Source organism: Vipera berus (assembly GCF_964194415.1).
Source record: "Vipera berus genome assembly, chromosome: 7".
Lineage (NCBI taxonomy): Eukaryota > Metazoa > Chordata > Lepidosauria > Squamata > Viperidae > Vipera > Vipera berus.
Window position 1 is genome coordinate 30,006,577 of NC_138209.1, and position 72,089 is coordinate 30,078,665.

The window sequence follows — 72,089 nt, forward strand, 5'->3', positions numbered from 1 at the left end:
CTGCATATGGTGCAGAACCATGGGAGTATACAAATGGCCCTTTATTGGAACAGACAGTCTATCTGAAATGAATCTTGGAGTAGATAAGTCTATACCAACTCCAGACATTGGATATATCCTTTTTTATTGTAAACTGTACTCTGCATAAAACGCTATGTAGATTCTTATTTAAAAGCTAAAAAAATCTAGGGCACCTAGGAGAAACTCTTTTTGCAGGGAATGAGCCTGCACATCAGTAAGGCTATTTTGAAGAGAATGGAATATTTATATCGGACTGTAGATGTGATGACTTACTATGAATGTCCTATTTTCTTTATATCTATTGTACATTTGTATTTGGTTTATATTTCATATTCATATTTTGATATGGTCAAAGTTCTATTCACAAAACAAAATGAAATGGGATATGAAATTTACAACTGAATTGTAGAAAAGGAGCTTGGTGTAATCTTTTATTTACAAAGACGTGCAGCCAATCTTGAGTTTTCCTCCAATAAAAAATGGTACCTGCAAGTAAATTATCTGAGTAACTGCTGCTTCTGTTACTGACTGATGGCAAGTTAAAAAGTGTCTCAATGAAAGGGAAATAGGGTCTCTAAAACAGCAGTATTTGAACTATTACATTTTATTAGCTGAAACTGGGAAATAAACTGTGAACCTAGCAGATTGCTTAAGAAAAAATAGATTCCACGGAACTAAAGCTATTTCTAAATTAACCAAATACAGTTAATTCTTGCTCATTGTCAATAACGAACTGGAATTTGTCAGTAAAACATTGTAAAGCACAATGTCATGTAACTATACTGCATAGCGACAATTCCTGTTTGTCATTAAACAAATCCTGTAATGTTTAGCATGACTTCATATGGTCATCATTTGTGGCCGCCTGCTGACTTCCCAACTAATTTTGCTTGTCAGAAGCTGACAGTGAAGGTCATAAATGCTGATGTGACCATAGGATGCTGTGATGTAATTGTGAGCTGGTCACCAGATCACAATCACATGACCATAGGAACTCTGCAATGGTTACCTCAATGCCATCTAAGTTTGAAAAATAGTTAAGTGATTGCCACTTGTATATAATTGTTTTTTCAGTAAACCTTTTAGGATTTTATAAGAAGATACAACTCCAAACCTAATCTAGTGAAAATACACATTAGAGGATTTGTAAAATACTCTAGATATTAATTCGAATGTGTTTTTTAAATCAGTAGGCCTTACAATCTTGTGTTTCTAAAAAATTTCTAAGCCATTACAAGCATTACAGTTTCACTCTGATTATGAATCAAATGTACTAGAATTCCAAAATATGGAACACAAATCATCAGTAGCAGAAGCCATATTTGTTGATATGTGAAATGAATGGCTAATGAAATTCCATTAGATATGTTGTTTATAATTTTTTCTCACCTCTGTATTACACTACATACAATCGGGTAGCAGGAACAGAGTATGAACTCACCAGTACTCTTGCTCCTCAAGACTTTATACACATTTTAATCATAACTGAGTCATTAACCTTAAAAACAACTGCTGTAGATTTATATGGGCATTTATTTATGAACCTCTTGTTTTGCAGGTTTTATGATAGTAATTTGTATGAAGACCTTTTTGTAAACCATCCTGTACAGAAAACAGCTACAAAACTTAAAATTGGAAACATGCCAGCATTTGGTATGTTAATAAGTTATATTTGAACCAAAATCCACAGTGAAAAACACAGTCTCTTTCTATGACATCAGCTTTTTGTTTTGAAATATTACACCCAAAAGATGGCCTTATCAGGCACAAAAATTGGTACTCTTAACACTGCTTTTAGGCAGTAAATGTTATATAAAGAGCATCATTTTTACTCTTTAACCACTGGAATGAGCATTATATTTTAAAACCTGATTGTATTTTATGTAACGAAAGTTTTCAATGTTCTAAATCAATGCACTATTTTTCATTTAATCGTCCAAGAAAAAGTAGTTTCCACTTTTCTTCTGTTCCACGTCCTAGGGAGGGAAAAACAGTATTAATGAGCTTATTTCATTCATAACTACAGAAAACCGCTCCACTACCACCATCCAACATTTTGCAGATGGTATATGTATGAGAAAAAAAAATTCTCATGGCTATTCCTACCTTGATTGAATTTACTTTGTTTATTCTTGGTCTATAGTTGTTTGGATCTCTTCTGAAAGTAATTTCCAGCTGAGACAAAAACTTATTCATACCAGCCAGAAGAGTTTGAGGACTGTAAAGAAGATTGGCAACAATTATTACATTTTAGACAATATTTTTTTCTAATTGAATGAAAGCCATCTACAGTTTGCTACTTATACTACATAGTATTTATGTACACATAATTGGACATAATCAGCACACATAATTGGATTCATCAGTAAGGCATTTTGCTATAGTCCAGCAGAAATCTGTTGTGCTGGCAACTATTTAGGGGCAATGCATACCTGAGATATGAACTAAAGGGAAAAAGGAGGTAAGAAGAAAAGGATACCTGGACACATAAGCCAGCCTAATTTTGCTTAGGCTTGTAAAATTCTGTTTTGAATTGATTTTACCCAGCTTCCAAACGTGCCTGCAGAGCTTTTCCAGCCTAGCTAAAAGGGGACTTTGGAGATCTTTCCTGTCCCTAGACATAATATAGGAAGCAACCATCCCCTTCCTGAATTGCCACTACTGGAGGCAAAAATAAGAAATGGTCCAAGTGCAAATCAATTGCAGGGTTGGCAGAGAGGCATGTGAGCTGTAATAATATTCAAATATTTCTTACACAAAGATTAGAAAACAACTACCTCCCAAACCTTGAAAGGAAGGAGTGGAAAACAATTTTCCATCGTTCCGATTTGTGTAAGTACTGGCATTAAAGCCTTTTCAACATCTAGCCAGCATCTTCCACTTTGTGGAAATACCAAATCAGCGACCTTCCAATTTGTGCACAAACATGCCCAAACAATGTAACAGTTTAATTTGCAAACTACAAAGGCTACGTCTGTTTCCCAGCAACAAATTACTTAAGTGTACTAAATTTCCTTTGTGGTGCTCAGCTCTGTTCTTATAAAGATACATCTGCATTAGAATCCATTTAGTCTAAAGTACTAAGAAATATGCTGTATGCTCTTCCATCAAAGGCAACTGTATTCCTTTTCCTACAGTTAGGAAATGAGAATCTGCTAACTGAATGTAAATTAAAACAACTCTGAGACAACTTTAGCTCAGTTTATTCTAGTCAAATAAATTCTTTTGAAAGAGGCAAATAGCTTACTGTCAAGTCTCCTCCTATTCTTTTTATGTTGGAACCACAGAAAAACATGATTGAAATCAAGCAGTGAGCACTTTGCCCTAATCTACACAATGGCAGCCAAATACCCATCTAATACAATCACTCTAATACCGCTAATAGCATTCCTATAATCCTTTGACGACATCTTTGCTTAATACAGAAGAGTGTTCACCTAATGTGATTTGATTATTAATTTCAAAGGCAATGGACAAAAGATTTAACTTCCCTTCTCAAGAATGTCTATGGAAATTCTCAATCATCCAGGTCATGGTTGTCCAAAAAGTGCTTTTTCAAGAGGGAGGGAACTGGACTTTATTTTTCCTTGAAGATGTTTTGCTTCTCATCCAAGAAGTTTCTTGGATGAGAAGCGAAATGTCTTCAAGGAAAAATAAAGAAAGTCCAATTGCCTCTTGAAAAAGCACCTTTGGGACTTTTCAATAATGCCTTTCTTCAGAGCAGACTGAAATCCACACAAACGCATCCTCTTGAGTATCCCCATATCACTTAATCTCTCTCCTTAGCAGCAGATCCCTAGACTGACCTCAACCTAAAATCACGTTCTTTGAACTGAGAGTTCAGCTAATGTAACACTGCAAACAATATGAAATTCTAACTACTGCAACTGCAATTAGAAGATGGACACGGTTTTGACTTCAACACTACTGAAAGTCCTCGACTCACAACTATAATGGAACCTGTCCATTTTGGTTGGAGGTTGTCGTGACAGCTGTTAATGGAACGGCCTCCTGATTGCCTCACGACTGACTCCCCTTCTCTGGTCTCCTAGATGTGAGTCATTATGCAGAGCGTGGGATGCCTCAGTGTCTCAAGGTAAGCCCGGGGAGGCCAGGCTGAGTGTTGGTGCTGCCCCAGGCCTCCCAAAGTGTATCCCACCCTTGAAGCACCCTGTGCTTCTCTTCACATCCCCTGGGGTCCCCACACGTTCCACCCTCTTCCTCATCATGCATCTCCCATCACCACTTAGCTTTAGATCTATGGAGCTCCAGGGAGAAAAAGATCTGTTGCTGGGCTGTGTGGCATGACCTGGAAGTGGCTGCCATAATTCAGTGTGGCTGTGCTGAAAATGGCAGCCTCTTCTGGAATCAAGCAGCCCAGCAACGGAACAGCTTGCTATGTTTCCCTCACATAAGCTCACAGTGCTTTTTTTTTTCTCCTTTTCATTGACTTTTTTGGATTTTTGGCTGCTCGGGCCTATGGCACAATTCCAGAAGCAGCTGCCATTTTCCAAGTAGCTACAATTCAATGTTAACCCAAGCTCTGGAGATCTTCACAAGGTAAGTGAAGAGGAGGGTGTGGGGTCCAGTAGGGTGGGAAGTGGGTCTAAGGCCCGCTAGGAATAGATGGGGGATATGGGGGGAAGATAGGCAGGGGGGAACTGCAGGATCTCTGCTGTCTGTTGTAAGGTGATCCATTGCAGGGGTGCTGCAGTGGTCCTAATTTTGGGGCTGAGTCATAAATAGTTTTTATGGGGTTTGTCATAACTGTGATCGGTCGTATATTGAGGACTATCTGCAATCTGACCCCATCTCATATTTGCACACACATATATTATACACAAACTCATTTTCCCCTTCTAAATCATTATAAATAGCTTTTATGTAAACTGTAAGTTAATCCATATATTCCTTAAAAATATCCAATCTTGAATCTATGCATAGAATCACTGAAATCAGAATGTCTGTTGATTAATTTCATAGCCCTAAAACTATAGAAAAATGTAGTCCTTTAATTTCATTTGTCCCCATCAATGTCAACCTTTTATTGACCTTATAATGCATATGGTAATTATGTGTGTGTCTGTGCACGCACACGCACACACACACACCAGCATTGACTCCTGGTAAATGCAATTTTCATGGCAAGATTTCAGAAGTGTTTTATCACTGCCTGCTTCCTGGGGCTAAGAGTAAGACAAGAATGCATAAATAGTTTATTATGGCATAAGGAGCTCTCTCTTTTCTATCCATCCTGTTCCTTACCTGTTAGCCACCGTGCACCTGGATGGTATTCCATCAAAGACAATGACACGATCTGCTAGGTAGGTGGCCATTATGAAGTCATGCTCTACCACAAAAGCAGTTTTTTTAGCATGAAGAATGAAACTGAAATAGAACAGATTTTATTAATTTTTTGCAATCAGATTTTTCATAAATTTCAATCACTTTCAAATACTAGATGTTTCTCTCTGCCTGGTCTAGTGCTAACCTACCGTTTGACAACTCTGGCAGCCATCAGACGTTGCTCTGAGTCCAGGTAGGCGGAAGGTTCATCAATTAGGTAGACATCAGCAGGCTTTCCGAGACAAAGAGCAAGAGCAACTCTCTGCAACTCACCACCAGATAAAGTTTGCACCTAATGCAGAATCAGGTTTTTAAAAGTTTAGCTGGTAAATTAGGGAATTTTCACAGAAACTAACCACAGTAACACAAGAATAATACCTCTTGATCAATGATATTTTCAATCTGCAAAGGCTTCATTACATCAGTCACAAACTGTGGATGTGTGTAGGCATCTCTGATCTTCTCATGAAGTAGCTGACGAACACTTCCCTATTCAAATGAAATCATATTTAGAATTAGATACACTGAATTTACTATAGTTATTTCTACTACTTCTGTTAGGGTACACAGTCTATAACCATGTAACATCTAGTGACTATCAGATGGAATAGGAACAGGAGACAAACTTCCCTATCTCTATTCTTCAAACACCATAAAATAGCCAAGTCATCTCAGAAATGTGGAATGCCAGCCATTTTGGGCTATCAAAAATTCTGAAATAAAGACAGGACCGGTTTAATCTCCCAGAGGACTTCTGCCCTTATTCTTACCTTCAAAGTTCTAAAAAAATTAAAAACCTATACATATATGCTGAAGTCATTTCCAGGTCTTACACAAAAGGAAGGCAGGCTAGATTGTAGAACCCACGCTATGGGTGAAAATATTCCTAAGGTTGAACTCCTGGACATTCCATGTTACCGCCAGACCATGCTGACCAGTTCATTTCTGCAGTGATGCAAACATTTTCTAAGTCAGTGTTCCAGAATATTGAAAGATTCATGGACCTTGGGATGTGGTCTAGTTTTCCTGAAATGTTCCATTCATTGATATAAACTTGTGCATATATCTATTTCCAAACCAAATGCCTACTACCTCTGATTAATGGATATCACAATAAAAAAATGAAGCAGCTTACGGTAGATTTTGGACTGATCTTCTGTGGCTTATAGCTAACATTTAAAACAGGTACTTCACCTGAAAGAGATATACTGTATGTCATCTAAGTTATGGAAAATTATTTTTTATAAATGCATGCTGAATCAGCCAATAAACATTACTTTTATCATCTGGGGTAAGTCGCCCTGCAAGCATCCGAATGAATGTTGTTTTTCCAGTTCCTAAAAAATAGGAAAAAAAATATTTAAAAATCAGTAGTGCTGATACTGTCCATCTTACAAAGCACGTAACATTTGTTATAGTCTGCTGCTCCCTCTGCCGAACTGCAGTGTCTTCAGAGAGTAAATATACTGTCCTGAACTGATAGAACCCTATCCACTTATTCATGTAGATGCTAAAACAGGAGGGCAAAAGCACCTCATATATCAGATGCCTCAAACTCAATCTCTGCCTTACTGTCCACACTGACTGGACGTGACCATGGAGAAACAATTACCATGACACAGGCCCACCCTTCCTAATCCCTAGAAACAATCCTGAAAGAAACCATAGAGAATGGTGCTCAAAACCAGAGAATAATTGAGAAGAACCAGCTCTATTGCACTACCTCCAACCCAGCTCATTAACAAACAGCTCATTATGTCTCAGAAATAAAACTAGGAAGCTAGAAACTGGACAACAACTAGACTGTGGAATCAAGTGACTGTTTCCTGAAGAGAGGGCATACCACATTGCCTCCTTCAAGGTAGGTGGAACTTCCAGTTCCCCCCCCCAAAAAAACCAGACACTACCGCACAGATCCAGCCACGTCACCTCAGAGGGGCCTAAATCTAATAAAAAGGTAGCTGGGTTAGTAATCACAAGGACTGTCAAACTCTTCAGGAGCTGCATAATCAAAGTCAACTCAGATGACCTTTTAAGATTTTGCTTCAATCACCTTGACAGGATTTGTCCAGTCGGTCCAAGTGAAGCAATCTAGATGTCTATTCTTCAAACAGACTACCTTGGAGATGGTTACATTACACATCTCTCCACAGTAAGGAAAGAGTCACTTTAAAGAACTACTGGAAGTAATACACAACCCTAAATATCATTTAAATAAGATCAGAAGCATGCAGAGCCCTCTCGTGAAAACTCAGACATTTATTTTATTTTATTTTTATCTGAAACTCACCATTTTCTCCTAACATCACCATAATCTCAGAGTCAGTGAATTCTCCAGCTACAATAGACAGCTCAAACTCTCCCATCTTTTTTTTCATTCCAGGATATTTATACATACACATCTTTTTAACTTCTTCTTCGTTAGCTGTCTCTGCCACTTTAAAAACTAATGATGCATCTCGGAACCTTAAGTTTTCTGTTGGGACATATCCATCTAAGAAAATATTTATGCCTGTAAGAAAAGAAGCTTTATTAGTATTATTGTGAAATTGTCACAATAATTTTAAAAAAGCCCTAAAATTCTCAGTGTCTTGATCAAATACTAGTTTAGCCAAGAATCTATGCATGTTTAGTATAGTGATTAATCCAGAATCATACTAATAATCCTGTTTGTACAGTAATTTTATTAGAAGTTACAATTGAAACAAACAAAACTAAAACAAGTTAGAAAAAGAAAAAATAGAAGGGGCAGAAAATAAAAATATAGAAAAGAAAATATATATAAAGAAATGACCTCATCCTTCATCACAACAAATAAAAACAATTTTAGTAACTTATCACCTTCTCTTAAAAAACAACAAATGATCTCTTCCTCCATATCCCATTTCTTATCCATAAAGTAATCTTTAAAGCCTTGCCATCTGATCTCAGCAAAGGTCCTTTAAGTTACCAAGGATAACATCACACTATAACCTTGATCAAAAAACAAAAACCCAAACAACTTTATATTATCTCATTTTACTTTTAACAATCTTGATCTTTAGTCCCTTCAAATAACATCCTTGAACTTGTTTTCTTTTTATTTTTTGTCCCTTCTCACTATATCCTTCAAAGCTTTAACAAGCCTTTTTTGTAAATCTCATATGGGAAAATTACCCAGATCACTGTCTTGGTATGTTATTTGTACATCTCTTTTCATTATTAAGACTTCAGTCAGTTTCTTTTGTATGACCAATGCAGCATCTTTTTCTGTCACTCTTATAGCTTGTCATTTTCAAATTCACTTTCTGATCACTCTCAATTTTGTTAGGTAAAATTTGTTCCTCTTCTATAACATCTTTTAAACACAGTAGGTATAGGGGCAGACACTATTTTAAAACTAACTTTGGGGTCCATTGCTCAAATATATCCTTAGTATCTCCAATGTTAAAATATTTTGCTTCATTTTTATTTGTAAGTTGAATTTAAGGTTTCTTCTTTAACTGTAATTTCCTTTTGGTGTCCAACCTTCAAAGTCCTATCCTATCATTTTTTTTTAACAGAATTCAAAACAAAAGCATATTCTCAAAAGGAATCTTTATAATTAATTCCAAAATCTCATTTCAAATCCATGTGGACATTTAGTCCATTGGTAACTTTCCAAAATCAAAGTTCTAATCCCTTTTTTGCTGTTTATTCAAGAAACATTTTTGAAGTCCTTAAACTTATATTTAAACTCCTTTTGGTAAGGGCTGAAAAAATTCATCTGGTCTTTTCAAACATTGTGTTCCAAAAGTTCCTAGTAACCAACAAGCAATTCCTGGAAGTGATTAGAAAAGGAAGTATGTGAACCTTATGTCCTTTTAAAGACACCGATCATTGTTTGAGAAAGGTGGCAATTCTCTTATCTCCAAAAGCTCTGAACCCACCAGAGACCCCCGTCTTCAGGTTTCTTTGTGAGGAGCAACTGTTTGGAGCACCTGTGGGCTATCTCAAGTCCTCTCCTTGTCCAGAAAAGAATTATGAAGAACGGATCTATTTGCTTTTCATTCCACTGCAGTTGTCAGCTCAGCTTTTAGTGGGGCTATATTCAGTTCACCATTTCTTCCCCGGAATTTACATTTCTGCTGCTTTGAATTGAAAATGTGGCAATAAGACGTGCCCAAATTATATTACTTACTATTCCAATCTGCCAGCAAGGGAAGTGCAAATAAATTTTACTAAATATTCTCTGAGGTGTCCACTGGATATAAAACACTTTATATCTGATTAGTCTGATTCTAAGACAATAGAAAATGAATTTCACTTTACTAAAGCATCCTGCTACTGATTTTCCAGGGCAAGATACTAAAGCTTATTTATTCCATAAGTTGCATAAATAACTAATATTAATTTAATCAATTTTCTGCTAAAAAAATGGGAGGGGGTGCTACCATTAATTCCTCCTTAGCCTTCCAAATATAGTAACTTTGATCTGGTGAAACAGGTCAAATAATAAAAGCCTGAACTGAACAAACTTGCAAGGAGAGACCTACAGGCAAATCAGAATTTGTTCAATTCTGCAAATATTTTTAAATGTATTCATTGGAAATGTGTACATCTAAAGAAATAATACCCTGAAAGATCCAGTTTATACATACAGGTAGACCTCGACTTACAACCACAATTGAGCCCAAAATTTCTGTTGCTAAGTGAGACACTTGTTGAGTTTTGCCCCATTTTACGACCTTTCTTGCTACAGTTGTTAAGTGAATCACTGCAGTTGTCAGTTAGTAACATGGTTGTTAAATGAATCTGGCTTCCCCACTGACCTTTCTCATCAGAAGGTCACACATGACCCTGGGACACTGCGACCGTCATAAATATGAGACAGTTGCTAAGAATCTGAATTTTGATTATATGACCACTGGGGATGCTGCAACAGTCATAAGTGTGAAAAATGGTCATAAGTCACTTTTTTCCAGTGCCGTTGTAACTTTGAACACTCACTAAATGAACTGTGTAAGATGAGGACTACCTGTAAACATAAACGTTCTTCTGTTTTGGAAATGAGATGATTCTGTAATATAAGGTTTTTATTGGTAAGCAAACAGCAAACATTTGGATATATAAAGATAGGGCAAAATCTATCATAAGAGCATTTTATCCCCCTTTTGGGATATTTTCAAGCTCTTCATTTTGAAGTGCACATATCATGTAAGCTTTTATTGAAACAGTGAAGAAAGGAAAAACTGAACTATACAGTTATAGCTACCATTTCATATGCATAGTAAGGGCAAGAGGCAACAATTAATTTTCATAATATATCTAATCACTATATCACTTTTCTCCAAACCTGTGTTCTCAATTCAGCCAGACGTAATCCAAACCAATAGGCTGATAGCAGTTGACCTCTATTCCAGTATGTGTGAAAAGTATTTTATCCTTCATTTATAAGAACACATTTCCTAGGATACAGGCATACACTGCTTGCATGTTTTATAAATGGATGTCAATGTATTTACTGCATCAGGGCTTTTGTAAATAACATTCAGGACAGATGAAAGGAATAACAATTACCTTCTCTTACACTGAAAGGCATTGTGACGACACCATAAGCACTTGGCACACCGTACAAGCAGCAGATAAAGTCAGAGAGATAATCTAAGACACTCAGGTCATGCTCTACAACAATAATATATCTGAAATATTAAAAGGTAAAGAACCAAAAGTTCAGAGATTTGAATTAAGCTTTTCTTCATATGTTTCAGTAAAGATAACCAGAAGGTATAATATTTTATTTGTGCAAAATAAATGTGTGAGTATCATTTTCTATCCTACAGGGTTTACCAACATCATTTTACAAAACATTAGTTTGAGAATTTTTTACTTCCATTTGTTTGTAAAAGGAAAGAAATAATGCTCACTGAGGTGAGAGTTAAAGTTACAGATAATGTCAAAGAAACAAAAACAAAAAAGGAGCAGAAATAGTTCAAGGAGTTTTATTCCGAAAAGGATTTAAAAAAAAAAAAGCCTGCAACCCACATCATTTTAGGAGTCCATTTACAAATGTCTTACCTGTCTGGATTTATTAGAGATCGAATAGTAACAGCAGCCTTCAGACGTTGCTTAACATCCAGGTAGCTGGAAGGTTCATCAAACATGAAGCTATCCAAAGAAAAGAAAAGCCAGGCATTCATCAGTGCTAAAAAAACATTTTTCCCTAAAAAATACATGACTGATTCCAGTGAGCAGTGAAAGGATGTCAAACAAATAGATCTGAGTATGGTTAGGTAAAATGTAAACGATAGAGAGGACAAAAATACTCCATAAAACTCAGTCAAAGATGTTCTGAGCATGCGCATAGATTTCACAAGTTACAAATGTTTAAAGCATAACAACAACTTTGATGGGTCACACAAATCTTAATTTAGTATTTTGTTTCTTAGAATGGTTTATTGCTTTGAGAATTAGGAGATGGATGTATATCCCTCTCTCCCACTATTATTCCCTTTGAACTGTGATTTTTTTGGGGGTATTTTTAAATATAATTTTTATTATTTTGTTTACCTAAAATTAAAGAAAGCTACAGAAACATAAAAAGGAAAAGTAGAAAAAAGTATCTATAAATGCGAGTTCCAATATTCCGTGCAGCAGTTAAAAACATAGTAATAAACATTTCCACACTCCCAAATTATATATTGAGTTCCCCTCTTCCCATAAATAAATCTTTTTGTGCAATAAATCTCAAAATTACTAATTCATTTTCAGCAAAATGTTTATGAGTGTGGCTGCAGGGGAGAGGGAGTGTTGCAGTCACTACAAAGTACAAGATCCTGGGATTTTATACTCCATAGTGGAGCTCCTCAGGAGAAAGAGGCCCGAGCAACCTACAGTCTCCCTGCCAGCTTCCCCACAGATTTTGCTTGTGAAAAACTGGCAGAGAAAGGTGCAAATGATGATCACAAGATCGTAAGACACAACAACCATCGAACGTGTGAGTCAGTTGCCAAGCACCTAGATTATAATAACATGGCTGCAAGGGTGCTGAGATTTCCAGAACTTCAAGGACCAGTGCAAGTACCACTCATTCAGTGCAGTTGTATGTTTACTTCTCTTCTGTCTTATTCTAATCAGATGCCAAATAAATAATGAAGTGCAGTTTTAACTTCAAATGGTACCTGAATGAGTGGTCTTTAACTGAGACTACCTATATACCAGCAATATTGAAAAAGCTGTCACAATTATTCAGTTAATATCATAACCCCAGGACATAGCTATTATAACAATAATGAAAATATTCTGACAAGAGTAATACTACCAAAATATTTGGTTGAAAATACATACATATCAGCTTTTTGAATGCAAACAACAGCACAGGCAAATCTTTGAAGTTCTCCTCCTGATAGATCTTCAACATTTCGTTCTCTCAGATGAGATAAATCTATAGTTTTTTTAAAATAGCAAAATATATATCACCAAATGCTAAATATGAAGAGGACAATATAAAAATATTAATTTCTATGAAATTCCCTAAAATAACTTCTGTTCATGCCTACAAATTTTTCCATCTATGTAAGTGCTTCACCATTCCTGTCAAGGAAGAAGCTAGAAATGATCCTTGGTTAGGGCCACTGCATTTATTTTTAACATGAAACTGAATCCTAAACAGAAATTCTTGCTGGTAAAAGAAAGTCTATTTTTCTTGATTTATTTTTTCTGTTTTTACTCCTTCAAGATCTCACAATTCCAGAAAGTCTCCTTCAAACCTCAATTTTGTGGAATATGAAAAAAATAATAATTGGATATCTTAATTTAATTTTCAGCTTAGAGATAAAGATTTGATTTGAAGTGGATCCTGGAAATTTAAGACTGCCTGGACATCAGTTAGTAAACCAAGATAGGGAAAACAGAGTTCAGAAACACAACAATTCACTTTGGTAGAGCTATAAGGAGCAGTTGTAGTTCAGTCTGAACGCTGAACTCAAGACTGATTCTAAATAAACAAATGGCAACTTTGACCAACAGTTGTTGTCCAAGTTATGTAGGCATTCACTGACATATTTACACAGAAACAATTCAGACTCAGACTGGGCTACAGGTAATCTTCATTTAGTGATTGCTTCTTTTAGCAACTTTTTGCAGTTACGGGGATGACAAAAAAGTAATTTTACAACTAATGTTCCCATTTACAACTACTGCAGGTCTGTAAAACAAAGAAGAGATGAAATAAAATCATAAGCACACTTGCAGTTTCACTTAGCAACCATTTAACCAAATTGCCAGTCCCAATTATGATCACTAAATGAGGATTACCTTTATATCACATCTAACGTTGATTTTGCAATACTCTTATTGTGTAGAATTCAAAACTATGGTATTAATACTTTAAAGCAATAATAATTGGAAATGGGATACCTACATAGCTCTTTCATTCAAGTCAAAAAGCACAGGTAATAATCTTTGTCTGAAAAATACATTGTAAGCTAGAACCTTTGAGGAGGCATATAAGCAAGCTATCTAGAATAGTATATGGAAAAGACCTTGGGAGTTGGGGTTGAAGAAATGTTGCCTAGGGAACGATCAGATAAGACAGCATAATCTGCAGCTGCATACTGGGTGGAGCAAGAGGCTCAGAAGTGACCTTCCCTAAATTCTCGGGCTATGAAGGCGATGGCAGGAAAATTGTACTTTCACACTTGCAATATTCTGTTAATGTAGCTGTACAATAAAGTAAAATTAATTTATTTGGTCATGTTTCCTGTGTGGTCTACCAGGTAAGGCTGATAGTGTCAATGGTATAAGACTGCTGGAGAAGATTGTTTTGTAATATGTCTCTATTTAGAATTCCTGCTTTCAGTTTTGGACTCCATTACAAATATTTTATAAAATTTATTTTGGTATAGTTCATCATTTTAAATAATTTTAGTTCAATTGGATTTAGTCATATTTTAGTCCCACTGAAATCAGCCTGATTAGGAAACGCAAATGTTTAAGTCTTCCTGTTTTCAGCCTATTTCATGTTTCATTTTCTTTAGCTCTCCCGTTTCTGGACAGGATTTTATTCTGAATAAATGAGGGTAGATATAAATTTTACACATAATCTACAATATTTAATTAGCAGCTAATGTACTTTATTTTAAACAGAAATAGGATGCTTTAAAAGTATTATGTAACTGTGTAAACATTCCCAAAATTATTTGTGATGAAAATACCACCTACCAAGCTGTTGACATACAATGGTCTGGGTACCGGTTTCATCCTTCCGGTCCAATATTGAGCCCACTGTTCCCTGTCATAAGACAACAACCAAGTTTTTTTTAAAAAACCACAGGAGAAACTATCTAAAACTGAAGCCTGCTACAAATGTAAGTGGGGTTAAATCTTTCATGAAGCTTTGACAAATTTTCTTATTTCCATAACTGACCTTCTAGCCCTTTCTTCCCCAAGTCAAGCACTGCATATGTGATTACTCACTTTGGCAGCTTTTGGGATCTGGTCCACATACTGGGGTTTAATGATAGCCTTGAGATCATCTTCCAGAATTTTTGTGAAGTAATTCTGCAACTCAGACCCTCGAAAATATGTCAGGATTTCTTGCCAATCAGGTGGGTCCTAAACAAAATATTTAAATAAATGCTTATGGGAATAAAGCCATGGATCAGAAAATAAAACTTCAAATGGTTACTTTGATTATATACTCCAAGTTCTGACAAAATGGTGATACCTTTCAGATCAATACTGCTGGTTCCATAAAACAGGTATTGCAGCAATTGGCCACTCCCGTAGTATATTTTAGATTGTAGAAGTGACTAGCTGTTTTTTTTAACTTTTAGCAATTGTTCAGAAGGAATTAATCTACAAGACATATAAGTCAGCCCATCTTTTGCATATGGACCACATGTAGAAAGATCATCATATATTCCTAATAGTTAACTTCTTAAAGAAATGTATCCTAATATCAAGCCACACATATAAGAATATTAACCTACTGAATACTTAAAAATCATATCACAGAAAATTGAGTTTCTAAATTCTGCAGACATATAAATGCTAGTAGTAACAAGGATTTATCTCATTTTGCAAGTATGGGATAACTTTTACTAAAGTGTTAGGAGTATAATTCTGAATGTCCACTTTATCTTCATAAATGCGAAACAGGAATTTTGTCAATGCAAGCAAACCACATGTAATCTTTGACTTACAATCATTTGTTTAAGGACCATTTGAAATTTCAACAGTGTTGAACCAATGGTAGTTATGACTGGCCCTCAAAGTTTTGGCCATCACACCACTCCCATGGTCATGTCATAGTGATCTGGGCACTTGGTGACTGGCTTGCACTTAAGACCAGTTGCAACACACTACAATCATGTGATTGCCATTTGTGACCTTCCCTATTGGTTTCCTCAAAAGGTCACTGGGAAAGCAGAAAAGGAGGGTTGTCAGTTACTAGGGCAAGTCTCCCCAGCCTCTGAAATTGTGCTGCATTGGCCACTTGCACAGCCCAGTGCACCCTTTCCTGCCATTTCTGCCCCCTTGCAAACTTATCTCTGAACCTCCTGCACCTCCCGTATACAAAGCCAAGTCTTGTCATGCCTCCTTCACTCACTCACACACCTTCTGGGACAGAAGTTGCAAGCCACTTGGGACTTGCAACTTCTTGCCAGCTTCTCCACTAACATGATACTACAGGATTGCTATTGCTAAGCAATGGGATCATGCTTTACAACCGCATCATGTAGCAATGGAAATTTTGGTCCCAATTGCTGTTGTAAGTCAAGGACTACCTGTACAAATTAAGTTGTCGTATACAGTAGTCTTTGCTTAATGAGCTTAACTGGGACCGGAAAATTGGTCACTAAATAATGCAGTCATGGGATCAAACATTTCATCACTGCACTGCTTCGCAATGGCAGGTTTCAGTAATCACAGTTACTTTTGCCCTTTTGGTTGCTCTGTCCTGCCCCCTGATGGCCTTTATCATCTTCTTCCTCCTCCATTTGATGAGGCAGATCTTTCCAAGTTAGTTGCTAGCAGGTGGGGAAGGTCGCCTTAGGATGGTGGGGATTGACAGGATAGGCAGTGGAGTGCAAAGCAGCCAAAAGTACAGACACATAGTGGGGGAAATAAGCAGATAGGGGCGTAGAAGCACACAGTGATCATAAATACAAGTGGACTGATTTTTGTGACTGTGGGGATGCTGCAACAGCTGTAATCTTGACGACCAGCTATAACTAACATTTGTTCAGCACCACTGTAACTGTGAAGAGTTGCTGAACTAATGGCTGTTAAGTGAGGATTACCTTTAAGCTGCATAGGCAAGGAAATAAATGGGAGATATAAAATGGTAGCAAAGAATTGCAAACCTGATTTGGAAATAATATGAAAAAGAAAGAGATAAAAATAAAATAGAAATGTTTGTGGCAAAATGGAGATGCTTTTTTTTTAAAAAAAATAGTTGCTTCCCAATTTTATATTTGTAAAATTTCAATACATTAAATGTTTTAGGTATCATTCATGTATGAAATTATGGCATAAGCATTTAAAGTCATAATAAAACATGATGAAAGTACAAAATCAGAGTGAATATTTAAAAATCAGCACGTAAAATCAAGATGTACAAAATTGAAAAGCTAAGCCCAACTGCATTAACAAAGATCAAAGGCTTGGGAGAACAAAGATAATTAAATGGGTCTTAATTAATGGGAAAGCTAACCAGCAAACTTTCAAGCTCTACTAGTTTCTATCCACTCACAAGTTCAAAATAGCATCACTGTCAGCCCTACAAGGTGGACCAGACTAAGAAACCAATGGCATGTAGGTCAATACTATTTTTATTGTAGTTATAATATCAGAATTTTGCAAGTCTGGATTTGCTTCATCCCTCCCTCACTTTATCTTCATGTAAACTAGGAGGGGCATCACTGAGATATTTCCTCAAATTAGATTCTTGAAATGGGCAAATCCTGCTTATCTGAATGTTGCGTTAATAGTGGCCTTCCTCCTGTCCTTCAATTTCCAATGCCCTTTACAATTTTTTAAAGCAATTATTAGATCATTATATAGTTACTATACATACATCATATTTCCCAAGATTTGGTTTCTGCTTTCCTGCTAAGATTTTCAAGGCAGTTGACTTTCCAATACCATTTGTTCCAACCAAACCCAGCACTTCTCCAGGACGAGGAATAGGCAACCTTCATAAAGTAATTAAAGTGTAAACAATATTATAAAAAATAAAATATTATTTATTTGTTTATTTTCCAGTTCCATCACTTTATTCATTACCTTTAGAACTAAATGTGCGCTTATAATGAAAGTTACCACATTTAGGTTAAATAATGATTCATATTAGTCTAGACCAGGGGTCGGCAACCTCGGCTCTTTTATGACTCGTGGACTTCAACTCCCAGAATTCCTGAGCCAGCATAGCTGGCTCAGGAATTCTGGGAGTTGAAGTCCACGAGTCATAAAAGAGCCAAGGTTGCCGACCCCTGGTCTAGAAGAAATGGAGAATTATCAATTTTTAACAAAACTTCATTTGCTGTGCATACAAGTGTTCCTGAAAATATTGTTTAATAAAAATACAATTTAAATATATTTGAATATACTAAATGTAACCTTAATCTATTTGTCGATTTCATTTAACCTACAAGAGAAAACAAACAACTTCCTTTGTAACAGGCTGAACTGCTTGCTGGTGATAGCCTTTCAAAAAGCCACAAAGCAGTTAAAATTCTGCTGATAATACAAAAGCTGGTAACTTACAAAATAATTAGGTTTGTCATATTTCTTCAGACAGAAAGAGAATAATTCTTTCATATAAAGAACATGTACATATAGTCTCCAAAAATTACCACCATTCTTAGGAATGAGGCAATATGGCAAGGAATCATCCAAATCCAATTAATTTATTAAATCCAGGTAGATATCTAATAAATATATTGATAAATTATCCCATAGTTGTACTTACACTACAAAGCAATTTTTCCATATTTCTGTACAGAAGGACACAAATAAAATATACATCCACATTACTTCACATTCACAATTATATTTTAAAGAACTGTAGTGGAGAGATACCTGTGAAGTTTGAAGGCATTGGCACAATATCTATGAGTTGTTTCTTTCTCCAGGTTGCTAGGCAAATTAACAATTGACAAGGCTCCAAAAGGACATTTCTGTAAAATAAAATGAGTTCATACATTTATAGATTACAACCATATTTATAGAGCAAAGCATTTTACCTGCAGTTCTTTTTAAACAATAATGAAGATGATATAATTTTACAGTTGATAATAGACTGAGATAGGTGGCTATAGAAATTGAATAAATAAATTTTGCTGAAGCTATAATAGGCCACAAGGAGATATTAAATGAAATTTATCTTGAAGCTGCTTGCAGAAGTAGAATGAAAAGCTTATATTTATTTTTCATTTTCAAAGCAGTATACCAAAAATATACAGGATTTAATGATAAAATAATTGTCTTAATGATTTCGACATTACAACATAGTTGGAGAGGGCAAAGAAGCAAGAATTAAAAGCTCAAATTCTACAATGCATTGTAGAATGTAAATTACAATGCATCTTCTTCAAAAAGCAGGAGTCCATATTAAACAGCAATCCCATTTTTCAGCACAAAGAGTGCCAACTTTTTTGGAGTTTGACTTAGCATATTGTTTCTCACTGAGGCAAATCATGTTTTATTAGCTCAGTACAATATATAAACCCAGGGAATAGTGGCCGATTCAATTGTTGTTTGTTAAGTTGTGTGAAGATGTGCTACATTTACATGATTCATTAACTATGGCTTACTGTTCACATTAAAAATGGTTACAGATTAGATTTATAATCACTTGCTAAGCAACCATTCAAAGTTACAATGTCTTCTCAAAAGCTACTTTTGACTTGATTTTGAAGTTATGACAGCTGCACCCGCAACTGTCACATGATTATATTTTGGGCACTTGGCAACCAGTTCACCTTTAGGGCTGTTTGCAGCATTGTGAGGTCACATGGACGTGATTTTTGACATATTTTGTTGGTTTCAAGTGTTTACTTCTCATTTCCAGCAAAAAATGCCCATTGGGTAAAATCAGTTCACTTAACAACCATAGAGTTTGCTTAACTGCTACAAAGAGGTCATAAAATCAAGTCCAGTCATGTGGCGACCTGCTTAACAACCGCAACAACTTACAACTATAATTATGGGCTCGATTATGGTTGTCAGTTGAGGACTACCTATACTTAATAAATAAAATGAGTATGACATAGTAAACCATAGCCAATGCTGTTTGCCAACCCATTGTTTTTGCATGACCTCCCAGTAACAGTCAAGGTGACTGGCTAGCTGATATGTTCTGGTTGTTTAATTTTGTATTATCATAACATTCAACACTAAGATTAAAGTCGACCACCAAGCATGGAGTGAGAAAAAGACAGCTGCTTTGGTTTCAGAATGAGGATCTTCTGTGCCCAAATAAAAGGTAAAAAAACAAAAGTAAAGAAGCAGAACTGCTCTTAATTTAACTTCATAAGCCACAGCATCAGCTACTTAATCAAGGACAAATCAATTTCACTAACTGTTAAATCACCTGTTACCTAGCCACAAAGGTAAAAGAGCATTATGTAACATTGAACTGTGGTTTACATTTATGCAAAATACAAGCCTTTCACCAGTGTTTTGAACGTCAGGGAGGACAAGCAAAGAAGCAGCACAAAAGTAAGACATCTCATCCAACAATGGGGGGGGGGGGTTAAGGAAAAGTATCCATATTTGAACCACCCTATTTGAAAGATAAAGTATTTTTCAATTATTAATGATCCATACCTTAATACAAATACCGCAACCAATACATAATGTTTCAGAAATCCATGCTATTTTGCATTGTGATGTGACTTCTATGCACAATTTTCCTGAATAAAAAAAATTAATAAGGACAAGTATTATTCAGGGCAGTATTAGCTCTGATCAAAACATAATTTTGTAAGCCAGGGGTCTCCAACTCCCAGGCTGCAGCCCATTCAAAACCTGGCCATATGAGCGGCAGGTAAGTGTGCATGCATGCGCAGTCCTACTTGCATGAGTGGCAGGTGCTTGCATGAGAAGTGGACACTTGCGCTCGTAGCCCTTGTCGCGTGAGCGGTAGGCGCTTGTGCTCTCAGCCCCTCTCGTGTGAGTGACAGGCACTTGTGCTTACAGCCACTCTCACGCAAATGAAGCTGTGTGAACATGCATGTGTTTCTGTCACGCAAAACCATCCCCTCTCCCTCCCCCTCGCTGGGCCGCCAACCCAGAAAGGTTGGGGACCGCTGTAAATAGTCTCAAATAATCCTGAATTTAAGTATCTTAAGCACATTTCTTAATTTTAAAATAAAAATCAATTTTAAAATAAAAATCAATTTACTTGAATGCACATTTACAAATATGAGTATAGTTGAAAAATATTTTAAATGGGTTTTTTTCTGATTTTACATTTTTTAAAAATAGTTATATGTAAGTGACCTTGCATTTCTTACCCATTCGAACTACAGGGCAACTCTTCTTGCATTCCTGACGACACTTCTTTGGCTTACATTTATCATGGTTCACAATAGCAATTCTTGTTAGTTTATCAGCCATAGTAAGGATTTACAGATCATGCATACACAAACTAAGGATTCCAAAGTGATGGTTCTAGAATAAAAGAACAAAAGAAATAATAAATACCCAGGAAGCACTGAAGAAAAGTAGGTATCAATGATCCAGCCACAAAGTAAAGCCATGGTTGGTGGGAGAAGGTGCATCATCTCACTTTTGCACTGATCTCTGCAGGAAAAGCTAAAATCAACTTAGCCTTTCTTCCATGGCAGTGCCTTCTGTGGTACACTATTTAAAACCAAAGTCCACAGACTACAAATCTGCTTTCCAGCAATACAAACAATATATGAACTACGATACAAGTTTTTGAAAAAGCTCAATTCTTAAGTTGTGACTTTCAATAGCTGATGTCCATTTAATCTGATAAACTGACTGCTTAAAGTTGAAAAGTACTTCTTATCCATATTTTTTTCCTCATATACTCCTATCGCCAGATGTGACCAATTATGAATGAGATCTGTAGTCATGTAAGTTTTTTCAGGAGAAGTGAACACGATATACACAATAAAAAGAAAAAAAGGCAGTCATCATTTCATGGCTCTATTCCAAATATAAGACTTACTTAAATAATTAAAATAAAAAACATTTTCTATATTGCATAAAACTCTGGAGCCCTGATGCTCTCTGAATTTGGCTATTTGCTTGCAGACATTTCAACTAGGTAACATCCTCAGTGCACTGATTATTTGACCTAGTTGTACTAGCTATTCTGGTAACATCACAGCAGCATTAGTTGCCCTGATGTTATCTAGCTGGGTAATGAAATGTCTTCAAGCAAACTGAGCTTAGAAAGCAACAGGGACTGCACAGCTCAATCCTGAGCTACATATATTCTTTTCTACTGGGACTACCTAAAACTGAAAACTTTATTTACTTGTTTACTGAATTTATAGCCACTATTCTGCCAAAATATGGTGCTCAAACAGCACTTAAGTGTATCTGACATCAAAGTCTAAATCAAAAACCAATTAGTACTATTTGATCAAGTATACAGAACTGCAGATAACATATGTGGAAGAAGGATAGTTTGCCCACTGTAGAAGAATGGGTGTTTAAAGTTTCGAATCTTGCACAAATGTCTAAGATTTCTGCTTATCTGAAGGATCATTCACAGGAAAGATATATTTCAGTTTGGAGGAGATGGATAAATTATATTCAAAACAAATATGGGACTAAAAAGTACCATTTAGCTTATGAGTAGATTTTAGTGGGATATTGTTATTGGTACGTTGTTGGTAGTTATGTTAAAAGAGAGTTAAAGCGCATTATGAATTTGGTTAATTGTATATTATGCATAATTTTTATTTAGAATATGATTATTGTAACTATAATCCTGTATTTAGCTCTGGGAAGTGGGGGGGGGGGGTTTGGGGTGGGAGGGATTTGGGGATATATTGTAAAATTTTGTTTTTGTAAAACTCTTTAATAAAAAAAAACATATGTGCTTTCAATAGCCTAGTTGAACTTTAAAATTTTTCACCACAGAAAATACATAGAACTTTCATGCAATACAGTAATTTTACTGATATTTGTAAGTTTTTAAATGACTTTTTGTAGATAATCAGTGGACTGTAAAACTAAATAACACTGATATTAAGCAAAGTACTGAGCAGTGCTGTGTTTGAAAAAAAACACAGATTCAGAGCACTGACAAGAGTGAATGAACCTTTATTGTCAAAGTACAACCATGTATACATTGAGATTAGCTGAGCCTCCCTTCGTGCTCCCCCCCCAACTCACAGTGACAACAAACCTCCATCTTATTACCTGCATAATGGTACATAAAATTTTCTTGGGTTCATGTGGCTACTATTTGCAGTTGTGGCACAATCTCAAAAAAAAAAAAACAAAAACCCAACAAAAAACCCCCACCAAATAGTGTTGATTTAACTAGTTCCTGTCAGGTGCTATCTTGCACTAGATACACCCAAACTCCAAAGCAGTTTTTCTCTAAAAATTCAGAATGTTGCTGAACCCCAATTTACATTATCTCCAAACAGCCAACATTTATCTGTTCATAATTATTAAAACTACTGAAAATATGGGAAGCATTCACATACAAATGTTTACAGCCACTTGTTGTAGATGATTAGCATAATACAAGACTCATAAAGCAGTTTCATAATGTTAATAAGCATTGCTGGTCAAAGAAAAATTATTTAAATATCCAGGGATTATATTGTCACCAATTATCTCTACCTAATTAACACTGATAACTATGCTGTTTCTTTTACCACATTTCTAATATGAACACTACAAGTTATCTATTCTAGTGAGCAAACGTGAGTTTAACACTTTGCCATGATCATCTTTTTATAGTATTAAAACCATACTCACTAATGTGAGTTCCAGCACAAGAGAAATTCAAAGCTTAAACAAATATCTAAAAGCAGAGGTAAAAAAAAATTGATTTGATGGGTCAAATCAAAAGGGTTTCATTGGGATCAGAAAAGACAACAGATAAGTGGAAAAGGGACATTATCTAACCAGGGTGCCACAGCTGGGAGCAGGGGGGGACCCTTCTGATTAAAAGTGTCTTGAAAAAAGCCAGTTCTTGAAAAAAGGGTTTTGTCGAAAATAAATGCTCTCTCTGTTACATACTTAGAAGACCTAAATTTACCTAGAGAGAAGAGTTAAGGGGTTCAACTGGGGTTGTAACACTGCGGTGTTATAGTTAAAAGCGCCGGATTGGAATCGGGAAGAATCAAATTTAAGCCTACTCGACTGTTTTAAGTTTACTGAGAGACTTGGCGGCCGTCGTTTTTTTCCTTGCCCAGCTGTTGTGAGGATGAAGGGCTGCAGGGGCCATCCGAGCATGTTAGATTGAGCAACTCAGAAAGCGAAATATAATATAAGGGCTAAGAAATAAACCTGCTCTGGAGACGAAGAAGGGGTGTCACTGGAACCGCGGCAGTACAAATTAGGGATTGTTCTACCTCAGGGGTCTTCAAACTTGGCCCTTTTATGACTTGTGGACTTCAACTCCCAGAATTCCTCAGCCAGCTTTGCTGGCTGAGGAATTCTGGGAGTTGAAGTCCACAAGTCATAAAAGGGCCAAGTTTGAAGACCCCTGTTCTACCTTCTCACACCCGAGGCTCCCTCTCTTTCACCCCGACAGGAAAGAAGCCTCAAGGCAGCTGGACAGCGGGGGCCCAGCCAGCCCTATCTACAGCCACCAAGCCCACTCCACCTGATTGGAGAAGGAGCGGATCGGGCCCAGCTACCACTATCCGCTAGCTCCACTTACCAGAGAAAATGAAGAGGCGGGAAGAAGACAGATCTCCCGTCTGAGATGGTAAGAACAAGAAGCGGGGGGTGGGCTACGAATGAAAAGCCCTCAAGGCCCGGCGGCTCACAGGTGGACCCGGGAACAATGTGCTCCGACTTGCCACCCGGCCAAAATGGCCGCCACCCTTAAAGGAGGAGCCGGCGCCTCACACTACAGAGATGAAGTCTATGATGAGATATGCATAGCGCCATAGACAAGACGAGACGCCGGAAGTGCAAGCGAGAGGTGCCGCTCTGCCTGACATCATCACTTAGCGACCGGGTGGCGGGGAGGAGACGGAGCTAGACGATCAGTCAACCGAGACTTGGGGAGAGAGGAAGGGCGTGGCCAAAAAGTAGGTAGCGCTGTTACCGTAGCGGGACGTGTAAGTCTTCTATCGCGTGCTACTTATTGGACGTTAGAGAACGTTTGGTAACCATCTTCGCTTTGGCTGGCAGTTAACAGGCGTTAAGTCTTGTTCCACACGGTATAGGGCAGGGGTAGGCAACCTCGGCTCTTTTATGACTCATGGACTTCAACTCCCAGAATTCCTGAGCCAGCTTGGCTGGCTCAGGAATTCTGGGAGTTGAAGTCCATGAGTCATAAAAGAGCCGAGGTTGCCTACCCCTGGTATAGGGATCTCTTAAAACAGAAAAGTTGAAATGGCCTTCGGTATTTTTTTAAAAAGACATTAAGTATTTAAAAGCTTAGAGCGAAGAAAAAAGCGTACATTTCCAGGTTGGAGAAAGTTGTTGTAGAACGGAGGCTAAGCCGCACCTAAGCGGACCATCCTTGATGCTTTGACTGAAGTTACAAGCAACATTAGGAGAAGGAAGGAAGGTAGAGTAGGGTAGAAGCCTCTGTCGTAGCTTGGTTACACGTGCGCATTTTTCTTTCTACCTGGTATCTACTAACGTGCACAAATCCATATGAATACTATAAGGGTAAAGAGGGAGCAACGTTAATAAGGCGTTATATATAATGCATCAATCTGTGAGGATTCTCAGTCATCCAGGTAGAGTTGTCTGGAAGTTGAGTCATGGCGAATGGACTTTTCTTTTTGATCTTGAAACGTTCTGCTGCTTGTCGAAGTAGCTTCTATACATATTCTTAAAAATATACAGAGGGAACTTAGAAAATGTGAATGTGCCATGCAAGTAAGGAAGTAGACATAAAAAAGATAAGAATGCAGAATAAGAAATAAGGTTGTATCTGAACTTAATTGAAAACGTATTGTTTTCACTGTTTCTGCCCCATGATCTGCAATATCTCTTGTCATAAACCGGTCATATTTTAATTTCAGGTATAAATGTATCTGTTTAGGACCTTGGGGCCAGATCATTCTCAGTAATCAAATTCTTCCATTATCTTAGCAGGAATGTTGTTTGAACAATGGTTATGCTTCAAGATAGTGATTTATGGGGATTATTATGCCTCTTGTCATATACTACACCTCAAATGTGCTTGAAATAGGGAAGCTAAATTTGTTTTAAGATCAAATCTCACTTAAGTAGAAGAAATAATTTAGATATTAGATATCCCAAAGTATCCTCAACCAGATTATGGAAACCCATACACTCTAGAATTTCAAATGACTGCAATGAGATTATTAATTTAATAAAATAAAAAATATTAATATTAATTTGACTGTTAATTAAAGTACAGATAACTAAAAGTACAAGTAATTGCGAACTTTATTTTGGCCTTATTCTTTGGCAGCAAAATAGCAATTTCCCCCATTTCATTTACATAAGGCTGTTCAGTGGAGTTATTTGTAATAGTAAAAGAACTTTCCAACATGAGTGCTGAAGCCTATTGGACCCAATTTTTCCTGCAGTTTGTAAACCATATCTGCAGTGAATTAGTTATGATGCCATTGACAGCTTGTGCTGGAGATAGCCAATAAAATGCCTTGCCAAATTGTGATTTATTTATTTATTTATTGCATTTATATACCGCCCTTTCCCTGAGGACTCAGGGCGGTATATATCTACATCTCAGGGCGGTGATATCTACATCTCAGCTAAAGAAGTTCATTAAGATTCATTAATTAGAATTTGGATATTCTGTAGATCTTGGCCAACCCTGGACAAGTTCAGGTTCTGGACCTCAGAGAAAGCATGGATCTCCAATTGTTCTTTGTATCCTATGAATCTGATGCGGAAAGTGTGGAAAGTACTTTACAGCACATGGAGGATGTAGAAGTATTTATTTTTTAACTTTTAAATCTGCTGTTATTTGCATAACCATTTGTTTTATTGGGGAAAAAATTTAAAATTTCCATGTACATGGAGATGGCTGGGAATAACTTCTGAAGCCTTGCAGATGATACATACAGTTAGTGGCTGATCTAACCTTATATTTCTGGATAATACATTTTTTAAAAACACTGTCTAGATCAGGGGATGCATCATGCAGAAGCCGCGCCCACCCCATTCCCGGCAATGGCAAAATCGTCCTGATACGTTGCGCGACGTCACGTGACATCGCATGTTTGACATGTGGTCTAGATCAATATACCATCCAAGGATTAAGACTGAAACACTCATGATCATTATGACTTGTACTGCTTAGTGGATAGTGGAGCTATTCAGTAACTGTTCACTGAATTTGTCCTTGTAGTGACTCTTGGTAACATTGAACATGAATTTTTTCTTCTTTAGCCTCAGTATTATATCTAAACTTTTGAGAACGTTTCTAAAGGCAATATTCTGCATATTATTTCTATTCTGCCCCATTATTTTGGCTTACCCAAAGAGTTTTAAGTTTTATCTTTTGGACTGTATAAAATATATCTGCCACATGCTGTCTTCAGGAGACACTATCTAGAGTTTGGACATTATTGTCCTCAAATTCTCGTCTCCCTGCAGTTTTACAAAAAGACTGTGGACCTCTTGAACAAATAGTTGGGTTCAGTTCTAAAGTAGGTAAGAATTGCAGAAACTTAATCCAGGAGAAATAGCTCTCTGGAAGGCGGCTGATTTAAATAATGTTGTACTGTACAATTGTCAGAAGAGATGGTATTTTCTTTGTAGAACTAAGTACACAATAATACTGTTTATTTTCAGGGAAGATTAGGCAGGAATAGAATAGAATAGAATAGAATAGAATAGAATAGAATAGAATAGAATAGAATAGAATAGAATAGAATAGAATAGAATAGAATAGAACAACAGAACAGAACAGAATAGATTCTGATGATTGTACACACAAGGAATTTGTCTCTGGTGCATAAGTTCCCATCATACATACAAATAACAAAGTGATAAGTCATAGATCATAAATCATAGTTACAATCATAAATTATAAGATACAATGTTGCCTTTTTTGTTACGTTTTCTAGAGTAATTGGATCTGTGCTATGCTCTACTGTTCCAAAACAGATTTCTCTAGTGTTTACATAATGGTTGTCCCTGATGGTGGCCTGGTAGCTTCTGCTGATGTAAATGTAGCTGTCCAAATGCTAATGTAACTAGCAAATCTGAAATTATTGCAGTTTTGTGTCAGTTGCATATGGTTACAAGCATGCAAGTAGTCCTCAACTTAAAACAGTTCACCTAGTGACCGTTTGAGGTTACAGTGGCACTGAAAAAAGTGACTTACAACCCTTTTTCACAGTTATGACCATTACAGTGTCCCCATGGTCATGTGATTTATGTTCAGATGCTTGACAACTGACTTACATTTATGACAGTTGCAGTATCCCAGAGTCATATGATCACTTTTTACAAACTTCTGACAAGCAAAGTGAATGGGGAAGCCAGATTTACTTAACAGTCACGTTACTAATTTAACAACTGCAATGATTTGCTTAACAAATGTGGCAAGAAAAGTTGTGAATTTGAGCAAAACACAATAAATTTCTCACTTAGCAACATAAATATTGGGCTCAATTGAAGTTGTAAATTGAGGACTATCTGCATTTTGGGGAAACAATTCCATGCTGCTATGAACCTTTAAATCGCTTAATAGCATTTCTTAAAGGACTTCATTTGTAACATCTCGATCCTGCACTAAGAAGAACTTCCTTGGGGCTCTTAGTTAAGATCAATAATATTGGATTATAGTAGGAACAAGGTATTCTAGCAAAGGCTCCAAATCTTTAGAATACCAAATCAAGCTTAGTTCTGTCCCTTCATCTATGGACAACTTTCTCTTTAAGGCTGTCTTTGATATACAGTATTTCATCTGCTATCATAGTGGCTTTATTTGGTAACTCATTTTTTACTTATAAAAAGATCATTTTTGGAAGGTATAAATAAATCAGAATGTAGCAAATTTGTAAACAATAATCTACATATACAGAAATCTAATTACAAATACCTGTATTATTTCTGTAATACAGTTAAGTCACGATCTGATTATGACTTCCTAAATATTTGTTTTCTAATCCTGTGGCTAGGGAAACTTTCTAATTAATGTCATGGGAAGATTCCGTTGTTTAATAATAAAGGACCATGTTATTAAAGTGGAGAATGGCTTTCTAAAAGAAAATGAACACATGGCCATGAACCACAGATTCTTGACATTTTAAATAATATAAAAACAGTTTGGAAACAAGGTCTAATGCACTGGAAACTGTTCTTGCTATTAATATATTTGAAATCACTCCAGTAACTGTAATTAATACACTTTAAAGGTCTTTCTGATTTTTTCCCCATTGTGTAATTATCTTATAAATCATTTCTGTTAATTTTTATTATTAATACAGTTAACTCCAAAGAATAATTTTATTTTATTTTTACATTAAAGATGAATATCAGCAAAAATATAATGTGCTATGATTTCAGCAAAAATTGTCTTGTGATGTTTAATGTATAACTTTTAGTTATACTCAAATTCATCACTGAGTATTTTCAAGTATAAAATAAATCGGTTGAATCATCAATTATATAAGAAAAATAGGCATTTTTGATAATTCTATTTTTTCATGGATTTCTGGATGGAACTATGCCTATTATTCATTTTAGCCTTGTAATGGCTTTATGCTAAGAGACAGTCCCATTGTTGAGTTTTATCTATGGGAAAATATTAAGTCACATCTCCTGTTCTAGGTCCTATTTTATGTTCTTCTACATTGATGCTTCTCAACTAATGAGATTTCTCTCACACTAATGATATATAGAAGTAATCTAGATATGTTACAATTTACTGCCCCAATGATCAAAAAGGGATGGGGAGAAAGATAAGAGAAAGAGGAGGAGAGCAACTAGTCAAGTGTGTGCCAGTGAGGCAAAAGGAACATCTCAGTAGTAAGTCTAGGTTTTGAGCAACTTCTGAAACATTTCAGCTTAGAAGAGAAAATAAAACAATCTTCATTACATGTTTCTAATAATTTGCATTTTTAAAAAATTCAGTGTTGAGGAAGTACTATTATATACAGTCCCAATTAGATATCATTGATATTTTATAGTTTTAATAGTAAAAAATATTCACAATTAGTATTATTCAATTTACTCTTCATGATAAATGTAATACCAGGACCTGTCTGTCTGTCTGTCTGTCTGTCTCTCTCTCTCTCTCTTTCTTTCTTTCTTTCTTTCTTTCTCCCTCCCTCCTATATATATGTGTGTGTGTGTTCTAAATATACAGTATGTATATATTCTCCTTTATAGATATATATGTTCTGGGAAAAGTGAGATCTTTGTTTCTGTCTTAGTGGAGTCCAGGTTCTTTGAGAGACTGATTTATGGAACTCTTGTATTTTTTGGGCATTTGAAATGGAAAGGAAAAACAAATACAGTATATTTTTTAATTTGCATCTGTTTGATTTCTGAGGTTTATGGCTTGCTAATTTCCAGAGCATCATTTATACATTATTTGATATATATTCCATTTCTACTCCGGTAGGAACTTGAAGGCCACAGTGAGCACTCAGAATAAGATTATTTTGTTAAATATGTGTATTATTGCAGTCTTAATATTAAACTGCCGCCCCCCACCCAAAGCAGTGCTGCAGCCCAAAGAAGTATTAGAGGCAACTATTATGCATCCCATGGACTGCAAAAATAAGAAGTCCTAGACTAGGGGTGTCAAACTGCCGGCCCATGGGCCAGACACGTCATGAAGAAATCGTGCCCACCCCATTGCCGGCAATGGGGGAAAAGTTCCGATACGTCGCGCGACATCACGAGTTTGACATGTCTGTCCTAGACTGAACCTCACCCAAAATATCACTTGAAACCAAGATTGCTAAACAGAGGCTGTCAGACTTTGGTCATGTCATGAGAGCTGACTCATCTGAAAAGTCAATCATTGCTAGGAAAGATCAGTGGAAAAAGGAGAAGGGGCCACCCTAGTATCCTCTGACTGGACACTTTAAAAGATGACACTGGGATGATCATGGCAGATCTGAAGGAGGTGGTGTGAGACAGAGGGGCATGAAGAGTGCTGAGCCAGAGTGGCTGAGGGTTAGGCATGAATGAATGGCTGAGGGTGACGAAGAATATTTAAGCCATTTAGCCATGGCAACAATGACTCCAGAAACTCAAACCTGCATTCCAAAATTGCTTACTGCAGACAAGAAGGAAGTAATAGAAATGCAAAAGATCAGCCTAGAACTTAGCACTCAAACTGTATGCATATGTCAAACCTAGTGTTTAAATCCTAGGCTTTTAGTCTTTAAGGTAAAGGTAAAGGTTCCCCCGCACATGCGTGCTAGTTGTTTCCAACTATAGGGGCCGGTGCTCATCTCCGTTTCAAAGCCGAAGAGCCAGTGCTTGTCCGAGGACGTCTCCGTGGTCATGTGGCCGGCATGACTAGATGCCAAAGGTACACGGAACGCTGTTACCTTCCCACCGTAGTGGTCCCTATTTTTCTACTTGCATTTTTACGTGCTTTCGAACTGCTAGGTTGGCAGAAGCTGGGACAAGTAACAGGCACTCACTCTGTTACGCGGCACTCGGGATTCGACCTGCCAAACTGCCGACCTTCTGATCTACAAGCTCAGCGTCCTAACCCACTGAGCCACCGCGTCCCTTGTTTTAGTCTTTAGGGTATCCTTTTTCTGCCCTTGAACGTTGGAGGTATTGGTTCTGTGTTTGCATGGTTCTGCTTGAATTGAAAATCACTAGTTCTCACCTTGCCAGTTTCAATCCTTATGCATAGTCTGTAGTCCACTTGTTCTGAAATATCCCTTAATGTTTCCATAAAAAGATTTTGAGGAGTAATCCTGATTAGTTTATAATCTCATATGATGGATCACTGATTCTACCACAACTTTTGTGTTGCTCAAACTGAATGTTGGTTTTAGTAAAAAATGTTAGTTGAACTCTAACATTGTCTGATCGAATGATAAGCAGGACTCTTGTCCTTTCCTACCTGTACTTTATGGTCTCCTGTATGCATGTCCAGAGGCCTGGAGGGGTAGTTTAGACATTGACAATTTTTTTTATGATATTGTGGTAGAAGAAGGGAAAAGTAAATTCAAGGTGTTTGGGTAAAGGATAGAATTTAGATGATTCTTTCCCTCATTGGTTATTATGTGGGATATTTAATCTGCAGTAAAATCCCCAAAGTAATAATTTGGGGGTAAAGAGGACTATAGATAAGCCAATAGTACAGCCATATCCAGCTCTGTTTAATGGATTGGTAGGCATTTTTCTTGGTAAGCTTGTGCAAAAATTTATTATAAGCATGATTAACCTCAATCCTTTTTTCCACTCTTGTATTTTGTTTTAAATTAAAAATTCCTAAACATACTCTTGGTCTTGTTTTTATTAACCAAAAAAATATGTTGCTATTCTTAGTCTACAGCAATTATGAGCCATTAGGTCCATAAAATGAGAAACACTGGAAAAAATGAGGGAGGAGGAAGGTTACCTAAAATATTTCAACCAAAGATTTCTACATTTGTGGCAGACCTTTTCAACATTTTCATTACTGTTCCTTTTGTCATGAATGTGGAATATTTTAAATATACTTTTAATTTTTTTTTCCTAGTGAAAAATGACCACTGCTAACAAGACTCCGCCTGGTGCAGATCCAAAACAGCTGGAAAGGACAGGAACTGTTCGAGAAATAGGTTCACAAGCTGTTTGGTCTCTTTCATCTTGTAAACCAGGTAAACTGCAGCAGCATCTTGTTTATAAACAGGCCAGAAACTCCCTTAAAAAGTAGAAAGTAACTTTTGAATTTAATTTAAAATCAATATGACAATCAAACTTAAGTGTTTTAGGCATTTGGTGTCCAAGAAAATGATTCAGGAATATAGAATGTGTGCTACTCCTTTTCACTAGCAAGAGCTTTTTAGATTACCATTAGACAACCCATGGTCCTTGGGTCATCATTTCAGAGACCAGATTCTTCAATGCCTTAAAACAATGACAAGAGCTTCTAATGTACTAGAAAAATTTTAAAAAATTCAAGGAGATATTCAGAGATGTATCTGCCTTGAAAGCAGCTCATGTTGAAGTGCATAAGATAGTCAAACACCAGGAGTTGACCATAGGAAATGGTTTATAAATGTTTACATTATAAAATGTTTTATAAAAATTGGCCAAATTTCAGTTCCATGTGGATCATGCGCCCTGCATTTTAGACTTATTCTTTAGTTAGCCGATTTGATATATCTTGGTTGTAAATTTCACCATATGATCCACCATTCCACCCAGTTAAAGGTCACAGACATAAGAATTTTAGTAGCATATAGGTACCGGTAGATAGATGCTCTCAATGTTCTAGTATTTTTCTATGCTTCCAAATGTAACAGGTTCTATGCATCCTAGGATTGATTATATAATAGTTAGTTTTGTTACATTGATTGCATAAGAACGCTATACTGAAGACTCTGCTTCTGTATATTCAAAATAGGATTTGGGGTGGATCAGTTACGAGATGATAATCTAGAAACATACTGGCAGTCTGATGGATCACAGCCTCATTTGGTCAACATCCAGTTCAGGTAGTGAATATTTATGCTCCAATATTTTTCATTATGCATTTACTATTTTTTAAAGAAAAATCTCTTATGCAATTTACACACACACACACACTAATCCATGACCCATTGGGTCATCATTTCAGAAATATTTCCCTACTAGATTCCTCATTGCTTTCAATGACAGAACTTCTAATGTTCCTGCACTCACTGGAAATGTTGGAATGCATTCAGAGAAGTATCTCCCTTGAAAATAGTCCATGTTGAACTATATAGCATAGTCAAAAATTTCATTTATTTTCATTTTTATTATTTTTTATAAACATAAAAATATTTATAAGCATTATAAACATTACTTTTTTTACGAACAACTCAAGGCAGCAAACATATTTATTTTCTATTTTCCTCCTACTGTATTTTGCCCGCAATAACCCCGTAAGGTAAGTTGGGCTGAGAGAGAATGACTGGCCCAAAGTCAGCCAGTCAATTTTCATGGCTAAGGTGGGACACAGTCTTCCTGGTGCCTTAACCACTAGACCAAACTCTCTCATTAGCAAACAGTAGCATAAGAAATGTTTAATGACATTTTATACTATATCATGAACTATTTTATAATAAGTTTTATGTCATAAATGTTTTATAAAATTTGCTAAATTTCAGTTCCACAGGAGTCATGGGCCCCAGTTTACTAGCCCTTTTGAGACACCTTAATTCAAAAGCTGTTGTCCTACGATGCATCATTTTTCCCTGTTAAAAGTTAGAGGAATGAGAGTTTTAGTAGTATACTAGACAACCTGTGTCCTGTTGGGTCATCTTTTCAGAAATATTTCCTCAGATTCCTCAAAGCCTTCAACAGTGACAAATTTTCTAATGCACTGCCTTCATTGGGAAAGTTGGGATACATTCAGAGATTTGTAGCACAATCAAATATCAGCATAGGAATGTTTTATAACATTTTGTATTCTGTCATAAACTGTTTTATGATAATGTTTATATAATAAAATGTATTATAAAATTTGCCAAATTTAAGTTCCACGGGAGTCATGGGTATTTTGGATGCATTACGCATTTGAGGTACCTTGGTTCAACAAGAGGGTGCACCCTTTCACCCACCCAGTTAAAGTTGCAGGAACCAGTTTTAATACTATATAGATACGGTATATCATAGAGCAGTAAAGGAGCAGTAAAACACACACACACCAAGGCAGGAAAATTATGATATAAAAAGAAAACTCCAAAGATTGAACATTTCCCTGTGTAAGGACCTGCCTCCATTTCTCTACCAAGAAAGCAGAACTCTTGAAACTGGCATCATTTCAAAAGGAACTTTTATTGGCAGGTACAGAAAGCAGGAAAGCTAGGCAGGATCTGAGGACTTCCTGCCCAAATCAATAGGTTAAACCCGCAAAACCATAACCCAACCCCAGCTGTCCATCCAGTTGGTTCAAACAGGCCAATCCACAGGTGACATTGAGCTGTGGGAAAGCAACCGATCAGGTACCTCTCAAAGTTGTTAGGTCTTCTCCAGTTCCTCCCTGCGCGCTGAGATAAGGCAGATGGCCCCGAGGTATACCTTTTACACCCCATAAAGGATACACCAAAGCAGATGATGACTAGATGACAGTCCTTGACTGGTACCAAGTAAGTCCAAAAAAGCTCTCCAGAACTCTGAGGTGAACTGGACTACCCTGTCTGATATAATGCATTGTGGAGCCCCATGCAGCTAGCTGATATATATGTAATACAACCAATCTGGCTAAGGCTTTAGCAGTGGGAATCTTCTGGCAGGGTATGAAGTAGACCTGTTTGGAGAATAGGTCCATCACAACCCAAATGACAGTGGCAATTCTACTATAAAATCCATAGAGATCTCTCCCCAGGGTGCTGTAGGGCTGGCCACCGCTTGTAATAATCCTCTTGTTTTTCCTTTTCTCCGCTTTGCCGCTGCGCAGACGGGGCAGCTTGCCACATAGCTTTCAATGTCCTTTTTTATAGATGGCCACCAGAATTGCCTTTTGGTCAAATGGAGAGTTTTCACGAACCCAAAATTCCCTGCCATTTTTGAGTCGTGGCAGAGTTGCATAATTTTTACTCTCTAGAGTTTTGGCATGTATAACTTTTCTCCTACCCAGGGCAGTTTGTCCCTCATTGAGCAAAGGTTCTTATGATTAAGGAACCATTCGTCAGTTTCTAATGCTCTTGTAAACTCGATCCCTGATTTGCTGTTCAAAGGTGGGTTTTTCCTAAGGTTTTCCTTTCTGGTGGTCTGAGCCTCTACATCATTGCTCCCCGGCCTCATTTTTTTTTTGCCTGAGCTTTTATGGTTACAGGAGCCGCTAATTGTTTTGGGGTCATCAGAGTTTGATTACTTCGGACTTAACCTATTGTATTGTGGCATCCGCAACAAGGCATCAGCTAAAAGTTATTTCCCCCAGAGATGTACTTAATTGAGAAATCAAACTGGTGGAAATGCTGGGACCACTGGGCTTGTTTTGGGGACAATTTCCTTGGGGTTTTTAGTGCTTCAGGTTTCTTGTGATAAGTCCACACCTGAAAGGGGATTTTATTCCCCTCCAGAAAATGTCTCCACGTGAGCAGAGCCCATTGCACATACACCTCCTTTTCCCACACTGCCCTCCTCTGTCCTGTTTCAGTGAGCTTTTGGATGTGTACACATAAGGTTGCAATTTCCCCTCCTGATTTTCTTGGAGCAGCACCGCCCCCCCCCACAACATCGCTAGCGTCTACCTGAATGACAAATGGATTCTCTGGGTCTGGCTCAGCCGAAAAAAGTTGCTTGGCACTCCATAGTCCATTTCAACTGCTGACTGGGTTTTGGTTTTCCACCCTTTTGTTTTTAGTAGATTTATGATGGGGAGGGCAATTTGGGCAAAATAGGGAATAAACTGTCTGTAGAAATTCATGAACCCAAGGAAGCTTTGCAATTGCTTCCATGTGTGAGGCGGCGCCCACTCCAACACTGCACATACCTTCTCTGGGTCCATTTCTATCCCCTGGTGGGAAATCCGGTAACCCAAGTAGTCAATGTTTTCCTTGTGGAACTCGCACTTTGATAGCTTGGCGTAGAGGAATGCTGCACGTAGCTTGTTTAAAACTGCTCTGACCAATTTGATATACTCCTCCTTCGTCTCGGTGAATATTAGGATGTCATCCAAATACACCAGAACCCCCTTGTACATGTGCTTCTGGAGAACCTTATTTATCAGCTGCATGGATACTGTGAGCACCCCTTGTACTCCCAAAGGCAGGACTTGGAACTGGAAGCACCCCAAAGGGCAATTAAATGCCATTTTCCACTCATCCCCTTCCTTTATTCTAACTCGGTAGTATGCTTCTCTTAAATCCAGTTTGGAGAATATTTTACCCTTGGAAAGGTGAGCCAGCATGTCCTTCATTAATGGCAAGGGATAGACGTTCTCACAAACAGCGTTTAGAGACCTATAATCCACACACAGGCGTAGAGACCCATCTTCTCCCGGAATTACACAGGACTAGCTAAATTCTTTTCAATGAACGTCTGCAGCGCCTCGAGCTCTCTAGGAGTCATTGAATAGAGCTTGGGTTTGGGTAGTTTAGCTCCCGACAGGAGGGTACAACGGTTATAAATTTTACAACTGGTCATATGTCACTTTTTTCAGTGCCATTGTAACTTTGAATGGTCACTAAACAAATGGTTGTAAGTTGAGAATTACCTGTGTCACACAAATAATATTTCCTTTAGCTACATCACCAGGATAATATTCTTTTCAGTTTGTTGGACTTTTATGAATAAGAGACACCTCTTCACTAAGTCTTTCAGTTAAGTGAGATTTCAATATACTTTAGTTAAATATACTGTTTAGCCTAGAAGTGTCCTGAGGCTTTTTTAAAATAAAGTTAATAAATTTAATAAAAAAAATTAATTTTTTTTAATTCTGTGAAAATGTAGAAGAAGCCTCCTGAAAATTGAATTGGTTCAAAATAATATTACGAGAAATATAGTTTAATTGCCCACAAAACAGATTTGAATATTTTAAAATTAAGATTATTCCATTGCCTCAGCTTTTCATGGGTAAGTGGGTCAGCGTTACAGCTGAATATGAGGGGAAATACTGTACATATTCATCAGTCTTGATAAATAAAAACAGAAAATGTGCCTTGTATTGTGTGATCATTGCTGTAAAAAAATACTAACTTTTGAAAAGAAGTATAATTTAACATTTGCTTTTATAATTATAATGTAGATATGTATTTTAATATTTTAAATTTAATTCATGTGAACAAAATCTCAGGTATTTCAGTACAAATTATTTTTTCACTGTTGTAATTTAATATTGTATTTTTACTCCATCCACTTTTGATATGCAAAAAAGGTTCAGCTTACTGTTGACACATTTCTTCAGAATGAAATAAAAGTTGAAAGATATGAATAACTCTAAATTATATTTTTAAAAACTTCAAATTAAAAATATTTGGTTAATGTTATAAATCTTGAATAATGAAATAAATAAAATTGCTTAGAATTTCATCTAATCTTGATTTTGCAATTGTTTAATTCCAGAAGAAAAACTACTGTGAAGACATTATGCATTTATGCAGATTATAAATCTGATGAAAGTTACACTCCAAGCAAAATCTCTGTAAGAGTAGGAAACAATTTTCACAATCTTCAGGAAATTCGGGTTCGTATGCTTTATACCTTAAAATTTTTACAGATAAGTCCTTCCAAAATACATCCTGTGCTTGTATATTCACAATGCAAATTTAGAAATCAGTCCAGGTAATTGAGCTCCTTGACTGGCTGATTTTTGGAAAGCAGGAAAACTCTCCATCAGATCCTGCAAATCCTGCTTCAGAAAGTTGCTTGAATGGCATAGCAGTTTTAGGAGATATAAGAAATGGCTTTGTTAGCAGGAAAAAGGGATACCCTTGTTGCATCTATGTGTGTTACATTTTTATACTGTTTTAGAGAACTAATGGTTGAGAAGCTAACTGGACATGGAGGGAGGCAGACAGATAAAAAGATCTTGTGTTTAAATCAAGCAAATTTTCTGTTTATCTTTAAGCTGCTGATAGCCATACCATATCATAAATTATTTTGCAGAAACTCCTAGTATCAGAACAGGCTGCAATTTCAAGCTGTATTTTGAGAAAAATGTCTCAGGATGCTATTTATAGATACCTGATATTTGCACTCATGCACTTGGGTACAGAACCATGGTGATGTCTTCATAATTGGCATAAACTAGTGGTATACCAATAACTATTTTGAATCTATGAAAAGGTTTTGACTGCTGTCAAAGATTTTAATTGCTTAAGTTAATTGAACTTCTATCTGTTGAGCATGTCATTTCTGATTGGATTCTCCAATAACTAAACTAGAAAAAATTAAAAAATAAACAAAATAAAAATTGCAACATATTAGAAAACCACGCCAAAAAATAGAAGAAGGGTAAAGGGCACATTTTTCAATTGAAAGGGAAGGGTCAGGGAAAATAATGTGTTTGTTCTATCTCTGAAAGTATTGCTTTAAACCTTAAAATAAAATCAGAAAAATGTTTCGTACAATTCTGTTGATTTTTTTCTTATCATTCAGTGTCCACTAGATGTCACTCTTGGTTTTAAATTCTTTACTTTGGTTTCATGTCCCAGCATCATTCTATCTATAAGCGTATCTAGTTAAAGAAGCTAAGCAATTAGGTTGGAATGGGAACAAATCTGAAAAAATGTATTCTAAACACTGCTGTTTATGCATGCATGTAAAATGTTTATATTTTAGTAGATGAACTTTCATAGATATGTCAAATCCTGTTTATTTTTTCAAGTGCTACCAGATTTTTATTGCTTCTATACTTGTTTCCAATTGATTTCAGTCTATGTGAAGTCTTACATCTTATGAGAAAACATCTCACAAGTAGTATTATTTTTGATGCTCTCTACAACTTGCATTTTAACAACAAATTAATAGGAGTAGAATCGTAGAATCATATGACTGGAAGGAACCTTGGAGGTCTTCTATTTCAACTTCCTGCCTAAGACAGGAGACTAGACTACTAGATCACTGCACTTCTGAAACAGTAATTTATAAACTGGAACTGTTTATTAAATGTCATATTAAAAGGTAGTACCTGGTTGATCTTGATTGATTCCCTCTCTTCCCCCCCCCCCCAAATAATCAATGTTGGGTCTGATAAAATCACTAGCTGTCAAGAAAACTGAATGGATGAGTCTATGTAATCACAAGAGTCTGCTTAAGAGTTTCTGATGATCATTTTGTTGTATAGGTTTTCACTTTCTTTATATTTATCTAACATGAAGAAAGAGCAAGGTAAATGAAAATTCATATTTTTATGAATAATATTGCCCAGTCCAACCTATCAAGAAAATATGCATAGGATTTCAGCTTTGTTCTAGTTCTCATTCTTTCACTCTGCATACTTAATTAAAAGTGAAACATCTTGTATTTCAGTTCCCCCTTTTCACAAAAGAACAGACAATCCAATTCAATAAAGAAGGTTAACATTCCAAAATATTTAACATTATGAAAATAAGCCTGAATATCTTGGATTTTATCATCATTCTATATTGATCTCTCTTTTCTCATCTTCTCATACAGCACAGGAAGATTCAAAACTTCTATTTCAGATTAATTACATTTTAGTCTGTTACCCAATGTAAGCTATAGTTAATCTTAACCATGGCAATTAGAAACAAACAATAACAATATTACATATTACATACAATAAACAATTACATATTACAATAAACAAAAAATAGTATTTAAATTTGGTTTATTTTCTCTAAGCATAATTCAGATTGTTAGTTATTGTTTGTGCTCGGGTGACTTGGCAAAATGAGTTATCTGTAATATCATCAGAAGATTCCTAGATCTTCCTTGGTAGTACTTGATATGAGGCATATACCCTAAATCTGCTAAAGATAATTCTCCTGTGTTTTTATTATCTTCTGTTTGCTGATTAGCTGTATTAACTTCTGTTGTTAAGTGCAACAAAATTTCTTTTTAGGGATTAATTAAAAACATAGTAATACTTTGACTTTTGTTTCTTTTTACAGTACCTGTCTTCTTAATATTAATGGAGTTATTTCCTTTTCCTTTTCAAACATTCAAGAAAAAATCTTGAAAAAATATTTGAACTATATCACTAACTTTTGGCAATTGCAGTTATTTTTTATTTTATTTTAATCCCATTTATATCCCGCCCTTCTCCGAAAACTCAGGGCGGCTTACAATCTAAGCACAAATCAAATGTGCTTAGCAATAGCCTTCATTCTATGTATATGCCTGCTTATTAGGGCTTTTGCTGCCCCCCCCAAGCGGCATTATTACAAAGTCAGCTTATTGCCCCCAACAATCTGGGTCCTCATTTTACCTACCTCGGAAGGATGAAAGGCTGAGTCAACCTTGAGCCTGGTGGGATGCGAACCTGCAATAATTGCAGGCAGCTGGTGTTACTTAAGGAGGCATTAGCCCACTGCTCCACCAAGGCTCTTAAAGGGGAATCTGAGGGTTGGGAAAATGACTGTATCCTAATCACATTGCTCAGAAAGTACCAGTGGGCAGAAGCATCACAGTCCCCGATTTATCACTGTAATTGATAAAGTTGTGCCATCATTAAGTGGGTCACCACAATTACCACACCTATTTTTGCAGCAGTCATTAAATGAATACCATTGTTCTTGGGTGAACACTACAGTTGTTAAGCAAACCCATTTACCCAATGTGCTTGAAACCCATACACAAAGCTCTTCAACATATGAAACTGGTAATTTATAGTGAAATTATGCACCTGCTTTTAGGATTAAACCAAGCGAAAAACTCTCACTCCCTTTTATATACAACCATGGAAGAGATGTAGAATAGCCTGGAAGATGTGTAGGATAGCAGGCCAATGTTATATAGCCACTTCTTTTTAGCAATTACCTTGGCTAGCAATCATTTGCAAATATAACAGTAATATAAAATTCCTGCATTTAAACCAAACTTCATACACCTTACAACAAAAGCCTTCATTGTGAAACTGATTAGTGCCTGGTCAGTTTCAGGCAGGGGGCAAGCTGGTCTGAGGGTACTAATCAACTTAACTTGTATTAGCGCTTTTCAGGGAAGTGCTCCACTGAGGAGAAAAGCAGCTCAGGAAAAGATAAGCAATGTTTCCACCTACTGGCGGGAGGGAGAGGAAAAAAATGAGTCAAGCACAGGATACTGTATGAAAGAATTTAATGATCTTCCCGTGCATTCATTCACACACTTCTATTTCACAGTCATATGTGAGCAACCATTTTGTTTAGCAACCATTTCACTTCTGATTTGAGGAACACACTGTCTGCTTAGTGACTGTGTCACTAAATAAAGAGTGGGTATATTCATTTTACACACCTTAACTCTACATTTAGTGGGTCTTCTTACAGATTTTATTTATTTGTGTTGTGTTTGTAATGGTCAAGACATTGGACTGGGAGTGGGGAGACCCAGAATTCTAATCTTGTAGGCCAATCACCTTCAGCCCTAGATTGAGTAGCTAAAAACGTCTCAGAAGAAGGTAATGACAGACCACTTAAACACTTTTGCCAAGAAAACTAGAGGACCTATACGTGAGGTTGCCAGAAATCTAGATTGACTTGAAGTCTCTGAGGGGAAAAAAACACCTTAGATTAAGGACTTGCAGAGATCTTTTCTTAAGAAAAAAACACTTCCCTATTGTAAGTTAATTACATCAATGTGTGCATTGATTCAGTGGGATTTGAATTTATTTTAAGGAAACTGTTACTGTTTTTTTTATCCAGTATCCAGTATTCTAGATGACTACTAGAAAAACTCTTCAACTGTATCAGAGTTTAACATATGAGCCAGTTCAAGCTGAATGGTAAAAATTATTGTGGATTTTGACCGTATGTGTACACATATATACATAAAATTCTATATACATCATAAAAATGGCAATTAAAAAAGTTAAAAGTTATGAGAAAAAGAAATGGAGAGGGGAAGATTTTAAAGATATCAAAGGAACATAGGTTTTGTTTTTTTTAATTGGACACTATTTGTTGCTTCTTGTAGAAGCAAGGCACAGTCTGGCTGTGTTACGGGTAGTAGTGATATTGCTGGAAGATAAAGAGATGTACCAGTGGTCATTTCTGCCTGGGAATTGCTGAATTAATAAATTCTAATAGATATTACAGTGCAACAGGACATGTGAATATCCTGCATGGTGTGGGAGTCACAGAGGCAAAGTTGTACATAGATGAGAATTTTTTGATGTTTACCATCAAAGCAAATGCTCTATAATATCTGTAGTTTGTTAAGGATTAGTGATAATTGTCTGCCTTGTGGTAAAAGTTGGTCTTCAGGAATTATGTAGCCTTGGGGACTGAAATTGAAATCATGTTGCAATCCAGTATCAGGCATTCTCTCCAGTGAACTTTTGTTTGGTCATATCCCCTCCTTTGTATTGCCTATTTAGAGAGGCCATATGCTGTCAGTTTTTCTGAAGTGGATATCTTCCAGATAGATTGGCTGATATCCCCGTTAATCAGGAATGTCAGGCCTATTGGATTAAATACTGTGTTTACCTAAAAATAAGACCTGCTCTTTTTTTTGCCTCCAAAAGAGGCACCCGGTCTTATTTTCGAGGGGTGTTTTTTCCACTCATCTCGCTGTTGCGGCAGCAACAGCCCCGCCCAGCCGGCCCACTTCTTGTGTGACTGAAGGAACAGCTTCATTCTACAGCAGAAAATGGAGCTCCAGCCTGCATTTCGCAGTCAGAGGCCTTCTGGAAAGACCTGTGCAGCTGAGAACCAAGCTACTGATTGAATCCATAGCTCGGTTCTCGGCTGCAGAGGCCTTCTGGAAAGGCACAGGTTGCCAGGTAAGTGCCTCAGCCATATTTTCCTTTAGTCTACATTCTGGCTGCCCTAAAATTATTTGAGGAAAACAATATGGCACAATTATTATAGGGGATTCAACTGGGGCATTATGTAACCTAACTGAAGCCAAAGGGTAGAGTCCAGGTATTTGATATCCATTGTGGAAGACCCCAGATTGAGTCAGTTTGGTCTAGTGTTTAAGGCACCAAGCAAGAAATCAGGAGACTGAATCCTTTACTTCCACCTTAGGCATGAAAGCCAACAGGATAATTTTGGATCAGTAATTCTCTGTCCATGATGTCAAGATCAGGCAGCTGATCATTCAATTCCTGTTGCAATTAATGGATCAATACTCAGATTATCTGAAAAAAAATGGACCCTGCACTTAAAGGAAAATACTAGAAAGGGAAAAAAAATACTTAACCCCAGATATTGTATCTAATGCATCTTTAAGACTAGAATGAAGAATTACAGGGACAAAAAACAGGATCTAGATTGTATCTTTAATTTCTGACTAAAACTACTACTGTGTTTCCCTGAAAGTAAGACCCCCTGAAAATAAGCCCTAGCTTGATTTTTGGGGGTGGACCTAATATAACCCCTATCCCAAAAATAAGCCCTAGTTTTGGGGCGATGCGCAAATCTAAAATCAAACTGGGGGTGGGCCGGGCCACTTCCGTGGTATCTGCATCTAGAGAAATAAAAGATAATACCTAAAATACCTAAGGCATTTAAACTTGCTCAGTATTATTGCATTTAATATACCAGTTATGAATAGTCTTTTCTTAAAGGTCAGAATTTTGGGGTTTTTGGTTATATATTAATTTTTCTTTTCCACAATATTATGCAAAGAATCTAAAGGCTCTTCAAATCCCTAACACAGTGACAGAATAATCATGTCAACCACCATTCATTATGTAAAATTTAAAAAAGAACGGATATAACCTTGCTTTATTCTTCATGTTGTTGTAATTGAGTTAATTAGCTATTGATATATTGACATATTTTTCAAATTTACAGCTAGTTCAGATTGTTAATTATGGCATACTTGATACAACCATGTAGTCTATTTGGAGAGTCCATAATAATAAAAAACAATTTAATTTTTCCTGTTTTTGACATTGGGAATAAAAGCCTTCTTTCTCATTCAATATGTATTCATGTTAAATGAATTTATGACACATTCTGAATAATTTCAATTCTTTGCAAAATATATTTACTCTTAGATTTTCAATTATTTTTTTCTCCATGGGAGGTGGGAGGAATATCCAGATATATTTATCTTTGATCCTGTAACATTTCAATAGTTGCCTGTTTTCATATCAGAACAAAAACATACATAAATTTTGCTTAGTTTATAATATGATACATGCATTTCAGTATCTATGAGAAGCTCTTCTTAGGATGGCAGGTTTTGAAAGGTACCATATCCCAGTACTAGTAAGTCTTCAGTTAGAAAGACTAGAAAGAATGTAACATTTTTTCAAAAGGATTTTGGATTTGCACAAGAGGTTCCAGAAAGATTGTGCTGATGATGTATAACACGGGTTCCCAACCCCCGGGCCGTGGACCGGTACCGGGCCATGGCATGCAAGCAACCAGTCTGCACAAACAAGCAAAGCCCCATCTGTGGGATGCAGGCAGCACACAAAACCATGCACCCTCTGGTCCATGGAAAAACCTTTCTCCACGGAACCGGTCCCTAGTGCCCAAAAGGTTGGGGACCTCTGATCTATAAGCAATGCCCGTAAAGAGTGATGCCCAGAATAGTGTATTGCTGGAATTTGCATTTAGAGTTATTAATTACGTCTTAGTGGATAGCTTGTAGTTTCTTTCAATTGATTCAATCAAACAATCTGCTGAGCTATTGGGCAGAATGATCAGTAGGTCACTAGACTCATTGACCCTGTCACTATATAACACACATACCAAACAAGTTTTCTCTGCCAACAAAATTACAAGTTAAAAAGTTCCATAAGAAACTGGAACATCCTCTAAGAACTTGGAATGTATGAGTCAGAGGTTAGGAGATCATGTACCGAATATTCACATACTAAATGTTTGAATGGGCTTTTGCTCTTTTCATAAACATGAATGCTTTAGTAAAACATTTAGTGAAAACATTTACTAAGAAATTTTCTTTTGTCTTGGAACCTATTTTTAAGAAGTTGACTAATATACTCCTATTTCAGTTTGCCTTCTGTTTTTTTTCCTCTTAACTTTTGTACTACATTTTTTGACGAAAACAAAGTTTGGCTGGTTATTACACTCTGTTGTAATGGGGGTTTGGCTGGTGATTGCACTTTGTTGTAATGAGGGTGGAGTGTGTTTGTCATTCTGTAACCATGCCTGATTTTTGCACTAACAAGCCAACATCTAGAGCAGTACATCTGAGTATCCTAAATTTTGGTTTTGTGAAGCTGTCAGTATGCAGTGGAAGAAAGCATCCATTGTGTAAAAATTTAGCTTTTCTATATAATATTAGTAAACTATTGGCGTATCAGTATCATTTACCTTTAAACATTTTTATAATGGCAGTTACATATCCTTCACAGCTATGAAAAAAATAGCATTAGATACTCCTTTTTCCAACAGAGCAGAATTAGATAAAGTTACTCCAATTCACAGTCTATTTAAATCTCAAGAAATATCACATAGAAAGAAAGTGGGTTGGGTTGGAAAAGAATAGGGGGAGGCATCTATTTTTTAAAATAAATTAAAAATTGCTGTAAAAAATAAGTTCTGAGAACCCCAAATATGACATGTTTAGATTCATTATAAGCCACAGAAAGGTGATGGTTGTTTTTGTCTTTGAAAAGCAATGATTTGCATTGCACCTGATATTTAAAACGATTATTTAGTTGATTGGAAAGCTAGCAAAAAAAAAAAGTCAATGCCTTAGATTTGTAATGAGGGGGAAATGATGGTCTGTTTCACCTAAAGTAAGAGAGACAATATGTAATAAGGGATTTTGTGGTTTTACAGCTGAGTGCATGTGTTTGAAAGCTGTTCTCTCAGCTTCGTGGGTGGCAGGTTATGCTACCATATAATGTATTGTAGTTGGCTCTCCACACTTGTCAGGGTTAGCATTCAACCATTCGGAAAATTTTCCCATTGTTCTATCATGTGAACCAAGACTAGTGTTGAATTCCCAATAACTTGACAGATGGGGGAGGGGAAATAGCTTAATCACGTTCAAACTTTCTAATTACTTTCCTTATTAACAAAATGCATTTTGCATAACTCAGACCGTTGATATTTGAGCACAGCTTACAGTTATTTAAGAGCAACCTATTCTACAGGGTTAAGATAAATTTTATTACACTATCCTCTGGCTTCCTTCAGCACTGGCTCTCCGTTTCCATCTTAAATATGTTTGCTTTAGATGGGCCATAGCTTTTGGCAGCTTTTGCATTTTTAGCAAATAATGCTGTTCCTAGCAGACTAGCAAGCAAGCAAAAAAAAAAACTTTGTGTGAGGTCCTTGTAAACTGAACCTCGGGAACGTTATGTTTCTGTATTTTCTGCTTTGTGCTTCTTCCTTATTCGTGTCATGGTTATAAATTATATAGTTTGAAATGAAGAGTTAAGAACGTTCTAGCTTGTGACTCTCTGAAAAGAAAAAATAGGTAGGATGCAGCTTTCTCTCTTTATGTGCTTGGCTTTATTTTCTTTTTACCTGTTGTTTTCAAGGCTGGCAATCCAGTGAAATAAGTAGTTATGACATTGAAGCTCCATTGTGCCAGGGCTTAATCCAATAAAAACAGAAATACCGCCTGCTGAGCTGTATACAGCATGCTTGTGTGAACATCAGTGTCTGCTGTTCACACACCATTTTTCCCCTTAAAAGTTCTCTTTGGAATATTGGAAAAAATGCTTGAGTCTTTTTGGCTTTTACATTTTAAAGTTTGTAATGAATATTGTTAAATTTGCTGGTCATTACCACATGAAAAAAGGTTAAAAAAAGCCCAATGGAGGTGACAGGATTGAATAAATATTCAAACCCCCCCCCCCCGCTTTCTCAGAAAAAAACAACAATGCTCTACTAATCTGTTTTTGTCTTAAAATTAAAAAAAAAGTGCTCGTGTATATATGTGTGTGGTAGTTGGGGGAAAGATAATTTAATACTGGTATATAACTATTGAAGCTGTTAAACTTGATTTTCATTTTAGATGAACTATACCTTAGCTTCTGTTTTTTTAAAAAAAAGATTGTATCAAGCACTTTTGACACTGGCCTTAAAAAGAGCTGTCTGACAATATGATCTAAATGTAATTGTTTAGATCAGTTACATATGTATTTAGATAAAAATGTTCATCAGTTCCCAACATGATGTAGGAAAAAGTAATTTTAAAATGCTACCATTAATGCCTTTTTTATTTACAAAATATGTCATTTTCCTTAGCTTTCACTTAGTTAGATGGTGTTTTCCAATCTTCGGCATCTCCTTATTGTTAAATGACCTGCCTAAAGCAAAAATTTGTTGGTGGTTATAATTTACAGGTCAGAATAATCATAATGGAATAACTTGTAGGTGGTCAAGAATAGAAAACATTCAAGCAATTACAATTTATTGTGATACTTTGAATATAGGATATCCTCTTCAATTTTTAAAAACATGGTTTCTCTGATATAGTTGCTGTATTTATTGCTGAGATAATGATGTGGCATTGAAATACTACTACTGCCTTAGATTGCTCAAGATCCTGATTCTAAAACTAAACCGAAAGGAATTGCTAGAGAGAATCTTTTCATGTGAATCCACAGTGTTCTATATAAAATGCTTGTTTTACCCTATTCTGTGTAAAATTTAACAGATATAAAGGTGAGAGATAATATTCTCTTTGACTACTACATTTATGAAATAAGAATTTCAAGTTAATTTAGAATGGAATGCAATGGAATGGAATAGAATTTTTTTTATTGGCCAAATGTGATTGGACACACAAGTAATTTGTCTCCGGTGCATAAGCTCACAGTGTACATTAAAACAGCAAGTAATAATCATATATCATAAATTATAGTTACAATCATTAATTACAAGTTACAGACAACAATTGATAAATCAACTAGAGAGCATTTCACTGAGGCTGCCATCAGCAGCCCCGTCTTTAACAGAACCTTTAAAAATTTGTAACCTTTTTTCTTTTTCTTAAAACAAGGCAGATTGTGTAAAGTTGAAATTCAATTGGAAAAACACCCTCTAAACAGAAAAAAAAACCTGAGTTTCCTATCCCCCTCCTCAATTTAAAATACCAGCTTTGCCACACAAAAACTCTGTTACTATTTTGTAGATCATCAGTGACCCTTCAGCTGAGGTATTCGTATCACTGCATATTACTGCAAACTACCTACAGCTGGTTTTTTAGGCACTGAACGATGAAATATTAATTGAACTTAACATTTGCATATGGTTTTTCTGGTTAGAGCTGTCCTTCTCATCTATACAATTGATATGCTTAGTCTTTATAAATAAACATTTTTAAATGTGTGTTCAGTTGTACAGAAAATGGCAAGGTGCAATGGAATAAGATGGAAGAATATGTAGTGGATAGAACCACCCTTTCTGATTTCCCCTTAATCTAACATTTAGGTTAATCAAAATAGCATGCTATCTCCAAAGATTTATTTGATTATAGCATTTCATCTTTTACTTCAGGGTCATATTTTGTTTTGCTTATGTTTTTTTTATTTATTAATATGTAATTGGAAGCTTGTATTTTACAAAAACTATAAATGAAGTAGGATGCTGTTATATTAGTACAAGTGGTCCTCAACTTACAACCATAATTGAGCCCAAAATTTATGTTGCTAGGTGAGACATTTGTTAGGTGAGTTTTGCCCCACTTGACAACTTTTCTTGCCACAGTTGTTAAGTGAATAATTGCAGTTGCTAAGTTAACTTGGTTGTTAAGTGAATCAGGCTTTCCCATTGACCTTGCTTGTCAGAAAATTGCAAAAGGTGTTCACATGATCTGGGGACACTGCAACCGTCATAAATATGAACCGGTTGCCAAGCATCCAAATCTTAGTCACTCAACCATGAGGATACTGCAGTGGTCATAAGTGTGAAAAATGGTTATGTCACTTTTTTCAGTGATGTTGTAACTTCGAACGGTCAGTAAATGAATGTCATAAGTTGAGGACTACCCAGTGATGGGATTCAGCCAGTCCACACCACTTCGGCAGAACCAGTAGCTAATTTTTTGTTGCCCAAGCCCAGAATGGACTTCCGGAAGTGGCATCCACACAGAGAACCGGTTGTTCAGATATTTGAATGCCACCCCTGGAAATACCTGTATAAGGAAGTAAAATGTTCTTCTCATCTGCTGAAATTTGAATCTACTTCTGTTTAATTGTACAATGATAAAAAAATAGGACAAACTGAATATGCAAAAACTGGAAATATAAGAAAATTATTTTCCATGAGTCTTTTCAATCCACAGTACTGAAAAATAACATGCAGTGTAATACTTGGAAATAACTAATTATTTGTTCCCTGAAGTTTAATTTAAGTCTAATAGAACGTCTGTGCCAAAATCTCATGCGGGGGAAGTCTCCTGATGTCAACTGCAGTCTGATGCATACCCCCAAATTTCTTCTGTAGTTTGGGGGATCCTCAAAGAAAACCAGGAAATGGGGGTTGAAGCCTAAGTGAAGGTTTGAGGAAAATGGATTCCTGGCAGTTTGCTGTGAAATACATTATTTCAAAAGGGATTGCAGTTTTATGCCGGGTTCTTACACTTATATAGTCCCAATGACAAATGGACAAATTTTATATTCTTAAGTGATCTTTGCAAAACAAATAACACAGATCTAGTGCAGAGTAGCACTATCAGTTAACCAAATAGCAGAGAAGGGGGTGGGAAGGGAGAAGAATAAAGCAGCCAGTTTGGAATGTTTTCTGATGCTAGTAGGAAAAATCAAAATTAATTGAAGAGAAATGTTTGTAGATTTATGTTTCGTTACTCTAGAACAGGCATGTCAAACTTGTGATATCGCACGACGTATTGCGACTTTTTCTCCATTGCTGGCAATGGGGTGGGCGTGGTTTCAGCGTGAAACATCCGGCCCATGGACCGGCAGTTTGACATGCCTGTTCTAGAACAGTGTTGCTGGGGAATTCTGGGAGTTGAAGTCCACATACTTTAAGAGCCTTGGTGGAGCAGTGGGCTAATGCCTCCTTAAGTAACACCAGCTGCCTGCAATTAGTGCAGGTTCGAGTCCCACCAGACTCAAGGTTGACTCAGCCTTCCATCCTTCCGAGGTAGGTAAAATGAGGACCCAGATTGTTGGGGGCAATAAGCTGACTTTGTAATAATGCCGCTTGGGGTGTGTGTGAAAGCCCTAATAAGCAGGCATATACATAGAATGAAGGCTACTGCTAAGCTTGTAAGCCGCTCTGAGTCTTCGGAGAAGGGCGGGATATAAATGGAATTAAAAAAAAAGTTGTTAGGGTTGAGAAAAACTGTTCAAGGCCAATGCATACAGTCATGGTCGAAATTGTTGGCACCCCAGAAATTCTTCCAGAAAATCAAGTATTTCTCAGAGAAAAGTATTGCAGGAACACATGTTTTGCTATACACAGGTTTATTCCCTTTGTGTGTATTGGAACACAACAAAAAAGGGAGGAAAAAAAGCAAATTGGACATAATGTCAAACAAAACTGCAAAAATGGGCCGGACAAAATTATTGGCACCCTTTCAAAATTGTGGGTAAACAAGATTGTTTCAAGCATGTGATGCTCCTTTAAACTCACCTGGGGCAAGTAACAGGTGTGGGCAATATAAAAATCACACCTGAAAGCAGATAAAAAGGAGAGAAGTTCACTTAGTCTTTGCATTGTGTGTCTGTGTTTGCCACACTAAGCATGGACAACAGAAAGAGGAGAAGAGAACTGTCTGAGGACTTGAGAACCAAAATTGTGGACAAATATCAACAATCTCAAGGTTACAAATCCATCTCCAGAGATCTAGATTTGCCTTTGTCCACAGTGCGCAACATTATCAAGAAGTTTGCAACCCATGGCACTGTAGCGAATCTCCCTGGTCGTGGACAGAAGAGAAAAATTGATGAAAGGTTGCAACATAGGATAGTCCGGATGGTGGATAAGCAGCCCCAAACAAGTTCCAAAGGAATGCAAGCTGTCCTGCAGGCTCAGGGAGCATCAGTGTCAGCGCAAACTATCCGTCGACATTTAAATGAAATGAAACGCTATGGCAGGAGACCCAGGAGGACCCCACTGCTGACACAGAAACATAAAAAAGCAAGATTACAGTTTGCCAAAGTGTACTTGAGTAAGCCAAAATCCTTCTGGGAAAACGTCTTGTGGACAGATGAGACCAAGATAGAGCTATTTGGTAAAGCACATCATTCTACTGTTTACCGAAAATGAAATGAAGCCTACAAAGAAAAGAACACAGTACCTACAGTGAAATGTGGTGGAGGTTCAATGATGTTTTGGGGTTGTTTTGCTGCCTCTGGCACTGGGTGCCTTGAATGTGTGCAAGGCATCATGAAATCTGAGGGTTAGGATTTTGGGTCGCACTGTAGAGCCCAGTGTCAGAAAGCAGGGTTTGCGTCTGAAATCTTGGGTCTTCCAGCAGGACAATGACCCCAAACATACGTCAAAAAGCACCCAGAAATGGATGGCAAGAAAGCGCTGGAGAGTTCTGAAGTGGCCAGCAATGAGTCCAGATCTGAATCCCATTGAACACCTGTGGAGAGATCTTAAAATTGCTGTTGGGAAAAGGCGCCCTTCCAATAAGACAGACCTGGAGCAGTTTGCAAAGGAAGAGTGGTCCAAAATTCCGGGTGAGAGGTGTAAGAAGCTTATTGATGGTTATAGGAAGCGACTGATTTCAGTTATTTTTTCCAAAGGGTGTGCAACCAAATATTAAATTAAGGGTGCCAATAATTTTGTCTGGCCCATTTTTGGAGTTTTGTTTGACATTATGTCCAATTTGCTTTTTTTCCTCCCTTTTTTTGTTGTGTTCCAATACACACAAAGGGAATAAACCTGTGTATAGCAAAACATGTGTTCCTGCAATACTTTTCTGTGAGAAATACTTGATTTTCTAGAAAAATTTCTGGGGTGCCAACAATTTTGGCCATGACTGTATCTATCAAGCTCTTTTTAATAATGTATTAGTTTATTGAAATATAAAATACAAAAGAAAATGAAAATAATGGGAAAATAGGAGAGGAAAAAGTGTAGGATAAAGGGGGAAATAAAAAAGAAAAGCATTGACTTCCAACTCTTTTTAGCACACTAGCATAAGGTAATAACATACAATCTCATCTTTTTACTTTTATATAGTAATATTATGAGCCATTTCTATAACAAAAAACCTATCTAATCAGCAAAACTCAAAATCAAAATTTTTTGTTTACTTCAAGCCCAAAGTCCAGAAGTGATTTCCAAGTACATACAAAATTAATTGTATTCTTTTCTTTAATTAAAGTAGTCAATTTAGCCATCTCTTCTAACTCCATCAGCTTTTGCAGCCAATCATCCATTGTGGAAATTAAAGCATCTTTCCATTTTTGTGCATAGAACATGTTTGTGGCTGTCAGCATATATAACATCAAAGTTCCAATTTTTTTCAACTTCTTTGTCCATTGGGCCTTAAAGAAAAGTCTCTGGTTTTATCTTATATTCACTTTAAGAATATTCTGTATGAAGACATGAATCCTACTTCAATATTTCTTTGCTTTGTTTATCAAGCTCTTTTTCATATTCAAGTAAGCCACAGATACTACTACTACTACTACAACTACTACTACAACAACTACTACTAATACTAATAATAATACTAATAATAATAATACTAATAATAATAATAATAATAATAATAATAATAATAATAATAATAATAATAATAATAATAAATAAGTTGGAAGGGACCTTGGAGGTCATCTAGTCCAACCCCCTGCTCAGGCAGGAAACCCTATACCATTTCAGGCAAATGGGCATCTCTCTTTAATTTGGGTGGGGGGAGGAATTGTATGAAAAAATTAGCCCTAATCTAAAATTATAGTGACCCTATCTTGTCTTCCACTTTAGGTCAGAGTGCAGTCCATTAGTTTCATTCCAATAATTAAAGAATAATGCTCTGGAGAAGCTGCAAGTTATCAAATATGATTGTTTACAAAATTCTTTTGCTTGTACAGAACACTTTGTCTGCAGATCTTGGCTGAAAGAGCATAAAACCAATAGACCGGACATGTTGTCATTCTTAAAACAATCCAATATGACAATCATTTAAAGGGCTGTATCATCTGCAAAATAAATATATTAAATCATTGTATGAGGTATTGTCTAAAATTTAGCCAGTCATTTGTGTATATGTGTACTTTTATGTGAATGTTAATCTTGTTCTAATTTTTTTGTGTTCAGCAATACTTGGTTATATTTTACTTTCCAAAGTCCACCTAATTTGGACTAGTTAATCATACACTACCATCAAAGAAAAGACTTCAGTAATAACTGTGAAACCCCTAAATATACCTTGATAAGACATATGCAACATATATCTGAATTACAGTACAGAAATAGTCCCAGATTAAGTTCACATATATGTTTACAATATCTATTTATTTCCATGTATATTTGAACAAAAATGTGATTTTAAAACATCCGTTTCAGGAATTTCTAACTTTATTAAATTTATTATTTGTTAATTAATTAATTAACTATTGATTTGTTATCTTGTAAAGTCTATTATAGATATCATATATGGAAGTTAAACCAAACAAGAATTATATGTATCTCTCACTGTTGTTATCAGTAAAGTATAATGGCTAAAATCCAAAAGAGTGGTACCACATACACAGTATCTCTATGGCAGGGGTGTCAAACTCGCAATGTCACGTGATGTGTAGCAACGTATCGTGACTTTTTTCCATTGCTGGCAATGGGGTGGGTATGGTTTCGCCATGACACATCTGGCCCGTCATGGCGAAACTTCTCAAGAACTTAGCTGATAGTTGATTTAATTCTTCTTTGGTTCAATTAACAGTGCTAAAATACATTATTGTATTTGTGTATATTAGTTACCACTTTGGTGAGTGTGATTTTCTTAATTTAGAAATTATTCTGTGGAAATTGGATTTTTAACCGTTAATACTTTTCACATTTTGATTTATATCACAATATGATACATCACATTCTTTTCCTACATGGGAAATATATTATGCAACCATTTCTGCTATGCTTGTACATAGCAACATACATAATCATAGGTGTCTATACTCGATCCCATTTATTTGTTTAAAAATGTACTCGGCTGTCTAACTTGTAAAAGGCAACTCTAGCCAACTCACAACATTTTATCCTACTTCTGTGTTTGAAAGAATTTCCCATTCTCTAAAACAGTTATTAAGCTGCCTTGTTGGCCCTATATCATGTTGAGGAGAGGTAGAATTTATAGTTTACCAGTTTATGGGGAACCACAGGTTCCCCCATCTCCTTTAAAGCATTCCTTTATTGCAATGTGTTGACCAATGTCCTTCCATAACACTGTTAATTTTAATGTTCTTTCATGTATTAAATGTTTTCTTTAAAATTGTTGTTAAAGTTACAGTCACATTAGGCATTTATTTGTGGCTGGGTGTATTTTGTAGACTATTCAGGAATGTCTGTTTTAGTGTCTTGAGCGAATAGGAAGCTTTTCTGATTTAACGCTCTGAATTAGCCATATCTAGACCATTTACAGGACGTGACTGAGGGCCACACAGTCACCTACTTAGGTGGTCGTTACTTCTCTAGGCCAATGAGCTTGCCTTTTTACAGTAACTCCTTTGACTGAGCTAACTTCTGTGTTTCTCATAAAGTTTCTCCTGTGGTGTTCTTCCTTTTGACTCACTTGGAATTTCTGAAGTTTCTCTTGGATATGCTTCATTTTCTTGCTGGAATTAGTACATCATTTGCTATTAACTTGTTCTCTTCCTTCCTAAGCAAAGAAATGGCAGACACTCAAAATTTGCATCTTTATGTGTTGACAGTTCCAGTTTTGAAATTATATAGCAGCATGTTTAAACTGGGTTTAGTAGTTAATATTATGATATATGGGAGATCTGGATCAGAAGTTGTGAAATTCGGGAGAAGGATTCATTTCCCACAAACTATACATATGTATCAACAAAGATACAGCCAATACTGGAGAAAAAGTTTGATTTTTGTCATTATAGGTGATATCAGTCAGTCAATGATAATATTACTATTAGAAAAGACTCTTCGTTGTATTGTAGAGTAACATACCCATTAAAGTCATAATTTTAAGAATTCTGGTAAGAATCTGTCTGCAGCATAAATTCTGCTATAAAGAGCAGTGTTGCAAAGAAGAGGTGAAACGAGAGTTATTTATTTAACAGAATACAGCACAACATTTAAATAGGCAGCCATCTTTCAGCTAACTCTAGTGGCTTCCAATCAAAAAGTAGATTGGAGAGGATGTAACAACAGCTAAGAAAAGGAGAGTCAGAAGCAAAGAGCACAAAGATGACTTGAATGGTGAACTAAGGAAAAAATGTGATTTAGGGAGCAATGGCTGAAAAATACTTTATTTCACTATTGAGAAATTGAGTCTGAAATTTGTAATAAATTGCCATAAATAGTTGAAATAAGGGGACTTAAAACAATTCAGAATGTAAAAGCTAGCCTGAATGTAAAACTTCTATATCAAGGAACAATTGCTGCAATAAATAGATAAGTGAGCAGCATTTTCTGGTTGGGTGCCACAGGTTGTAATGAGGAACTCCAGTTACATTAGCAGTGGTTTTAATAATTCATCAAAAATATCTCTGGGTGGTCAGGGGATTTTGCTTAAGAAGATATTTATTTATTTATTTATTTATTTATTTATTTATTTATTTATTTATTTATTTATTTATTTATTTATTTATTTATTTATTTATTTATTTATTATTTTGACTTCTATACCGCCCTATTCCCGTAGGACTCAGGGCGGTTTACAGGGCAATTAAAACATACAATACAAAAGTTAAAATAAATTTAAAACAAGTAATTAAATTTAAGCCCAAAAATTAAAACTTTAAAACCCAATTAAAAACCCCTCATTCTAGGCCAGACAGCTCAAAGAGCCAAGTTTTAAGGTCCCGGCGGAACGAACGGAGGTCGGGGGCAGTCCTATGTTCCACAGGAAGTTGGTTCCAAAGGGCAGGCACACCCACAGAGAAGGCCCTCTCCCTGGGAGTCACCTGCCGGCAGTCCTTCACCGGCGGTACCCTAAGAAGGCCCTCCCTGCGGGAGCGCACAAAGACGATGGGGAGTTGATGCGGGCAGCAGGTGTTCCCTCAAATAATCCGGACCCAAGCCATTTAGGGCTTTATAGGTCATCACCAGCAGATGCTACAGATTGGGGACTGCTGGATGAGAAGTACATCACTCAAAATTGGCTGGACTTCTGGACTCCTGTCCAATCCATTCCACTAAAAGTCCATCCATTAACCAATTATAGATAGCATTCAAGAAGTGCAGGTGGATGTGGAGATTGTGAGGCAATGGGAAACTTACCTTCCATTCATTTAATTATAAACCTGATCCATACAATTTTGTGACTATTCTATTGATTTTAATAAAGTATCATCATACCATGATATCTAATTTTTAAAAATCAATTTAAATTAAAAGGAATGATTCATGTATTCTGTATCCAGCTTTCTAGATACACATTGTAGTGAATTACATGACACCTTTTAAGTAAACCTGGATGTTATTATTTTTAATATTATGCTTTTTTTAGAAACTAATCTTTTTATTACTGATTTTAATTAATATCTTATTTTTAGATTTATAATTTGAATAAAAGACTCACTTTCCTCTCTCCAGCTAACATCTGAGTTTTAACGCTTTGCTATAGCATGGCTATCCCTGTGGATATGCTATACATTCTAATTGCTATCACTTATATGAATTTAAATGGTTGCAAAACAGTATTTACAATCCAAATATGATTTATGAAACGTACTACTGTACCTAAAGCTACAATTTTCAATATTTTGGTTAAATTATGAAAAAGCAACATGCTAACAGGCACTATTCGCAAACCAACATAATATTGTTGCAAATATATCACAGAACAAACAATAGTCAGAAGGCATAATTCTTGATTTTTGATACCTAGAAAAATTAGTCACAGATCCTACATGTAATTCTGAGTTATGGATGCAGTTATATGGGTTTGTTAGCCTTTCTTGCAAAATCTATTTACAAGGCATCAAACATCTAATAGGACCATTTTCATGGGAAAATTTTTGCCTTACCCTTGCGTATTAATGCTCCTGGTATCACAAAAATAACATGTCATTAAAATGCAACAACTTGAGTTATGCAACATGAAGGATTGGAGAGGTTCACCTTTTGTGACTTGTAAATTCATTAACCATGTGGAGGGGAGTACAGGAGTATATTTACTAAAGGAGGTGTCTGTAGCATATTGAAAAATAATGTATCTGTATCTGCCAAATTCCTGAAGGACTAGATATTAATTTTATTGCCATGCTAAGAAATAATTTGAACCTAATTCTAACTAATTTCTTTCTCTCTCTGTTTCCCCTAACACACTTCTCTTTTCCTTTCTAGCAACTTGAATTAGTGGAGCCAAGTGGTTGGATTCATGTTCCTTTAACAGACACCCATAAGAAACCTATTCGCACATTTATGATTCAGATTGCAGTTTTAGCCAATCATCAGAATGGAAGAGATACACATATGCGACAAATTAAGGTTTATACACCAGTTGAAGAAAGTTCTATTGGTAAATTTCCTAGATGTACAACAATTGATTTCATGATGTATCGATCAGTCAGGTAAAAAGATTTTTGTACTGTAATTACCCCAATTTTTAATTTAATTTCAAAATAAAGATTTTAAATCCACTTGTTTATACTGTCTTCTTGTGCTGTTACAGCATATCATTTGGCTTCTGTTTGCTGCTGCTTACATTATTATAATTTCTAAGAGAATAAAATTTTCAGATATTTCATTTGACATGTACCATATTCAGTAATTACGTGGAGTTTTCTCAAAATGTATAAAAACTCTTTACATATGATTCCAAATGTTCAGAGAAACAAAATACTATTAATCTTTGAATTGGCATTGAGTGAATCTCAGCAAACACTACTGCACATTTCAAAATAAAATATTTTCAGGTTAAACTGGACATAGTTTATACAAAGTTAAGTATACTTCATGCATAAGTGCTTCAAACTGGGGTTAAATGCATCAGCTTTCAGTTAAATGAGCTTAGTTCATGCTCCACAGAAAATGTGGAAAGGCAACTTTTTTGCATTATTTTTGGATGGTGAGGTAGATGCTCTCTTAGTGGTTCAAATTTTTACTTTATCCTGAATTTCCTCCTCCAGCGAGATGGCACAGCCCAATTGCACTTTACCACTATTTCCCATCCCCCATAATTTATTTATGCCCCCAGACTGCTATTTAAGGTTTTGATTTCCCCCTTTTTCCATGGGATCAAGCAATAATAATGACTGTGCGTTGCAGGTTAGCTGCTTGTTTTAGTGACCCAGTTCTTGTTGGATCACCAAAAGAGAGTAGAAGACAAGGACCATTGCAAAGCAGGACAGAAATGGGAGACAAAGTTGTCTGAGATGGGCCATCTCTAACAAAATATGAGTTACCTGTTCATGATTTAAATGAAGAATGAAAGTATTTTAAAGTAAGACGTTTGTCCTTGCCAAATGTGACAGACAATTTCTGCAGTTTATTTTATTTATTCTTTGAACAATTATAAGCAAGTGGACCCCAATAGCTGATGATAGCAAAATTATTAAGCCATTTTCACCACTGTTTAAAAAAGTACATTTTTAGTATTGATATGACTGAAGACAATCTCTTGTACTATCAAATAAAAAAATAGTTAACATCCAATCCAGAGCCATAGAAATGAAATATAATGTACCTCAGGGGGTCCGACCCACATCCCATGGGCTGCATGCAGCCCTGAACAGCTAGTAATGTGGCCCCAGAACATAATAAATATTTAACATTATATGATTTATGTATATAATATATGTGTGTGTATGTATATATGTATGTGTATATGTAGTGTGTGTGTGTGTATATATATATATATGTATATATATATATATATATGTATGTATATATATATATGTATGTGTGTGTATGTGTGTATATATATATATATATATATATATATATATATTCCTTGATAAGATTAAAAATACGAATCTCAGGCATGTTAAAATTAACAAACAAATGAACACTGGGATAGAATTAAAAACTAAAACAGTTTTTATTGCTGAAAAATCAAGCTTTCGTTGGCCAACTGCCAACGTCATCAGGATGGAGATGCTGGGGTGGGGAGATTCCGTTTATACTGTTGGTGTCTGCACTCTGCTCATGGAGCATGCTCAGATCTGTTTGTTGAGGTCTGCCGTATTTCTTTGAGTTGTCGCGCATCCGTTTTTGGGATGTATTTGTCTCTGGGTATCTGTTGTTAAAAGTGAATTGTTTATAGCTCCATGTGTTGTAGCCATAACCCTGGTCATTGTCCGTGTTCTCATGCCAGGGATCTTAAATGGTTGTTGCTCTTCTTCCTTGTGTTCGACATTGCAGAGTGGTTGTGTGCTGGTGCAACCTTGGATTTGATGCAATGAGATAATTTGTGAATTCTTGCGCTGTTTGTCTTCATGTCGCGCACGTCGTTGCTCTTCCCAATTTTTTAGTGCCTGGTATGCAGGGGGGAGGTCTATATGCCGGTTGATGGAGGAATGGTTTGAAAACCAGGCTTCCTTAAACAGGCGGCCGCCTTTAGTGTTGTCACTGGCAATAGCCTCAGTCCCTGCTAGATTAAAGGCATGGTTGTGTGTAGCCATGTGCGTCCACACCTGTGAACGTTGTTCTTGTCTTCTAATAGCAAGCTTGTGTTCATGCACCCTAGTCCTCAGTCGTTTTGCTGTCTCCCCAATGTAATTGCAATTGCAATTCTGGCATGATATCTTGTATACGACCGAGGCTTTTTCTTCATTGGGGAGTGGATCTTTAGGGCGCATGACGCAAGCTCGTAAGGTCCGATCAGGTCTGTGGGCAACACCGACTTTGTGAGGGGTTAGTATGCGCGCTGTGGCCTCGGATACACCGTGGATATAAGGCAGTGTTATCCGTGATGTTAAGGCGTTGTTACATTCATGGCGGGTAGGTTCACTTGGCCTGCTGTATTGTCTGATGAAGTTAGACGGGTACCCGTTGTTTTTGCAGACACGATAAAGGTGGCGTCTTTCTTCCCTTTTTGCCTTATTCGTGCTGCAATGCGTATCTATACGTCTAAAGAGGGTTCTGATACAGCTGGCCTTATGGGTTGTGGGGTGATTACTTTCGTAATGAAGTATCCTGTCCGTATGGGTGGATTTACGGTAGACCGATGTGTGTAACGAGCCATCAGGTTGACGCCTAACTAACACATCTAAGAAGGGCAAAGCCCCATTGGTCTCTTCTTCTGCGGTGAAGCGGATATCAGGATAGATGGAATTGAGCTTCCTCATCAGCCTGTCCTTGTCCTGCTTTTTGACAATCACAAAGGTGTCATCCACGTATCTCACCCAAAACTTGGGCCGACATGTGGACATCACGCGGGTCTCTAGCTGTTGCAGGACTGCTTCTGCAATGACACCCGAGATGGGGGACCCCATAGGGGTGCCCTTCACCTGTTCATAAATGGTGCCTTGAAATGTAAAAAACGTTTTCAGGCATAGGGACGTAAGCTGAAGCAGATCTTCGTTGTTAAGTGAATCTTGATGTTGCCCCACTCCCTGCTGTTGCAAGCAGTCCCCAATTACAGCAAGTGCTAAGTTTTGTGGAATTGAGGTGAATAGGGAGGTGACATCATAGGAAATCATGATCTCCCCCTCCTCTATGCTGACGGATCTAATTTTCTCTAAAAATTCACTAGAGGAGTTCACAGTGGTGTCATTGTTCATTACTAGATATCTTAATCTGCCATATAGCCATTTGGCCAGCCCTGAGGTTGGAGTTCCCCTAAAAGACACAATGGGTCTTAGGGGAGCTCCTTCCTTATGGATCTTGGGGAGTCCATAAAATCTGGCAGTGGGCGCATCTTTGGGGCGCATAGTTCTTAAAGCCTCCTCCCCAATTTTCCCTTGCCGTTTTAATCTATCCAGTACCTTGGAAATTTGGTTCTTGAGGGTTGTCATGGGGTCTTTTTTGACAGTCCGGTAAGCACTAGTGTCATTGAGCAGTGTGAGGGCTTTGTGGATGTAGTCAGGTCGGTCCATTACAACAGTTGCTCTGCCTTTGTCAGCTGGGAGGATGACGATGGATGTGTCCTCTTGTAATTGCTTTAGGGCTTCTCTTTCAGTAACTGATAATGTTTGGCAGCGTCTATGAGTCATAAGTAGGCTTGTGATGCGGTGCCTGATAGAGTCCTTGGTCACTTCATTGATGTTCACTTGTTGGATGGCTGATTCAAAGGCTGCCACAAAGTCCACAGGGCGCGCATCCATTAGGTTGTAACCTGCATCACGTTGTAACAGTTCAAGTTGTTTGTAAGAAAGCGTCTTGGATGATAAATTGTGTACCAAATCATTGTTAGAACTAGGTTTGCTTATTGCACGCAGGCGTTGCATTTTGTGATGCAGGGCCTCAGTCCTGAGTTGTTTGATCTTTCTTGTATCTTCACTAATATGGCAAGTGAGAAGCTGGTAATGCTGGCGTGCAAGGATTTGTTGGCAATGTTCCTGGCATTCGTGGGCTGCTATCGTCATAGTGTGGATCTTTCTATGATGGTCATTAATCAATGCACGTATAGTATGGCGTTGGAATCGATGAATGGCAAGTCGGCACTCCATGGAATCCACAAGCGGTTTCTTCCAGAGTGACCTCGGAGGTAGATCGTTACGTAGGCAGTCGTGTAGAAAGGCTAGTTTACGATAAACACAAGTAATCTTTCGTGCGAGTTTCTCCCATCTCCTGGCTGTGAGCAATACAGCTCTCGGGTAGTATTCCTTGATAAGATTAAAAATACGAATCTCAGGCATGTTAAAATTAACAAACAAATGAACACTGGGATAGAATTAAAAACTAAAACAGTTTTTATTGCTGAAAAATCAAGCTTTCGTTGGCCAACTGCCAACGTCATCAGGATGGAGATGCTGGGGTGGGGAGATTCCGTTTATACTGTTGGTGTCTGCACTCTGCTCATGGAGCATGCTCAGATCTGTTTGTTGAGGTCTGCCGTACGGACAGGATACTTCATTACGAAAGTAATCACCCCACAACCCATAAGGCCAGCTGTATCAGAACCCTCTTTAGACGTATAGATACGCATTGCAGCACGAATAAGGCAAAAAGGGAAGAAAGACGCCACCTTTATCGTGTCTGCAAAAACAACGGGTACCCGTCTAACTTCATCAGACAATACAGCAGGCCAAGTGAACCTACCCGCCATGAATGTAACAACGCCTTAACATCACGGATAACACTGCCTTATATCCACGGTGTATCCGAGGCCACAGCGCGCATACTAACCCCTCACAAAGTCGGTGTTGCCCACAGACCTGATCGGACCTTACGAGCTTGCGTCATGCGCCCTAAAGATCCACTCCCCAATGAAGAAAAAGCCTCGGTCGTATACAAGATATCATGCCAGAATTGCAATTGCAATTACATTGGGGAGACAGCAAAACGACTGAGGACTAGGGTGCATGAACACAAGCTTGCTATTAGAAGACAAGAACAACGTTCACAGGTGTGGACGCACATGGCTACACACAACCATGCCTTTAATCTAGCAGGGACTGAGGCTATTGCCAGTGACAACACTAAAGGCGGCCGCCTGTTTAAGGAAGCCTGGTTTTCAAACCATTCCTCCATCAACCGGCATATAGACCTCCCCCCTGCATACCAGGCACTAAAAAATTGGGAAGAGCAACGACGTGCGCGACATGAAGACAAACAGCGCAAGAATTCACAAATTATCTCATTGCATCAAATCCAAGGTTGCACCAGCACACAACCACTCTGCAATGTCGAACACAAGGAAGAAGAGCAACAACCATTTAAGATCCCTGGCATGAGAACACGGACAATGACCAGGGTTATGGCTACAACACATGGAGCTATAAACAATTCACTTTTAACAACAGATACCCAGAGACAAATACATCCCAAAAACGGATGCGCGACAACTCAAAGAAATACGGCAGACCTCAACAAACAGATCTGAGCATGCTCCATGAGCAGAGTGCAGACACCAACAGTATAAACGGAATCTCCCCACCCCAGCATCTCCATCCTGATGACGTTGGCAGTTGGCCAACGAAAGCTTGATTTTTCAGCAATAAAAACTGTTTTAGTTTTTAATTCTATCCCAGTGTTCATTTGTTTGTTAATATATATATATATATATATATATATATATATATATATATATATATATATATATATATATATATATATATATATATATATATATATATATATATATATATATATATATATATATATATATATATATATATATATATATATATATATATATATATATATATATATATATATAAGGGACGCGGTGGCTCAGTGGGTTAGGACACTGAGCTTGTCGATCAGAAGGTCGGCAGTTTGGCGGGTCAAATCCCGAGTGCCGCGTAGCAGAGTGAGCGCCTGTTACTCGTCCCAGCTTCTGCCAACCTAGCAGTTCGAAAGCACGTAAAAATGCAAATAGAAAAATAGGGACCACTACGGTGGGAAAGTAACAGCGTTCCGTGCGCCTTTGGCGTCTAGTCATGCCGGCCACATGACCACGGAGACGTCCTCGGACAAGCGCTGGCTCTTCGGCTTTGAAACGGAGATGAGCACCGGCCCCTAGAGTCAGAAATGACTAGCATGCATGTGCGGGGGAACCTTTACCTTTATATATATATATATATATATATATATATATATATATATATATATATATATATATATATATATATATATATAATATGTTTTTGTAGATTTTCACGGGTATAGGTATGTAGGTCTTGGTGTATTCGGGTCTTTTCCCATGTAGGATTGAGGGTATCCCACTCGTCATTTTCAGGCTGGTGTCTTAGGCTTCGTGCTGAATCACAATATACTGTTACATTAACTTGTGCGAGCAAAGCACGAAGCCGAAGGCTGGCAGCTGAGACTAGCCCATCCACTCAAAACACATCCCCACCCAATCAGAACACAGCCCCCATTCAAAACACACTCCCACCCAATCAGAACACAGCCAAGCCTCCACCCACAGAACACACCCCCTCTGGCAGTTTAAAAAAGAAGAAAAAAACAGCCACTATCACACACTTTTCCCAGAAGTACGAAGCTGAAGTCACCAGCCTGAGGATGACGGATGAGATTTCCTCGAAACGCCCTGATTCCTCCAATTCTACGTGGGGAAAAACCCGAATGACCAAAGATCTACATACAAACACCCACGAAAACCTCAGGAAACAAATATCTTACCTCTACGGGGAGGAAATCCACCATTTAACTAGGACCTACGAAAAACTCGAAGTACGAAGAGCTTCCATTCTGTGTGACCTCACATTCCTACGCAACTGCCGAGATCAAAATTTAATCCCCACATCCTTCCAATTGAAATTCCACTCCAACTCTGCAGCCATCAAACGCATCCTGATAAGAACCGAACTGGCCCTAATCAGAAATGAACTCCACACAAAAAGATTCCTCCTGGACCAAATCAACAGAGACCTCCTCACACTTCACCTCAAACTCAGCAACAAGATCCACCCCACACTTTGGGACAAATTCAAACAAATCGCTGTCTGGAGAGCTGAAACAGAGACTGCCTACAAAACAGACACACACACCAATAAACTCCGAAGACTAAAAGAATGCCAGAAACAAACCCCTCCCCTCTCACAGCAACACATGAAACAAACTGTGCACAACATCTCAGATAGGATTCTCACCAAAGCCGAAACCAACGTCCTGTCTAAAGGATTTAATTTTGCAGTCGCTCCCAAACACATCCCCACGGAAGCCATATTACACCCCTCCTGCGTGAGCTGCATTGGCTACCAGTTGTCTTCCGGGCGAGATTTAAGGTGCTGGTACTTACCTTTAAAGCCCTACATGGCTTAGGCCCGGGATACTTGCAGGACCATCTGCTGCCAGCAACGACTTCCCATCGCCCAGTGCTCTCACACAGAGAAGGCCTCCTCAGGGTATCGTCGGCTAGACAATGTCGGCTGGCGACCCCCAGGGGGAGGGCCTTCTCTGTGGGAGCACCAGCCCTATGGAACCAGCTTTCCCCTGAGCTTCGGATGGCCCCAGATCTCCAGTCCTTTCGCCGCAGCCTCAAAACACTCCTTTTCCACCAGGCTGACCTGGACTGACAGGGATTTTAATTATGTTTTTAATTTTTAACTTTAATTTTTAACTTATTTTAATTTTAATTTATTCTACAGGGCCATTAATTTAATTTTCTTTTTAACTTCTGTATTATTGTATGTTATTGTTGTTAGCCGCCCTGAGTCCTTCGGGAGATAGGGCAGCATATAAGTCCCAATAAATAAATAAATAAATAATAAATAAATTCCAATCCCCCATGATGATAAGAACATCATTTTTTGGTGTTAGCTCTATAAGGTGCTGTAGGGCTTCATAGAACCGGTCAATTTCATCCTCTTCAGCACTGGTGGTTGGGGCATAGACTTGGACTACTGTGATATTGAATGGTTTACCTTGGATTCGAACTGAAATCATTCTGTCATTTTGAGGATTGTATCCCAGTATTGCTTTTCGTACTCTTTTGTTGACTATGAAGGCTACTCCATTTCTTCTGAGGGATTCTTGCCCGCAGTAATATACCTGATGGTCATCTGAATTAAATTCACCCATTCCTGTCCATTTTAGTTCGCTGATACCTAAGATGTCGATGTTCAGTCTTGTCATCTCTTGTTTGACCACGTCCAGCTTTCCTTGATTCATGGATCTTACATTCCAGGTTCCTATGGAGAAAAAATCTTTACAGCTTCGGACTTTCCTTTCACCACCAGACACATCCACAGCTGAGCGTCCTTTTAGCTTTGGCCCAGTTGCTTCATTCTTTCTGGCACTACTAGTACTAGCCCTCTGCTCTTCCCCAGTAGCATATTGGATGCCTTCCGACCTGAGGGGCTCATCTTCCAGCGTCATATCGTTTTGCCTTTTGGTACTGTCCATAGGGTTTTCATGGCAAAGATACTGGAGTGGGTTGCCATTTCCTTCTCCAGTGGATCACGTTTTGTCAGAACTCTCTGCTATGACCTTTCTGTCTTGGGTGGCCCTGCACGGCATAGCTCATAGCTTCATTGAATTACACAAGCTCCTTCACCACGACAAGGCAGTAACCCATGAAGGGGAATATACTGTTACATACATATAAAATACAAACTTTCAATCCACATACTGTATATCTGTCCCTGACCTGTGGAACACTTTCCCCCCAAAGGTAAGACAGACTCCCACTCTCCTGGGCTTCTGGAAAGGCCAGAAAATATGGCTCTGGGGCCTTGCTTATGCACACAGAGGAGCATGCAGCTTTGGGGCTAGCTGGCATCCTGAAAGCCCCCTCCCCACCTTTTAAATAATTGTTAACATCTCTTGCCTCTTTTAAATTTAAATTTTAAACACTGTTTTTATGCTTTGTATGCTGCCCAGTACCCTTCTGCAAGAAAGAAGGGAGGTTCCTAAATATCATTAAAAATGAATAAAAATAAACTTGAAATTATGAATTTGTCAGAATAAAGCTAGACATTTGGGAAAGACCTGGAAAAAAGAATTAATCTACAGGCTACTGTAGGATGACCTAAGGAGCAAACTAGGATGACATAGCAATCTGGCCATATGACTGAATTTAATTGAAGTCCACAGTCTTAAAAGTATAACTGATAGACACCATTGATTGAAGAGCAATGAACTCAGCCTTTGATTAAACACAGTGGTATTACAGTAAAACCTCAATTTAATGGATTATTTGGAGGGTATCTCCAATAAATCTGAATTTATGTCAGTCTGTATAATTTGTACTAATTTAGGACATTTCCATAACTATATATGCAAATGGCATCATTTATTGTAAAATCCTAATTTAACAGATTAATCTTTGATTTTATTAAGTCTGTTAAAGAGTTAAGTCTGAATGGAGTATTTGACTGCTATATCTAAAGACCATTAAACTGAGGTCTCTTGGAAACTGCATAATTCTGTTGCTTTTGTTGACTATTCCATAGGTTTATACCATATTGCTTCTTGCTTCCAATAATGGCTGCTTTTTTGTTAAAATATTATATACATTCTTTATGTATACTCACATGCTATTAAGTAATGTCAGTGGCAATTCTCTTTTTAACTGTATTTTACATGTGTTTGCCAAGTCAATTTGAAGATTATGATAGTTTCAAAATTATTCTTTTTATTATTAAAATATTTATTATATAAATAATATTCAAGGCACAAAGGGTTTTTTTTTAAAGATACGAATGCCCAATGAAATTGTTTTTCAATCTCTGTATTTCTGGTTTCAAATAACACTTAAAGTTTAGAGTCCAATGAGGACCTGAATGAATGATAATATTCATATGAGATCAGTCTATCCTCTCAGCTCTTGCTGAACTGACAGATCTGGCAGAATTTTGAACATTATTTTCCAACTAAGAAATATGCCCTGCTTTGGTGAATGTTTATGATAGGGAACAAATATTTTAACCCAGTTCAGTTCTTTCTATTAGATAATGCCGCCCAGAGTTGCTTTGCAGAGATTGGGAAAATAAATAAACAAATAAATAAAACAAAACGATTGACTTGGAAACTGCACATGAATGAGTGAATAGATAGATAGATAGATAGATAGATAGATAGATAGATAGATAGATAGATAGATAGATAGATACTGTTGACTTGAAAACTGCACCATAAATGTAGTTACTCATCAATAGTTCCTTATCAAAATAGAGTGAGGTACTAAGTGGACCACAACAGTTCAACTAAATTCAGGATACAGTACTCTTCAACATTTTGTTAATTATTTGAATGTGGAATTTTTATCATATTAGGACGCTGAGCTCGTTGATCAGATGGTCGGCAGTTTGGCGGGTCGAATCCTGAGTGCCGCGTAACAGAGTGAGCGCCTGTTACTCGTCCCAGCTTCTGCCAACCTAGCAGTTCGAAAGCACGTAAAAATGCAAGTAGAAAAATAGGGACCACTACGGTGGGAAGGTAACAGCGTTCCGTGCGCCTTTGGCGTCTAGTCATGCCGGCCACATGACCACAGAGACATCCTCGGACAAGCGCTGGCTCTTCGGCTTTGAAACGGAGATGAGCACCGGCCCCTAGAGTCGAAAACGACTAGCACACATGTGCGGGGGAACCTTTACCTTACCTAACATTTCAGAAAAGAGACAATACAAAATGGTTTTGACAGGGAAACACCTGAAAATAGCAGAATTAAATTTAACAAGGTCACTAAACCCCCCAAAGCTTTAGCATAAAAATAAAAGTCTAAGCACACCACTAACGTACCTGCTGCAGAAATCAGAGGGATATCATGAGTTTGTACCAATTCATTTAACTGCATAACTATTATGTCCACTTACCAATGCTTGCATTTGTTTAAATGAGTTCTGAACAACTTAAATGAGTACTGAGCAGTTTGATTACATTAGGTTAAAAAATGTTAATAATGGAAGGGAAAATAATTTTTCCTTTGTCACAGTTTTTCCAATATTTTTTAGTACAAAAATAAGGAAATATATAATTGACTTGCTCTTTGTTCTCCTTTTTTGCCCTCCCCTGCACCTCCCAGGTGAGGTTCCATCCATCTGGGACCATTCCAATGGATTTCCAGGAGGATTTTCTGGAGCACACTGTGGTGGATGCCTGAAGACACCAGCTACCAAAGTGCTGAGGTGGCTGGTCCTTGCTGTAATTTTAACCCCGATTGCCATGGAGGAGTTGTAGATCCAGGTCTTGTTGGAAGCTGTCGACCTTGGCTGCAATTTCATTTAATCATTGCAATATTGGTTGGATGATCTGGGAGGGGGTTCCCCATCCATCACCCCTCTGTCATGGTCAGATCACCACCTCCTGAGGCTGGTTTTCCATCATGCCACCCCCCGCCGCTGAGCGGCGGAACCGACCAGGTGGTTCCGCCCCAGGCGCCTAATGGACCCGGATCGGTTCCAGAGGGCGCTTGGGCCTATACCTATCACCCTTACCCACAGCCCAGTCGATGCTCTGGTGGAGGCCTGGGAAACGGCTGCCACCAGGGCACTTGACTGCGTTGTACCCATGAGACCTCTGACCCGGCGCAGATCCCGTTGGGCCCCATGGTTCTCTGTGGAGCTCCGGGAGATGAAGCGTCGGAGACGAGGTCTAGAGAGCGGTTGGAGGTCCAGCCGATCCGAATCCGACCGATTGCAGTTAAGAACCTTTATAAGGTCTTATCTTGCGGCGATAAGGACGGCCCTTATCGTGTCCGCAGATAATCGCCCGGCCGCCCTGTTTAGGGTGACTCGCTCCCTCCTTAACCATGAGGTGAGAGAGGATCCCTTGCAGGGACGAGCCGAGGAGTTTAGTCATCATCTGGCGGACAAAATCGCTCGGATCCGGACCGGCCTGGACTCTGACTGGGCAGAGTCTGATGTGGAGGAATCAGGCGGTCTTGAGCACGTTATCTGGACTGAGTTCGACCCTGTTTCCCCTGATGATGTGGACAGGATCATGGGGAGACTGAGCACCACCACCTGTTTGTTGGATCCGTGCCCCTCCTGGCTAGCTTATGCGGCTCGGGAGGGAACACGAGGCTGGTTCCATGCAGTAATAACTGCTTCTTTGAAGGAGGGTGTCTTCCCTGCCGCCTTGAAGGAGGCGGTGGTGAGACCCCTTCTCAAGAAGCCTGCTTTGGACCCGGCTGCTTTAAACAACTATCGTCCAGTCTCCAACCTTCGCTTTCTGGCGAAGGTTGTTGAGAGTGTGGTGGCGCATCAGCTCCCTCTGTTCCTGGAGGAAACTGATTATCTGGACCCGTACCAATTGGGCTTCAGGCCCGGACACAGCACGAAGACGGCATTGGTCGCACTGGTGAATGATCTCTGGAGGGCAAGGGACAGGGGTTGCTCCTCTGTCCTGGTCCTATTAGATCTCTCAGCGGCTTTCGATACCATCGACCATGGTATCCTGCTGCGGCGTCTCAGGGGGTTGGGAGTGGGAGGCACCGTTCTACGGTGGTTCTCCTCCTACCTTCAGGGCCGCTCGCAGTCGGTGTTGACAGGAGGGCAGAGATCCGCCCCGAGGCCTCTCATTTGTGGAGTTCCTCAGGGGTCGGTTCTCTCGCCTCTCCTGTTCAACATCTATATGAAGCCGCTGGGCGAGATCATTCGTGGTTTCGGGGTGGGGTATCACCAGTACGCTGATGATACCCAACTTTTTCTTTCCACCCCGAACCAACCCAGTGATGCCCTCTCCGTGATGTCCCGGTGCCTGGAGGCGGTTCAGGTCTGGATGGGGAGAAACAGGCTTCGTCTCAATCCCGCCAAGACTGAGTGGCTGTGCATATCGGCATCTCGGGTTAACCAAGTTATTCCACCTCTAACGATGGGGGGTGAGGTGTTACCCCCCGTTGATAGGGCTCGCAACTTGGGCGTCCTCCTGGATTCACGGCTCAATTTTGAAGATCACATAGGAGCCGTGACCAGGGGGGCTTTTGCACAGGTTCGCCTGGTGCGCCAGTTGCGTCCCTATCTGGACCGAGACGCCCTACGCACAGTTACTCATGCGCTTGTGTCCTCCCGTTTGGTCTACTGTAACGCTCTCTACATGGGGCTGCCCTTGAAGACCACTCGGAGGCTTCAACTGGTGCAGAATGCGGCCGCGCGAGTTGTAATGGGGGTTTCCCGATACTCCCATGTAACACCTCTACTCCGCGAGCTGCATTGGCTTCCGGTTGCCCTCCGGGTGAAATTCAAGGTGCTGGTTATTACCTATAAAGCCCTACATGGCCTGGGTCCGGGGTAGTTGAGGGAACACCTGCTGCCGGCTTCAAACGCCCTTCGCCCAGTGCGCTCCCACAGGGAGGGTCTGCTCAGGGTTCCGCCGGTAAGAGATTGCCGGCGGGTGACACCCAGGGATAGGGCCTTCTCAGTGGGAGCGCCTGCCCTCTGGAACCAGCTGCCGGTGGAGCTGAGGACTGCCCCCGACCTCCGATCATTCCGCCGGGGCCTGAAGACCTGGCTCTTTGAGCTCTCGGGCCCAGGCTGAGGAGAAAATTATTTTAATTGGGGTTTTTAATAGCACAGGGTTGATTTAATATTTTTTAACTTGGCTTTTAACTTTTGTATGTTTGATTTTTAACTCCCTGTAAACCGCCCTGAGTCCTCAGGGAAAGGGCGGTATATAAATGCAATAAAATAAAATAAATAAATAAAATAAATGCTAAATTGGTGCCAATTTAGACAGGAATAAATGTAGATTTTTAATATTCTGATCTATTGCTTCATTACTTAAAGGTAAAGGTAAAGGTTCCCCCGTACATGTGTGCTAGTCATTTCCAACTCTAGGGGCCGGTACTCATCTCCGTTTCAAAGCTGAAGAGCCAGCGTTTGTCCAAGGACATCTCCGTGGTCATGGGACGTGGTGGCTCAGTGGGTTAGGACGCTGAGCTTGTTGATCAGATGGTCGGCAGTTTGGCGGGTCAAATCCCGAGTGCCGCGTAACAGAGTGAGCACCTGTTACTCGTCCCAGCTTCTGCCAAACTAGCAGTTTGAAAGCACGTAAAAATGCAAGTAGAAAAATAGGGACCACTGCGGTGGGAAGGTAACAGCGTTCCATGTGCCTTTGGTGTCTAGTCATTACTTATCTGGCCCTAATTTCCTGTGTGACATAACCAAAGTATTGTATCAGTGTAGACTTCGGTGCATCTTGAAAGTTTTGAAGGAAATAAGCAGGCTTAGAAGATAAGCAAGGTTCAGACTATTCATCTCTAAAATGAAAAGACTTCACCTTAAAAGAGTAGAGAAGACAGTGTATTACTGTCGAGAA

General features: G+C 37.8%; 2 protein-coding genes across 3 annotated transcripts; one reads left to right on the forward strand and one right to left on the reverse strand.

The window, feature by feature from the left end:
* Positions 1–1,536: 1,536 nt before the first annotated feature.
* On the reverse strand, positions 1,537–24,396 carry ABCE1 (ATP binding cassette subfamily E member 1). The gene is made up of 18 exons (XM_081332238.1): positions 24,218–24,396; positions 20,850–21,006; positions 20,161–20,246; positions 18,412–18,509; positions 17,408–17,525; positions 14,803–14,940; positions 14,548–14,617; positions 12,673–12,769; positions 11,404–11,493; positions 10,906–11,027; positions 7,658–7,879; positions 6,645–6,704; positions 6,503–6,561; positions 5,746–5,856; positions 5,517–5,659; positions 5,287–5,409; positions 2,128–2,239; positions 1,537–1,997 (listed from the first exon to the last, which is right to left on the reverse strand). Exons 2-18 carry the CDS (start codon positions 20,950–20,952, stop codon positions 1,950–1,952), a joined length of 1,800 nt encoding a protein of 599 aa, XP_081188364.1. The 5' UTR covers positions 20,953–21,006; positions 24,218–24,396; the 3' UTR covers positions 1,537–1,949.
* A 112-nt stretch (positions 24,397–24,508) lies between these two features.
* ANAPC10 (anaphase promoting complex subunit 10) lies at positions 24,509–57,892 on the forward strand. Of its 2 annotated transcripts, none has more exons than XM_081332326.1 (5): positions 24,509–24,593; positions 32,180–32,300; positions 33,050–33,140; positions 37,678–37,798; positions 57,603–57,892. In XM_081332326.1, exons 2-5 carry the CDS (start codon positions 32,186–32,188, stop codon positions 57,831–57,833), a joined length of 558 nt encoding a protein of 185 aa, XP_081188452.1. In that variant the 5' UTR covers positions 24,509–24,593; positions 32,180–32,185; the 3' UTR covers positions 57,834–57,892. The 2 variants fall into 2 exon arrangements, with proteins under 2 accessions (XP_081188452.1, XP_081188453.1); XM_081332327.1 differs by lacking the exon at positions 57,603–57,892 and adding an exon at positions 38,990–40,165.
* Positions 57,893–72,089: the final 14,197 nt, after the last annotated feature.

What these genes read in the sequence shown, in the direction of transcription:
- ABCE1 (XM_081332238.1), bottom strand. Translation starts at nt 20,952, where the DNA reads ATGGCTGATAAACTAACAAGAATTGCTATTGTGAACCATGATAAATGT. An exon ending in TTGCCCTGTAGTTCGAATGG is followed by an intron (nt 20,247 to 20,849) that starts GTAAGAAATGCA and finishes TTTTTTATTCAG; the next exon opens with GAAAATTGTGCATAGAAGTC. An exon ending in GTTGCGGTATTTGTATTAAG is followed by an intron (nt 18,510 to 20,160) that starts GTATGGATCATT and finishes TTTATTTTACAG; the next exon opens with AAATGTCCTTTTGGAGCCTT.
- ANAPC10 (XM_081332326.1), top strand. Translation starts at nt 32,186, where the DNA reads ATGACCACTGCTAACAAGACTCCGCCTGGTGCAGATCCAAAACAGCTG. An exon ending in TCTTTCATCTTGTAAACCAG is followed by an intron (nt 32,301 to 33,049) that starts GTAAACTGCAGC and finishes TATTCAAAATAG; the next exon opens with GATTTGGGGTGGATCAGTTA. An exon ending in TTGGTCAACATCCAGTTCAG is followed by an intron (nt 33,141 to 37,677) that starts GTAGTGAATATT and finishes GTTTAATTCCAG; the next exon opens with AAGAAAAACTACTGTGAAGA.